General features: G+C 44.2%; 1 protein-coding gene across 1 annotated transcript; it reads left to right on the plus strand.

The window, feature by feature from the left end:
• Positions 1 to 23374: 23374 nt before the first annotated feature.
• On the plus strand, positions 23375 to 28902 carry LOC123137204 (NADPH-dependent pterin aldehyde reductase). The gene is made up of 5 exons (XM_044556826.1): positions 23375 to 23674; positions 27369 to 27438; positions 27611 to 27804; positions 27896 to 28068; positions 28658 to 28902. The coding sequence occupies exons 1-5, from the start codon at positions 23438 to 23440 to the stop codon at positions 28725 to 28727; spliced, it is 744 nt and encodes a 247-aa protein (XP_044412761.1). The 5' UTR covers positions 23375 to 23437; the 3' UTR covers positions 28728 to 28902.
• Positions 28903 to 72089: the final 43187 nt, after the last annotated feature.

Here is a 72089-nt window from a genome sequence, read left to right on the forward strand (position 1 = left end):
GGCATAACATGATCTCGGTGAGACCGATTACACAAACTCGGTGGGACCAATTTTGGTAATAAGCTAACCAGAGAGTTGGTCAGGCAAACTCGGTGAGACCAATTACACAAACTCGGTGGGACCGATTTTGGTAATAAGCTAACCAGAGAGTTTGCATTGTAATCTCGGTAGTACCGATTACTCAAACTCGGTGAGAACAATTTTGGTAATGGACACACACAGAGAGATTACAATCCCATCTCGGTGAGACCGAGATCCCTATCGGTGAAACCGATTTGCCTAGGGTTTGTGGCAGTGGCTAAGACATTTGAACTCAGTGGCGCCGGGTAGAAAGAATCGGTAGGGCCGAGTTAGACTTTTGGTTTAGGACATATGTGGATGTGAGAAAGTAGTTGAGGGCTTTGGAGCATATCACTAAGCACTTGAGCAAGTAAGCCATTAAGCAACACCTCATCCCCTCTTGATAGTATTGGCTTTTCCTATAGACTCAATGTGATCTTAGATCACTAAAATAGAAAATGTAGAGTCTTGTGCTTGAAGCTTGAGCCAATCCTTTGTCCTTAGCATCTTGAAGGGATTCCACATCCTCTAGTCCATGCCACTCCATTGTTGAACTTGTCTGAAACATACTAGGTAAAAGTGTTAGTCCAACAAGAGATATGTTGACATTAATTACCAAAACCACCCAGGGAGCACTTGTGCTTTCAATATTCTACAAAGATCTTTATTGGTCAAACCGCATAACAACATACGTTGTTCCCTTTGTCATCGGTATGTTACTTGCCCGAGATTCGATCGTCGGTATCTCAATACCTAGTTCAATCTCGTTAGCTGCAAGTCTCTTTACTCATTCCGTAATACTTCATCCCGTAACTAACTCATTAGTCAGAATGCTTGCAAGGCTTTATAGTGATGAGTATTACCAAGAGGGCCCAGAGATACCTCTCCAAAATACGGAGTGGAAAATCCTAATCTCGATCTATGCCAACCAAAAAAACACCTTTGGAGACACCCGTAGAGCACCTTTATAATCACCCATTTACATTGTGATGTTTGGTAGCACACAAAGTGTTCCTCCGGTATTCGTGAGTTGCATAATTTCGTAGTCTGAGGAACTTGTATAAGTCATGAAGAAAGTAGTAGTAATGAAACTGACACGATCATAATGCTAAGCTAACGGATGGGTCATGTCCATCACATCATTCTCCTAATGATGTGATCTCGTTCATCAAATGAGAACACATGTCTATGGTTAGGAAACATAACTAGCTTTGATTAACGAGCGAGTCAAGTAGAGGCATACTAGGGACTATATGTTTTGTCTATGTATTCACACATGTAGTAAGTTTCTGGTTAATACAATTCTAGCATGAATAATAAACATTTATCATGAATTAAGGAAATAAATAATAACTTTATTATTGCCTCTAGGGCATATTTCCTTTAGTTATAGGCCCGTGTAGTACGTTGGTGCATTTATGGCCCAAGCTTGCATTCGGAGTATTAAAAACCCAACATGTAAAGGGGTTGTCTCTGGCCTAAGGTCTGGCCTAAGGTAGGTTCAGCGTGCTAATGGCCCATGGGCTCTCTGGCACATTTCAAGCCCAAGCTTCCTCTTTGCCTACTAAAAGCACTGGGTATCTTATGGCCCATTAAGGCCCGAGTGGCCTGTTAATGACCTGTGGCCTCTATGGGCCAAATAAGTCCTACAATTTACTTCGGTTTGTTAACGACACATTGTTACTATGGGCCCACATTATGACCCACGATGGTTATGGCCAGTTATTTTGGGGCCTTCATTGATTTTCATCCAGCTATTTTCAGTGTGCTATAGGCCCATTAGGGCCCATATTTGTTTGAGCTGCATTCGAAATATCAACAGCCAGTTATGGGCCAGCCCAATTTGGCCCATCACGCCTCTCAGCCATTTTGCATGATTTGGCCCGTTGGCCTCCTACGATGCTTTCCGCCTACAAGCAAACCGATGAAACCAAACACTACTGCAGGATGCTACTAACGCAACACTATGATCAGAGACCCTTTGACGAAACTATGTGCGATGCATTAATTGCAAACGGTGGTGTAAAAAACCGTCAAAAAAAGGTGCAGAACGTTTGCGATGACAGACGCATCAAACACGACTCAGATTTTAGTTCTGTGTGTGATGCAGGGCATATGGTTCAGTTCAATTAACCGTTTGCGATGAGGAGCAACAAAAGAAATGGGCAGCCAGATGAAGGCGTGTGCGATAAACAACATACGGTTCACTAGGATGAAATGTTTGTGATTAGGCAACACAAAAGAAACAGTCAGCCAGATCAAGGTGTGTGCGATATACAACATGCGGTTCACGTGGATGAACTGTTTGTGTTGAGACAAGAGAACATAAACGGTTCAATATAACAAGATGTGTGTGATACGTGGCAAACAGGCTGTAATCAGAAATGTGTGAGAAGACCGATAATAACACAGACGATTGCTGTTAATAAGACGTGTGTGTTGTGCGATGGGATTGCATACAGAACAACAACACACACACATATATATATATACATACACACACTTATAAGGACATGGTTGCATAACCAAATTAAACATCCACTTACATAGGTGGCTACTACAACCATGGCATTTGCACACACCAAAGTAAAGTATTACATGCATAATTTCATAGGTGGCTACGACACACATGGCACTTCCACACACCAATAAAGTAAACTATATATTACATGCATGATTAACTAGCATAAACGATCATCTGATCATCATCTACTGCTTGTGACGCTTGCTCTGCTTGTGGCTCGATCCGGGCTCGTCGATTTGGGTAACAAGGCACTTTCTCATGTCAACGATCCGCCTGTGCATCTCGTAGCATGTGTACACTCTCTTGGCCGCGAACCTGAGGTGAGGTTCATCCAGTCGCTGCATCCAGGCCCTGTGCCAGGATACAGGACTTGTTCTCAGGGCATCCTGCTTCAAATTTTCATAGTAGGGGTCGATGATGGCCGAGGCGAGTTCGACGAGGGAGTCCTTCTTCATGCTGCCCCAGACCCTGTAGTGGTCATGGATTTCGACAAGGTTCTTGCAGGCCAAGCCCGTAACACTGAGCGCTTTTACAACGTCGGCGGTTTCCATTGTGGCGAACTTATAGTCGGTGTTGTTGACAAACCTGTTGAAACGGTCTCAAGGCTCTATGGCCATGCAGTAGTGGTAGATGAGGACATGATGGCGCATGCACAACTGGGCAACGACAACCTTCTGATCTATGCTGGGACGACCGACGGTGTACTGGAGGTCGATGCCAACCACCTTGTACTTGTCTCCAGCAAGCAACTGCTCAACGGTGTTGATGTAGTCGTCCACCACGGTCGGGATGATGGTGTACACCACCAAGAGATCTGTTTCCCTCGCGTGGGTCTCCAGTTTATGCTCGCCGAACTCCATTGGAGCGCCGCTAGACATCCCCTCTCTATGTGTCGTCATGGTTGTGCTTGTTGTGTTGTGGGGCGCGATCGAAAGGTTGAAGAGACTAAGGTTATAATGGCCGCAGGAATTAAAGGGGAGGCCGGATGGCCTGAAATATCGATCGACACGCCCCGATGGCAGTTCTAATTTGCAGCGCGTAACTCCATCATGCTGCACATAACTGCATTGCGTGGCAACGCGCGCAGCGCAACTACATGCATATGGGCCCCCCGACGTGATCGTGCGCAGGCCCTACCGTTGGCAGAGCGCGCGCGGAGGGACGCGAGCACAGTGCTCCGCGGTCGCCTCAACGACGAGCAACCATATATATGCATATAGCAGTTGAACACGCAAGGAAAAGTTGTCCACAACCCGAGCACACCGACGGACGCGAGCAGAGCGCGCCACGGCGCCTAACGGCGACCAACCATATATATGCATATAGCAGTTGAACTGTTTGTATAAATTAAGCACAACTGCTTAATCTATGAATGAAATCTATGCTTAATTACTGAATTTTAGTTGCAAAAATTAGATACTGCTAGTGATTTTTAGCTGCATATTTTGACAAATCGCCATTGGAATCGCTGGATGTCCTCTCTGTATTTGTCGTCGTGGGTGTGCTTATTGTGTCATGCGCCGGCCCCAAACACTGGCAACACAACTTATAAATTGACATATGGAGTACTAGTTACAGTGATGCATATAATTAAGCAAAGGTATCACACATGTTTGTATTGACTGAACGAGAATGCAATAGCACAATAAGAATTAAGGCCACGATGATGCGATCGCAGTGGTGGTTACAAGAGGCAAGAAGAAAGATGCATCCATCAACGTACGACCTCCTCCTCCTCAACTCAGTGTGTCGGGCCACCGACCGACGGCTAAGGAGCGACGGCTTTTGTGGCGAGGTCGAGGTGCTTCTCAGCAAAGGCATCCAAGCCTTCCAGCCGGTTGAAGAAGGCTAATGTCGTAGCGTCCTCACTGGCCTTGTAGATACCTATGTACACGATTTGCTCTACACGTGGATGTGTAGGTCGACGAATTCTTGCAGGGTGAGGCGCCTCGGGGAGAGCGCGACCTCCAGGTGCACATTCTTCATGGCATCGACGGGCAGTCGCAGGGCCACCGGTGCTTGAAAGAGGTACCAACCATGGAGGTCTATTAGGGTGGAAGGTAATGAGGAGCCCGGGCGCGCGGGCTGGAGGAGTACGCCGATGTTGTCCGCGAGCTTCTTGACGACGGTGAACTTGTTGGTGGTGGCAAAGATCATTTGGTCCAACTGAGAGTCGTAGCTGGCGTCGACGGCGGCCATCCACCAATCGGTCGCCGAAACTGTCTGGAGACGATCCTTGGTGCCATGCTGCAGGCTGGCATTGTGGACCGTCTGGCACAGCCGCTGGCCGCTCGCGCGCATCGCTACCATGGGTCTGGAGTGAGCACTTTTGCGCTTAGTGTAGGTGCTTAGGCAAATGCTTAGGTGCATACGATGTGGTAGATGGATTGGAATGGAGGGGCGCCTTTATATGAGTGCAAACTGTGTTGCATTCACATCGTGCTGCCTCTTTTCCTAGTCCTCCTCCCATTACTTCCCTCATGCATTCATGATGCTAATTGAAGGAGGATGCATCATTGGCCGTTCAACATTTTGGGAACCGCTACACTCTCCCTTGTCTGCATTAAAGCCGTATCGGTAACTGCGCTGCCCGCTGTCAAATCGAATAGTACTGCGCCGCCCGCTGCACGCTGATAACCCACAAGTATAGGGGATCGCAACAGTTTTCGAGGGTAGAGTATTCAACCCAAATTTATTGATTCGACACAAGGGGAGCCAAAGAATATTCTCAAGTATTAGCAGTTGAGTTGTCAATTCAACCACACCTGGATAACTTAGTATCTGTAGCAAAGTATTTAGTAGCAAAGTAGTATGGAAGTAACGGTAAGAGTAGCAAAAGTAACAATAGCAGTTTTATAGTAATTGTAACAGCAACAACGATGAAGTAACTAAGCAAAGAGCAATATGTGAAAAGCTCATAGGCATTGGATCAGTGATGGATAATTATGTCGAATGCGATTCCTCATGCAATAGTTATAACATAGGGTGACACAGAACTAGCTCCGGTTCATCAATGTAATGTAGGCATGTATTCCGAATATAGTCATACGTGCTTATGGAAAAGAACTTGCATGACATCTTTTGTCCTATCCTCCCGTGGCAGCGGGGTCCTATTGGAAACTAAGGGATATTAAGGCCTCCATTTAATAGAGTACCGGACCAAAGCATTAACACTTAGTGAATACATGAACTCCTCAAACTACGGTTATCACTGGTAAGTATCCCGATTATTGTCACTTCGGGGTTAACGGATCATAACACATAATAGGTGACTATAGACTTGCAAGATAGGATCAAGAACTCACGTATATTCATGAAAACATAATAGGTTCAGATCTGAGATCATGGCACTCGGGCCCTAGTGACAAGCATTAAGCATAGCAAAGTCATAGCAGAATCAATCTCAGAACATAATGGATACTAGGGATCAAACCCTAACAAAACTAACTCGATTACATGGTAAATCTCATCCAACCCATCACCGTCCAGCAAACCTACAATGGAATTACTCATGCACGGCGGTGAGCATCATGAAATTGGTGATGGAGGATGGTTGATGATGACAACAACGACGGATTCCCCTCTTCGGTGCCCCGAACGGACTCCAGATCAGCCCTCCCGAGAGAGTTTAGGGCTTGGCGGCGGCTCCATATCGTAAAATGCGACGAATCCTTCTCTCTGATTTTTTTTCTCCCCAAACGTGAATATATGGAGTTGGAGTTGAGATCGGTGGAGCTTCAGGGGGGCCATGAGGTAGGGGGCGCGCCCAAGGGGGGGGGGCGCCCCCACCCTCGTGGACAGGGTGTGGGCCCCCTGGTGCTGATTCTTTTGCCAGTATTTTTTATTAATTCCAAAAGTTGCTCCATGGATTTTCAGGTCATTCTGAGAACTTTTATTTCTGCACAAAAATAAACCATGGCAGTTCTGCGGAAAACAGCGTCAGTCCGGGTTAGTTCCATTTAAATCATGCAAGTTAGAGTCCAAAACAAGGGCAAAAGTGTTTGGGAAATAGATACGACAGCGACATATCAACTCCCCCAAGCTTAAACCTTTGCTTGTCCTCAAGCAATTCAGTTGACAAACTGAAAGTGATAAAGAAAAACTTATACAACCTCTATTTGTTGTTGTTGTTGCAAATATGTAAAGCCAGCATTCAAGTTTTCAGCAAAGATTATGAACTAACCATATTCACAATAATGCTTAGGTCTCATGTTTACTCATATCAATGGCATAATCAACTAGCGAGCAATAATAATAAATCTCGGATGACAACAGTTTCTCAAAACAATCATAATATGATATAACAAGATGGTATCTCGCTAGCCCTTTCTAAGACCGCAAAACATAAATGCAGAGCACCCCTGAAGATCAAGGACTGACTAAACATTGTAATTCATGGTAAAAGAGATCCAGTCATAGTCATACCCAATATAAATTAATAGTAATGCATACAAATGAGAGCGGTGCTCTCTAGCGGGTGCTTTTTAATAAGAGGGTGATGACTCAACATAAAAGTAAATAGATAGGCCCTTCGCAAAGGGAAGCAGGGATTTGTAGAGGTGCTAGAGCTCGATTTTGAAATAGAGATAAATAATATTTTGAGCGGTATACTTTCACTGTCAACATAACAACTGAGAGATCTCGATATCTTCCATGCTACACACATTATAGGCGGTTACCAAACAGAATGGTAAAGTTTATACTCCCCTACCACCAACAAGCATCAATCCATGGCTTGCCCGAAACAACGGGTGCCTCCAACTAACAACAATCCTGGGGGAGTTTTGTTTGCAATTATTTTGATTTGATTTGAGCATGGGACTGGGCATCCCGGTTACCAGCCATTTTCTCGTGAGTGAGGAGCGGAGTCCACTCCTCTTGAGAATAACCCGCCTAGCATGGAAGATACAGACAAACCTAGTTGATACATGAGCTGTTCGAGCATACAAAATAGAATTTCATTTGAAGGTTTGGAGTTTGGCACATACAAATTTACTTGGAACGGCAGGTAGATACCGCATATAGGAAGGTATGGTGGACTCATATGGAATAACTTTGGGGTTTATGGATTTTGGATGCACAAGCAATATTCCCGCTTAGTACAAGTGAAGGCTTGAAAGAGACTGGGAAGCGACCAACTAGAGAGCAACAACAGTCATGAACATGCATTAAAATTGGTCAACACTGAGTGCAAGTATGAGTAGGATATAATCCACCATGAACAAAAATATCGTGAAGGCTATGTTGATTTTGTTTCAACTACATGCGTGAACATGTGCCAAGTCAAGTCACTCGAATCATTCAAAGGAGGATACCACCCTATCATACCACATCACAACCATTTTAATAGCATGTTGGGACGCAAGGTAAACCATTATAAACTCTTAGCTAATTAAGCATGGCATAAGCAACTATAATATCTAATTGTCATTGCAAACATGTTTATTCATAATAGGCTGAATCAGGAACGATGAACTAATCATATTTACAAAAACAAGATAGGTCGAGTTCATACCAGCTTCTCTCATCTCAATCAGTCCATCATATATCGTCATTATTGCCTTTCACTTGCATGACCGAACGGTGTGGATAATAATAATAGTGCACGTGCATTGGACTAAGCTGGAATCTGCAAGCATTCAATTCAAGGGAGAAGACAAGGTAATATGGGCTCTTGGTTAAATCAACAATGATGCATATGAGAGCCACTCAACATTTTCATCATGGTCTTCTCCTCCCGACCCCCAAAGAAAAGAAAAGAAATAAAACTATTTACATGGGAAAGCTCCCAACAAGCAACAGAAGAACGAGAAATCTTTTTGGGTTTTCTTTTAATTACTACTACAGGCATGGAAAGTAAACTAGCTAAATGCTACAACTAATTTTTTTGTTTTTCTTAAGGTTATTCAAACACACAGGAAGAAAGCTATAAAAAGAAAATAAACTAGCATGGATAGTACAATGAAAAAGTATGAACCCCGACAACTAGAATGAGTGTGTGAACATGAATGTAATGTTGGTGAGAAATACGTACTCCCCCAACCTTAGGATTTTGGCCTAAGTTGGTCTATGCCCATGGATCAAAGTGGTAGCTGGGGTTGTACTAAGATGCAGCAGCTACTGCCTCACGAGCTGCAGCTTGGAGGCGAGCTGCCTCCATCCTCCTCTCGTACTTGTTCGCCTCCTCCCTGGTTATAATATATCTCCTCTTTGCTTGAAAGTCAGATAAACTAGGAGCAGGGAGAGCAACACGGACAGTGTGAAGTCTGTCAAAGACTAGTCGGTATTGGAGGAATTGTTCATTCCTCTCAAGAAACTGATGGTTAACCATGGCATTATAATCTAGATAAGCAGGAGGCAACTCCCTGTCACCTCCATGTACGGGTATACCAAGAAAATTAGCCACACGAGTTGCATAAATCCCTCCAAACAAGTCTCCATCTAAACCACTATTATGCAACCTACGTGCAACAATTGCCCCCAAGTTATATTGTTTATCACCTAATACAGCACTCTTGAGAACACTAAGATCTGGAACACACATGTGACAAGCTTCATCTTTACCATTAATGCATCTACCTATGAAGAGAGCAAAATAATGTATAGCAGGAAAGTGAATGCTCCCTATGGTAGCTTGTGCTATTTCTCTAGATTCCCCCACAGTGATACTAGCAAGGAAATCTTTATATTCAGATTTACGGGGTTCGTTAACATTGCCCCACTGCGGGAGTTTACAAGCAGTAGTAACATATTCTAGGTCCATGGTATATGATTTATCATAAAGATCGAATAAGACCGTGTGAGAATTGCGCGAAGATGTGAATTTAAAACTTCTCACAAAGGAATCAGTACGGTAGTAGTGTTGGGAGCACTTATCTGCCATGAAGTCCTCAAGATCGGCATTACGCACATACGCGTCAAATTCATCCTTAATGCCTGCTTTGACCATAAATTCCTTTGACGGCCATTCACAAGGCCGTACTTGAGCTTCCCTCGGTGGTTCATTGTCCAGCTCACGTATTGCGAGCCTGGGTCCTTGCTCTTCCTCTGAAAAATTTCTGAAATTTTTAGTAACTCAAAATAAAAGTGAACCAAACTCAACAAAATTGATAGCAACTACTCCCACAAGTGCCTAGAGACTATATCATGCATTAGAACTACTTGGAACCATATAAATTTGACATGCAAGCTCAAGAATAGGGTCACCTAGGCAGCAAAAAATTGCAATGAATAAAGCACTAGGACAAAAACTAATTGGACCATTGGAGGAGTCACATACCAAAGAACAATCCCCCAAGTAGTTTTGTGAATGGAGCTTTGAGCAAGGAGATCGAAAATGGCAGCAAAATGAGCTAGAACTCGTGCTTGAGCTGGATGGTGATTTTTTTGGGAGGAAGAAGAAGAGTGTGGGTGCAGGAATAAGTGGAGGGGGGCCACCATGGGCCCACGAGGCAGGGGAGCGCGTCCTATGGTGGTGGGCGTGCTGTCACGCCCAATATGCGATACTATCCTAAAGAGACTCGAAGGTCCCACCAAGGATAGAACCGCATATTGATACGCTTTTACAAGGTGGATATCATTACATCAACATTACATAATAGATGGGGATACATTCAAAAGGCATACAATGCCACACGAATACAACACCATCATACATAAGGGCAACACCCGACTATGGATGAAACACAAACAGAAACTAAAGCGACATCCACCATGCTAGCCCAGGCTGCCGACCTGGAATCTATCCCCTGATCGAAGCAGAAGAAGAACTCCAAAACAAGCAAACATCGCTCTCGCGTCATGATCATCGCATAACCTGTACCTGCAACTATTGTTGTAGTAATCTGTGAGCCACGAGGACTCAGCAATCCCATTACCATGGGTATCAAGACTAGCAAAGCTTAATGGGTAAGGAAGGGGTAAAGTGGTGAGGTTGCAGCAGCGACGAAGCAATGTATGGTGGCTAACATACGCAAATAAGAGCGAGAAGAGAAGCAACGGAACGGCCGTGAAGCTAGCAATGATCAAGAAGTGATCCTGAACTCCTACTTACGTCAAACATAACCCAAAACCGTGTTCACTTCCCGGACTCCGCCGAAAAGAGACCATCACATCTACACACGCGGTTGATGCGTTTTAATTCGAATCTGGTGACAAGTTATCTACAATCGGACATTAACAAATTCCCATCTGCCACATAACCACGGGCACGACTCTCGGAAGTTTATACCCTGCAGGGGTGTCCCAACTTAGCCCATCACAAGCTCTGACGGTCAACGAAGGATATTCCTTCTCCCAGGAAGACCCGATCAGTCTCGGAATCTCGGTTTAGAAGACATTTCAACAATGGTAAAACAAGACTAGCAAAGCCGCTCGATGCACCGACAATCCCGATAGGAGCTGCACATATCTCGTTCTCAGGGCAACACCAGATGAGACAGGCTATGAGTAAAACCAAACCTCGAGTTTCCCCGAGGGGGCCCTGCAGGCGGCTCGGTTCGGACCAGCACTTAGAGAAGCACCGGCCCGGGGGGGCTAAAGTAAAGATGACCCTCGGGTTGGCCGACCCAAGGGAAGGGTATAGGTGGTGGTGAGGCAAATGGTAAAACCAAGGTTGGGCCTTGCTGGAGGAGTTTTATTCAAAGCGAACTGTCAAGGGGGTCCCATAAATCACCCAACCGTGTAAGGAACACAAAATCAAGGAACATAACACCGGTATGACGGAAACTAGGGCGGCAATAGTGGAACAAAACACCAGGCATAAGGCCGAGTCTTCCACCCTTTACCAAGTGTATAGATGCATTAATTAAATAAGAGATATTGTGATATCCCAACCATAATCCTGTCCACCATGGAGCAATCTTCAACTTCACCTGCAACTAACAACGCTATAAGAGGGGCTGAGCAAAAGCGGTAACATAGCCAAGCAATGGTTTGCTAGGAAAGGTGAAAAGGTTAGAGGCTGACATGGCAATTTGGAGAGGCTTGAAGAATAAGTGATAGGAAGCGCAACATAGCGATAGAACGAAGCAACTAGCATATCAATGATAGTAGTGAGATCCAAGGTGACAGTCATCTTTCCTGAAATCCCGCAAGGAAGAAGAACGAGTCCATGAGGAAGATGAAGCCACGAAGACGAACCAAGCGTAGAGGAACGAATCCTCACGATCGCAACGAAACGGGAACTATCGAGAAGAAGCACACAACATGGTAAACACACCACACATAGACATGACATGATGCACAAAAATCATGATGCATGACAAGGCTACATGAAGCTACTCATGGCAAGAGATGATGCATACAAGAGCAACACATCAAAGCAAGTTTAAATGAGGCCGGAAACAACATATAACAATTCTGGTAAGTCCTCATATGCAAGTTTCGAAGTTGGTCAGATCTGAACAAACATTAAGTTGAAGTTGTTAAACATCAAGTTAAAGAGCACCAAGAGGATCTACACAAAATCCTAGTCAAGTTACATATAAAGTTCATTTGGTTCAGAGCTACGGCCTAGAAGATATGAGCAAAACAAGTTAAACATGGCATTGATGCAAAATGCATACAAACATCAAGCAAACACTCTCAAAACAAGGATGCAACATGATAATATGAAACTTCATGCAAAATCAAGCAAGTTTCATATAGAGCACACTCAAAGCGGAGCAACGGTTCAACACATACACATGAAACAAGTTTAAAGGACAAGCTGTCCAAAACAAGAACTAGGCATCTTGCAAGCATCAAACTAATAAACTACATCACCTTAACATAAGAAAAACAGGCATGGGCATGAAGTACAAGTAAAGCATGACAAAACATGAACACTGAGCTATCTCCAGAAAACACTATAACATGCTCAAAAGGACATGGCAAGGTTGCAAATTATAACAGTTTCAGACTTAATAGAAATAACATCAGGTTGCAATGTTTAGAGCTATCAAACAACATGTTACAGGAACTTAACATGGCAAACAAATGCATGGAATGCTAGTACTAAAGACAAAGAACAAAACTCCCTTACTGAACTTATCCCAAATATCAACAGAAAATATGGTAGCATCCATGCAAACATGGCAAATGATATGACACAGTCAAGACATGGCAGGAACACAATAAGTAGGAATGTTGGTGAGCTTGTACCACTCACCACAGAGCAATACATGGCATGACAAACTAACAAACAGTAATAATACATGTTTGTGAAGCTAAGAATGGCAAGAGCAAGTTCTTAGGGTGCATGGATCACTAGCAAAGCTCATGGCAAAACTGAACTTAATGTTAACAGGCTGACAACAACATTATTTAGCAATTTGAGAGCAAGATTACAACAAGCTACGGCAGGCTATAAATGCAACCAGGGGAATGGATGGGTAGAGCATGACATGTGTAACAAAACATCCTTCGTGAACATCTCCAGATTATGCATAGAATGACTTGTAGCAGCAGGTTTACATAGCATCATGATATAGCAGATTCAGCCTAGCAAAACAGCAACAACAAGCACTCACTACAAGACTCAGAAAAAATACATGGATTGCACCACTGTAAAGACGGCATGATGTAGCTCAAAACTCATGCGGACATCAAGCTCATAGGATGCACACATAAAATCCAATGAAAAAGACAAAACACCAAGTTCTGTTAACAGACAACAGTTAACATCATATAGCACTCTTGCAATGATGATTTGGGATTCAAGATGAACTCAAACAAGCATTGCACAATGGAACAAAATGAAGAGCATCTCACAATGAACATATGGACTGGTGCAAGCCTTTGTAGTGGACTGGTGCAAGCCTCTCGGAGTTGGAATATACGCTTTGATGAGTTGATCAAAGCATATGGTTTTATACAGACTTTTTGAGAAGCCTGTATTTACCAGAAAGTGAGTGGGAGCTCTGTAGCATTTCTAATATTATATGTGGATGACATATTGTTGATTGGAAATGATATAGAAATTCTGGATAGCATGAAAGGATACTTGAATAAGAATTTTTCAAAGCAAGACCTCGGTGAAGCTGCTTACACATTGAGCATCAAGATCTATATAGATAGATCAAGACGCTTGATAAGATTTTTCAATGAATACCTTGATAAATTTTTGAAATAGTTCAAAATGGAACAGTCAAAGAAGGAGTTCTTGCCTGTGTTGCAAGGTGTGAAGTTGAGTAAGACTCAAGACCCGACCATGGCAGAAAATAGAAAGAGAATGAAAAGTCATTCCCTATGCCTCAGTCATAGGTTCTATAAAGTATGCTATGCTGTGAACCAGACATATTGTATACCTTGCTCTGAGTTTGGCAAAGAAATACAATTTTGATCTAATAGTAGATCACTGGACAGCGGTCAAAAATATCCTTAGTAAGGACTAAGGAGATGTTTCTCGATTATGGAGGTGATAAAAGGTTCGTCGTAAAGGGTTACGTCGATACAAGTTTTGGCACTGATCCAGATGACTCTAAAGTCTCAATCTGGATACATATTGAAAGTGGGAGCAATTAGCTAGAATAGCTCCGTGCAGAGCATTGTAGACATAGAATATTTGCAAAATACATACGGCTCTGAATGTGACAGACCCGTTGACTAAGCTTCTCTCACGAGCAAAACATGATCACACCTTAGTACTCTTTGGGTGTTAATCACATAAGCGATGTGAACTAGATTATTGACTCTAGTAAACCCTTTGGGTGTTGGTCACATGACGATGAGAACTATGGGTGTTAATCATATACAGATATGGATATTGGTGTTAAATCACATGGTGATGTGAACTAGATTATTGACTCTAGTGCAAGTGGGAGACTGAAGGAAATATGCCCTAGAGGCAATAATAAAGTTATTATTTATTTCCTCATATCATGATAAATGTTTATTATTCATGCTAGAATTGTATTAACCGGAAACATGATACATGTGTGAATACATAGACAAACATAACGTCACTAGTATGCCTCTACTTGACTAGCTCATTAATCAAAGATGGTTATGTTTACTAACCATAGACATGTGTTGTTATTTGATTAATGGGATCACGTCATTAGGAGAATGATGTGATTGACATGACCCATTCCGTTAGCCTAGCACTTGATCGTTTATTATATTGCTATTGCTTTCTTCATGACTTATACATGTTCCTGTAACTATGAGATTATGCAACTCCCGTTTACCGGAGGAACACTTTGGGTGCTACCAAACGTCACAACGTAACTGGGTGATTATAAAGGAGTACTACAGGTGTCTCCGAAGGTACATGTTGGGTTGGCGTATTTCGAGATTAGGTTTTGTCACTCCGATTGTCGGAGAGGTATCTTTGGGCCCTCTCGGTAATGCACATCACTACAAGCCTTGCAAGCAATGTAGCTAATGAGTTAGTTACAGAAAGATGCATTACGTAATGAGTAAAGAGACTTGCCGGTAATGAGATTGAACTAGGTATTGGATACGATGATCGAATCTCGGACAAGTAACATACCGATGACAAAGGGAACAACGTATGTTGTTATGCGGTTTGACCGATAAAGATCTTCGTAGAATATCTAGGAGCCAATATGGGCATCCAGGTTCCGCTATTGGTTATTGACCGAGAATAGTTCTAGGTCATGTCTACATAGTTCTCGAACCCGTAGGGTCCGCACGCTTAACGTTATGATGACAGTTTCATTATGAGTTTATAAGTTTTGATGTACCAAAGTTTGTTCGGAGTCCTGGATGTGATCACGGACATGACGAGGAGTCTCGAAATGGTCGAGACATAAAGATTGATATATTGGAAGCCTATGTTTGGACATCAGAAGTGTTCCGGGTGAAATCGGCATTTTACAGGAGTACCGGGAGGTTACCGGAACCCCCTGGTGACCTAATGGGCCTTATTGGGCCTAGTGGAGGAAGAGGAGAAGGGGCCAAGGGGCAGCCGCGTGCCCATCCCCCCCAGTCCGAATAGGACAAGGGGGGGCGGCGCCCCCCCCCCCTTCCTTTCCCCCCTCTCCTCCTTCCCCCCAAGTCCTAGTCCAACTAGGGAAAGGGGGGACTATGTTTCTTTTAAGCTTAGTTGCAAAAGAAAAGCAAAGGGGAATGCGGGTCCATTTCGTAACGCTTACGGTGATAAAGAAAAGTAACTCCCATCCGCGTGAGAGGCATCGCTACCGGGCCGGGCCTCGATTCCTTTCCTTGTCTCCATTCTGATTGATTCGCTTCTTCGCGCAAGCACTTGGTTCGCCCCTTACTATAACCATCCCACTCAATCTTTTACACCGATGTTTCGTACTCTCTCGACCAGGTCATCATAAGAAAATACTGCCAAATCTTTCCGAAATGAGAGAAGGAGGGAAGGCGCGCTACAACTAACTGCTGAAAAACGCAAGATTAGCGCTAAGAAGCAACCCTAGTTTAAGTACTAGCGTCCCACCCCAACGTTCTTGTACTTCAAAATACTCTCCCCCGCTTGCTGCTCGCCTCAGCCAGACGTGGCTCCGGCGCGCCTCCTCCTAGGGCCGGCCGCACCCCCCCTTGCTCCTTTATATACGGGGGCAGGGGGGAACCCTAGAACACACAAGTTGATCTACGGATCGTTCCTTAGCCGTGTGCGGTGTCCCCCTCCACCATATTCCACCTCGGTCATATCGTCGCGGAGTTTAGGCGAAGCCCTGCGCCGGTAGAGCATCATCATTATTGTCACCACGCCGTCGTGCTGACGGAACTCATCCCCGACACTTTGCTGGATCGGAGTCCGGGGATTGTCATCGAGCTGAACGTGTGCTGAACTCGGAGGTGCCGTACGTTCGGTGCTTGGATCGGTCGGATCGTGAAGACGTACGACTACATCAACCGCGTTGTCATAACACTTCCACTTATGGTCTACGAGGGTACGTGGACAACACTCTCCCCTCTCGTTGCTATGCCATCACCATGATCTTGCGTGTACGTAGGAATTTTTTTGAAATTACTACGTTCCCCAACAGAACCACCGTGAAGAACTCCGGTGACAAAAATATGATGAGATAGAATGAAGGAAGAAAGAATAAGATTAAAGCTTGTGGTGACTTAGATGGAGGTTCCGACAAAATGGCCAAGGAAATTTGAACTCCGGAAAAGAAAAGATGAAAACACTTGGAACTAGAATTTATTCCTCACGAACAAACTCCGAAGGAAGGGATTAATCACTTGGATGAAATAAGAATAAGATTTATGTTATGCATATCCTCCATCAATTAAATTGATGAGAAGCAGTGGATTGCATACAACTTATCCGCGTTGAAAAGGATTAAGGGGGGGGGGGGATATAGCTCTAAATTTGGGAAGGTCTTCATGAGCCACCGGTAGGATTGAAAAGAACGAAAGAATTGATATGATGAGAACGGAAAAGGAATCTTCAACGAACCATCGTGAAAATGTAAACGAACGAAGAGAAGAGAATGAATCGCCGGAAAGAATTAGAAAATGAACGAAGATACTTGAGGGAATTAGAGACAAAAGAACGAAGAGATCGAGAACCAATTGAAGAATACTATAACGAAGCACCAGAAGAATATTGAGACGAATGAAGGGGCACGGATATAGAATAATTGGAGAACGAATTAAAAACTTAGAACGAAGAAATATTCCGAAAAGATGGCCTCTGGGCGATCGAGACGGAAAACAACTCCTGAAAAACTCCGGACGATTGAAAAGAATTGCACGACTGGAAACAATTAGATAGGATAACATCGAGCTAGCACCGTGAATCTCTGGGAGAACGGACAAGATTTAAGAGAAATTCTTCTTAGGTCTTCAAATGACGATGAGAAACACCACCAAAATTACCGAGATACTCTAGGAGAATGAGAAGAGAAGAGATTGAGCCAACAATGAAAAAGAATTTGAAAGAGATCTTGGGGAAGGCATGTGACTGATGGGATCCATTCTTACGTCACACTTGAAAATAATTTAAGAATAGCTCCGGAATAGTTAGAAGAGTCAAGTAAGATCATGGGAAAAGACCTGTGGGTTAGGGCCCACTAAAGAGAAAAACACCGTTGGAAAAAAGGGATGTTGAACAGACAGATGATGCACCGAAACAATTGAAATATTTGAATGAGGTGACAACCTCGAATTAATTGGAACACATACGAATCTCCTTAGACGTCTTGAGCACTCCGGAAGGATAAACTGGCGAGAGACGAACGAGCAGGGAGAACACTTGATAGAAGGAAAAGAATATGATCAACCCAAAAAACTTGAATTGAGTCCACCGGAAAAGAGATGAAGAATGTCAAACAAAAGAGAATTCACCGGTTGAAACAATTGACAAAAGGCGGAAGAGGCTCCACACGAATGAAATTGATGGTCGAAAGAGACTCAGACTCCGGGAAGAAAAAGGGTTGGGAGGGCGGGAAAACAAAGGCAACTTGGAAGGGGGAAAACCCGATGAATAACTTGAAGAGAAAGCACCGGTTGAAATAATTGAGGAAAGAAAGCAAAGACTTCGCACGAGTAGGATGGATACTCGATTACGGACTCTGACTCCGAGGAGAAAAAGGGGAGGGCAGGTGGGAAAAGAAAACAACTGAGGATTGAACTTGGCAAAGATGAAGAGGCTCGAGTCAACTTTATGAGAAATGCACCGGATGAAAAGAGCTGAGAACCAACGACCGGAAAACCAACTACGTGATCCTAAAGAAAGTTTGAAAGGGAAGAGGAGTAATACAAAACACCTACATCAAGATTCCTCACCAGAGCGACGAAGGGGCTGAGGAGTAAAAAGAATTTCTACTCTCCCATATAACTAGACTCCGAGAACAGTTTTCTTCTAGACTCGACAACGGCCAAACTACACGATCAATCAAGGGGGCTCCTATGGTCGGTCGAGGCTCTGATACCAACTTGTCACGCCCAATATGCGATACTATCCTAAAGAGACTCGAAGGTCCCACCAAGGATAGAACCGCATATTGATACGCTTTTACAAGGTGGATATCATTACATCAACATTACATAATAGATGGGGATACATTCAAAAGGCATACAATGCCACACGAATACAACATCCTCATACATAAGGGTAACATCCGACTACGGATGAAACACAAAGAGAAACCCAAACGACATCCACCCTGCTAGCCCAGGCTGCCGACCTGGAATCTATCCCCTGATCGAAGCAGAAGAAGAACTCCAAAACAAGCAAACATCGCTCTCGCGTCATGATCATCGCATAACCTATACCTGCAACTGTTGTTGTAGTAATCTGTGAGCCACGAGGACTCAGCAATCCCATTACCATGGGTATCAAGACTAGCAAAGCTTAATGGGTAAGGAAGGGGTAAAGTGGTGATGTTGCAGCAGCAACTAAGCAATGTATGGTGGCTAACATACGCAAATAAGAGCGAGAAGAGAAGCAACGGAACGGTCGTGAAGCTAGCAATGATCAAGAAGTGATCCTGAACTCCTACTTACGCCAAACATAATCCAAAACCGTGTACACTTCCTAGACTCCGCCGAAAAGAGACCATCACGGCTACACACGCGGTTGATGCGTTTTAATTCAAATCTAGTGACAAGTTATCTACAACCGGACATTAACAAATTCCCATCTGCCACATAACAGTAGGCACGGCTCTCGATAGTTTATACCCTGCAGGGGTGTCCCAACTTAGCCCATCACAAGCTCTCACGGTCAAAGAAGGATATTCCTTCTCCCAGGAAGACCCGACCAGTGTTGAAATCCCAGTTTACAAGACATTTCGACAATGGTAAAACAAGACCAACAAAGCCGCCCGATGCGCCGACAGTCCCGTGCACATATCTCTTTCTCAGGGCAACACCGGATGAGACAGGCTACGAGTAAAACCAAACCTCGAGTTTCCCCGAGGGGGCCCTGCGGGCGGCTCGATTCGGACAAGCACTTAGAGAAGCACTGGCCCGGGGGGGCTAAAATAAAGATGACCCTCGGGTTGGCCGACCCAAGGGAAGGGTATAGGTGGTGGTGAGGCAAATGGTAAAACCAAGGTTGGGCCTTGTTGGAGGAGTTCTATTCAAAGCGAACTGTCAAGGGGGTCCCATAAATCACCCAACCGTGTAAGGAACGCAAAATCAAGGAACATAACACCGGTATGACAGAAACTAGGGCGGCAAGACTGGAACAAAACACCAGGCATAAGGTCGAGTCTTCCACCCTTTACCAAGTGTATAGATGCATTAATTAAATAAGAGATATTGTGATATCCCAACCATAATCCTGTCCACAATGGAGCAATCTTCAACTTCACCTGAACTAACAACGCTATAAGAGGGGCTGAGCAAAATCCATAACATAGCCAAGCAATGGTTTTCTAGGAAGGGTGAAAAGGTTAGAGGCTGACATGGCAATTTGGAGAGGCTTGAAGAACAAGTGATAGGAAGCGCAGCATAGCGATAGAACGAAGCAACTAGCATAGCAGTGATAGTAGTGAGATCCAAGGTGACGGACATCTTGCCTGAAATCTCACAAGGAAGAAGAACGAGTCCATGAGGAAGATGAAGCCACGAAGGCAAACCAAGCATAGAGGAACGAATCCTCACGATCGCAACGAAACGGGAACTATCGAGAAGAAGCACACAACATGGTAAACACACCACACATAGACATGACATGATGCATAACAAGCATGATGCATGACAAGGCTACATGAAGCTACTCATGGCAAGAGATGATGCATACAAGAGCAACACATCAAAGCAAGTTTAAATGAGGCCGGAAACAACATATAACAATTCTGGTAAGTGCTCATATGCAAGTTTCGAAGTTGGTCCAGATCTGAACAAACATTAAGTTGAAGTTGTTAAACAGCAAGTTAAAGAGCACCAAGAGGATCGACATGAAATTCTAGTCAAGTTACATATAAAGTTCATTTAGTTCGGAGCTACGGCCTAAAAGATATGAGCAAAACAAGTTAAACATGGCATTGATGCAAAATGCATACAAACATCAAGCAAACACTCTCAAAACAAGGATGCAACATGATAATATGGAAATTCATGCAAAATCAAGCAAGTTTCATATAGAGCACACTCTCAAAATCAAGCAAGTAAGAAAATGTTTGTATTTGTGTTGTTGGTGCTAGGGATAAAAAATGGTTGCGTATTTGTCCTTTGAACCCAAGGTGAAGGCGATATATTATCTACTTCATGTCATCGTTTTATTACAATACTCTGTTTTACTTAATACTTTAAAATGCATGTTGAATAGCGGTCTTGGATGGAGTACTAGCTATAGATGCAGTTAGATAATAATCCATAGATTCACGGATGTGATACTAATATGTTAACTTTGCCATGACTAGGTATTACTTATAAATATTACAATTTATCACTATTCAACTGTGATTTATTACCACACAATTACTTATCTTTTTTAGAGAGGCAGCTAGTGAACCTATGGACCCGGTTCATTTTTTCCATAATAAAACTTCCAATATCTATAATCCTTTGTTTGGATGTAGATATTCAAGGGCTTGACATTGAATTCACTCCAATACCAAAGTCTCATGACATTGACATTGAGTTCCAATGTCAATTTTAGTGTTTGGATCTTCTAATATTTGGCACATGAAATTTAAGAGAAGTAACAATTCCAAATCTTGTTTGGATGGTCACGTGTTGAATTACAGATGGCACATGTGCACAACTGCTTCTTGTTGTGCCTTGCCTTCTAGCTTGCACACACACACAAGCCATCTCCAGCCAGACTCGCGTCCGCCGTCTCCAAAAAGGCCTTCTGTTCCATCCCTTGCGGTGCTCACCCCGATCTTGTTGCCGGCCCCGTCCAAGGCAACCGCATCTGAGGCAGCTACCGGGATGCGCCGCTTGCTGTCGTCGCCCTAGGGAGGAGGCTGCCATGTCTTGTAGGATTGTCAACATGCAGCCGCCGACGCTGGGATTGAGCGCATCAGAGATGGGGGTGGGCGCACGCGTGCTGAGTAGCGCATCTGAGGAGGTGGAAATAAGAGAGGAGGAGAACAGAGAGGCTAACATGCGGCCGGAGAGAAGAGAGGAGGAGGAGGGGGCGGAGAGGCCCGACCAGCGCCGCCAGCGAGCTCCGCTTCACCCGTTGACTTCTCCGGTACCGGTACGATGCGTTTTTTCTGTCTGCGTCCTGGGCGAAGGGATATGCGGTGGTTGGGAAAGAGCGATCCCCCGAATTCGGCACAAAGTCGAGGTGGGAGGCTCTGTATTCGGGATAGTGGAGTCGGGTGGGAGCGCGGGCCGTGCGATATCTCGGTTCGATTGCGAGCGTCATTGCCAGAATTCCCTATTTGCCGCTCATTGCGTCGAACTGTCGACGCAACGCACAGAGCTGGCGATTGAAGCGCTCACCTGGGCCGGCCCGTTAATCAATTGGGGCACTTTCCGGTTTTGGGAACCTTTCCAGCCGGTTTTTTCTGGTTTTGGGAAACTTCTAGAAGGTTCCTTGAACCGTTTCTTTTCTTTTGTTGATTTTTCTGTTTCTTTTTTCTCTTTTTTTCTTTCTTTTCTTTTTGTTTTCTATTTCTTTTTTTCGTTTCCTTTACATTTCAAGTCCATTTTTTAAAAAACAAATCTGCTTTCAAATTTGTTCAGAAAACTGAAAAAAATGTTCGTACTTTTAAATATTTTCAATTTTGTAAAAATTGTCGTGCCTTCAAAAATTGTTCATAAATTCAAATAATATTCGCATTTTCAAAAAAATGTTCGGGCATTTCAAAAATTGTTCTCATTTTCCAAAAATTGTTTGGAATGTTTTTGTTCATTTTTTGGAACTATTCAAATAATGACCGGGATTTTAAAAATGTTCATTTTTTCAAAAATTGTTCTTGTTTCCGAATTTTGTTCATGTATTCAAAAAATGTTCATGTTTCAAATTTGTTCGGGAATTTTAAAAATTGTTCTACGTTTCAAAAAATGTTCTAAAGATTCAAAAAATGTTCGGGCTTTAAAAAATTGTTCGCGCATCCAAGTTTGTTCAGTATTTTTCAAAATTGTTCTCCGTCTCAAAATTTGTTCTCAAGATTCACAAAATGTTTGGGAATTGAAAAAATGTGCCAGCTTTCCAAATTTGTTCACAAATTCAATAATAGTTCTTGTTTTTCAATCTTGTTCACAAATTCAAAGAATGTTCTATAAGTTTTAAAAATTTAAACGTTTTTATTTTTTGTTCACAAATTCAAGAAATGTTCCCCCTTTTCAAATTTGTTCACATCATTAAAATGTTCCTGTTTTACAATATTTGTATGAAAATTCGAAAAATGTTTTTATTTTGAAGAAAATATTTTTAATTTGGAAAAATTCAGTTGTAGGAGGTCGTCGGTACGTCCCAATAAATGGACTGTAGTTTTTGGGATTTTTTGTGAATTAATGTTTAAGTCTTGTTTTTGTCGTATACATCTTTAACTTTCGCACTGCTAATTGAACATGAGAATGTCTAGGTTGTAGTGGTTTGCACGGCAGACCAATTAGTCTGAAGTCGCGTGTTCGAGTTACAGTGATAGCGCTATTTTCTTTTCTGCGATTTTCCATCTCGGAAACCTGCCACCGCGTGCCACTATAAATGGGCCGGCCCACGCTAGCCGCGCCTGTGCGAAGCGCCGGCACTTTGCCGCAGCTAGAGGCCTATAGGAGCTCCCGTCATTGCCTTGGCCATCCAAACAAAGATATTCGGGATTCTCAAATGCCAATGCCAATTTTTGGGCCTCAATATCAACATCCAAACGAAGTGTCAAACTTTCAACCAAATGGAGTGGGCCGGGCCCCACATGCGTCCATTGGCCCATGAACGTGTACGAACTAGGGATAACCAGGTCACGGGCCTCTCTCCACGCCTGCACTCCAACACGGACGAGCCAACGAGAGGAGGGAGGCGAGATGCCGGCGGGGCCTAAGAACGGCGGGGGCGGCGCGGCAGCCGCGCGAGCGGCGGCTGCGGGGCCGAGGACGGTGCTCATCACGGGGGTCAGCCGGGGGCTGGGCCGAGCTTTAGCTCTGGAGCTCGCGCGCCGGGGGCACGCCGTCGTCGGCTGCGGCCGCTCCGCCGATCCCATCCGCTCCCTCGAGGCCGAGATGGGTTCCTCGTGTCGCCACTTTCTCACCGTCGCCGACGTCGTAATGCACTCTATTCCTCTTCCTATTAACCTCATGCTTACTGATTGTACTGTACCAGGGCGTGCCTGAATGATGTGATATGAGATGCCTTTTTCATTTAATATACTAGGAAAATTTAAATAACAATTTTAGCTCGATCCGTCCATTCGTACAATAAACGAATTTGGATCATAAATGAATATGATATGAGTAGTTTTTTACTACCAGTGATCTATTGAGGCGAGTATCGGTGCAACTGCTAATCGGATCTTATCTAATATACATGAACACAATTTGATATGATGCAGAAATTAGAGGGTAGTAGAATAATTATACCTCCGTTTGGAGAGGCCATCTCGGTAGACAAAGTAGTCTCCGAGGTTGATGACGAATTGGAGCGGCATAGTCGATCACAACACCTCAACGTCCAGTGCACTCCTGATTGGATTTGGAGTAAGTTTGGGAGGATACTGTTACCCTAAACGATACCACGATCAAATAGGTGCAGGAATGCCCTCCTTTATATATATAGCGCTGTATATGACATGGGAACCATATTTTTAATTAGCCCCTCATTCACAGGCGTAAATTGCTACTGTTAATTTGTTTTAATCCCAAAATTAACTAATGGGCCCACTTTAACTTATGGTAATTAACATTTTCACCATTCAATCACTTAATATTTCTAACATCTTGCTGCTATGTTACTTCAGCCAACCAATAAGGATTTTCGTGCGTTTTGTATCTTTAGCTTGATGTTTGCATTATGTGATTTTGGGGGGTTGTCTTGAGTCTGGTAGCTACATGCTTGCTTTCATGAATCATGCTGGTTGAACAATAATACTTTATGTGCTCTAGGATTTATTTTAGCTCCAAGTGTTTGCAATCTGTGCCGTGGAACATGGCTTTAAACTTATGACCTGTTTGGACATGCTGATTAGGCTATTTTATCTTGTGGGTTAGGAGTTTGATAAGTTCTGCTGGTTTGGTGGTTGAAAAGAAATATACATGGAGAAATTGCTTTTTAGTTGCCAATTTTAGCTCAATCCCGTGATGCCTACAGTGCTAGAGTGGGTGCAGAGTCTTGTTGCTATCCGGTACCTTGGCCAATCAATTGGGACTTAAGTGCTTTTGGCTTAATGATACTTACTTTAGCTGCAAGTGAATGCAACATGATGTGTACCCTAGGACATGGCTTGAAACTAATGACCTGTTTGGACATGCTGATTTTTTCGAGAAAATGCAAAGAGACTTCTGCGTTTCTTTTCATTGAAAAGGCAGAGTTCAAGTTACAGTCCTCCTGAGAGGTACAGGGAGTGAGAAATGCAGGAAATTAATGTACATCCCAGGTCTGGGGCAGAGTGTTGCGAAGCCCTGAAGCGCCTGCTTTGGCCTTGAGCGCCGGCTCATCCTTAATCTTCTCAACAAGGCTGCTGACTGAAGGTTGGGCGCCCTCGGAGACACATTCTTTACAGTGTGTCCAGATTGGGCGCCCTCGAAGACACATTCGTTACGGTGTTTCCAGATCATCCATGGTGTGAGCAAGGCAATGGAGGCGAGGTCCTTGCGCATGGGATGGGGGGGGGGGGGGGGGGGGCGCTGTTTTGCAGCGTGCTACCAGACCAGAAGGGAAGTATCATGGTCTGGCGGCGTGCAAGACATGTGGAGCCAGGCAAGCATCTGCTGCCAAACCTGTTTGGGAAACGGACAGCAGAGCAGCAGCTGGTGCATCGTCTCGGTGCTCTGGCAGCAGAGGAGGCATGAAATCTGGTGCTGAAGGCCGTAGCGTGCGAGGCAGTCAGCAGTCCAACACTGGTGCTGATCAGCGAGCCAGTGGAAGAAGCGCACCCGAGGGGGCGCCCCGTTCTTCCAAATGAACTTCCAGGAGCTGCATGGAATGTGTGGTCTGATAGCAGGATTTTGCAGAGAACCCTCGAATGTGGCCTGATGGCAGGATTTCGCAGAGTAAGATCTGCTCGCAGTCCACTTCCATAGGAGGCGATCGGGTTCCGTGGTCAGGATGGTGTGCCCAATGGCGTGCCAGAGCTGGATGTACTGGTCGATATCGTGAACACCCGGCGTGCCATGGATGTTGTGAGCCCAAGCGTTAGCCTGAAGCCCATCAGAAATGGTCCTCAGTTTCCGGCGGCGTTTCGAGATGCAGGCGTAAAGCTGCGGTGCGATCTTGCTGACTTGAGCGCCTGTCAATCCATCGGTCCTCTCAAAATAAGGTGGTACGTCCATCGCCCACGGCCATAGAGGTGGAGGCGAAGAACAGAGTACGCTCTTCAGCATAGAACCGCAGGTCTAAGTTGCTCCATGCCTGGTTGCAGTCATTGCGGCTGAACCAGAGCCATCACCGACGGAGGGTCAGCCCGGTGCGCTCCAGGTAAGGGATGCCAAGGCCTCCCAGTCAATTGGACGGCAAGTCCGGCGCCAATTAACATGGCAGTTGCCGCCATTGGCAGCCTCGAGCCCAGCCCACAGGAACCCCCTTCTCAGTCTTCTCGAGCTGCTTGATGGTTTTCTTTGGTGGTGCAAAGACCAGCAGCTGGTGCATGGGGATCACACAGAGGACGGATTTGACCGCCGCAAGGCGTCCAGCCTTGTTCATGAGCCCTGCTTTCCATGACGGGAGCTGTCTTCGCACCGTGTCCACAAGCAGCTGCAGCTGCGCGGCAGTAGGGCGTCTTACCGTGAGGAGAATTCCCAGATAAGTGAGGGGGATGTCAACGATTGGGCACTCCAGGAGCTGTACAACAGGTGCGGCCTTGTCGGGGCCGCAGTGGAGGAGGGTGGCTGAGCTCTTGGTGAAGTTTACGTGGAGCCCGGAGGCATGGCCAAACAGCTGTAGGATCTCCCTCACCGTGATGTTCTCAGCCGGTGAGGGGTGACAGAACAGCCCGACATCGTCCGCATAGAGCGAGATTGCCAGGATCGAGCGTCGCGGGTGCAGCTGCTGCAGGATGCCAAGGGAGACGACACACTTGATCAATCGCCCGAGCACGTCAACGGCAAGGATGAAAAGTTGTGGGGACAGCGGATCGCCTTGCCGGAAGCCTCGGCGGTGCCAGATTGGGGGCCCAGGGTCACCATTGAGGAGGATCCGCGTGCTCGCAGAAGACAGCAGGATGGCTAGGAGGATGGCATGACAGCAGGTCATGCTGATTAGGCTATTTTATCTTGTGAGTTAGGAGTTTGATAGGTTCGATTGATTTGGTGGCCGAGAAGAAAGATGCATGGAGGAAGTCAAACTGTGGTAGTCATGAGTTGACAATGGGGCTGTTTGGCTCTTGGACTAACAATACAAGGCAATCCCAGTATTCTTATTCTGGTCATGGTTGCTAACTTTCTACTTCCATTTTTATACCATATGATAGTTGCTGGACATTTATTGATATTACAGAGGCTAATGAGCTCCTTTGTCTCGAAAGCATCAAGAATTCACATGTCATGTGAGCAGTCTTCTTGCTTTCGTTGAAGATTCCAGTGAAGGGAAAATTTAGCAGGGATATTGAACTTGTGAAATATTAACTTAAGTTTGAATAATGCGACATGGCATTAATGTCAGTAGCACTACAATTTATGAAATATGAATGGTGCATTTAGGTTTGCTATATAAGCAAAGTGTAATGTGTGTGGTCTATTTTTCTCACTTGCTTCCTTTGTTGAAATAATTTCTATTCTTAAGTATTCTTCATGTGCTTCTTTGTAGAGGTCTGACAGCAGCATGGGTGAACTGGCAAAGGCTGTTGTGGAAAGGAAGCAAATTCCTGATATCATAGGTTTGCTATACTTTCTGCTCTACAAATGTGCACTTTAAGCCATCTGGAACTATATGAAAATAATCACTTTTCTTGCTTAAAGTTGATTGTGAAATCACATATTTGTAATTCCATTCTAATATACATAAAATGTGATTTCTCCAGAAGTCTAACTATTGAGAGATTGCTGCAGTAAACAATGCTGGTACAATAAACAAGAATAACAAAACGTGGAATGTTCCAGCAGAAGAATTTGATACGGTGGTTGATACAAATATTAAAGGAACAGCAAATGTACTTCGCCATTTTGTACCACTTATGATACAGAAGAAACATGGGATGATAATCAATTTATCCTCTGGTTGGGGAAGGTCTGCTGCTGCAGAGGTAGGGCAAAATGAAAGGCTGTGCTGATGCTGGTTATATTTGGTAACTGTCAGATCTTCATTACATTCCAAATTGCGTAACGTTGTTTCAGGTTGCTCCATATTGTGCTTCAAAGTGGGCTATCGAAGGTTTAACACGCTCATTAGCAAAGGAGTTGCCTCCTGGATTGGCAGCAATTGCTCTTAGCCCTGGTGTTGTGAATACCGATATGCTTACTTCATGCTTTGGAAGTTCAGCTGCGTTATACCAATCTACTGAGCAATGGTAAATCTATGTAGAATTCTGTTTGCCCCCTTCCTCAACTGTACAAATGAGCATATGTATTTCATTATTTTTTATATAAATAGTAAAATCCGAACAAACTAGAGAAGGAAGGTTACACTAGGGAAAGGAGTCATGGAAGAAGGTTGCTTGGAGTTCATACCCTATAGGAGGCATGGAAAATAACATAATTAGCAACACATTAGCGTCCGCTGAGTAGTCTATTGGATCGATCTCCCATGCTATTTCTTGACTCATGCTGCTGTGTCCACATTCCAGCAGTACATCACCCATAGTCATACTAATGTTTCAGAGGGTAAATGTATTTTGTTTAAGTAAAGTACACATTCAACTCCTGAATATGCCATTGAGGCAAAGGACATACTGTTGAACAGATTGTTAAAAACAAACTGTTAAAGTATTGAATCTTTAGGAGTCAGCTCTTATTTGCTTGATTTAGAGCTATGATACATCTACATCTGGTCTCTTGTCTACAGCTTGTGTTTTTCATATTGAAAGTATCGTGCTTCAGTTACAGCTTATAACCAGGAGTGCTAATCATGTTAACCAGACGATTTCTGCTGTTTGTCAGGGCACCCAAGGCAGCCACAATGATTCTAAGCCTTTCACTGGAAGATAATGGTGCCTCACTAACTGTATGATGCTGTAGCAATGTTGTATTAATCACAGATCGGTTCTCAAGTAATTATGACATTTAACTTGCTGCTGTTGCATCAATTATGTTGTAGTAATAAGATAAAAAGGTTCATGTACTTGTGCTCGTTAGTTTGGCTAACCGTTGTTTGAAAATGAGCTGTGTATTCGCTGTTTGGAACATCTTATCTGCTGGCTTTGCTTTCCGAACTGCTTCCCAATAATTCAAAGCCTAAGCCAAACTAAGAAAATTATATCTAATTTCAACTGGCACTAGAAGAAGGGAGAGCTCACGCCTGTGGGCGTCAAACAGAGGAGCCTTCGCTGATGACCTGCGTAAATTGGCCGGCCACTCCACCCGTGACTGGTATTCTATTTTTTTTCTTTGGTTTTTAGTTGGGTTTTCACCCAAAGACCCGGCAGTTGTTTTACAAGAAGCTAATATTTTAAAAACATACTAAACATAAAAAATATATTTTAGAATATTGTTTTTTTGGGAAAGAAAATTGTTCACCGTATATATTAGAAAAATGTTAACTGTACATTGCAAAACTATAAGAATTAAGAAATGAAGAGGAAAAACCAAAAATCTTCTATACTTTTTTATTTGAAAACATAGTAAGGTTTCATGTTTCACTTTGCTTCCGCACACCCCTTCGTGCAACCATTCTTGTACGAAAATTAATGACCTTAAAATTTACTTACCTTCTAAACCAATTGAAAGGATCCATATAGTTGATTAGAGGGGGGTGGGGGGTGTTAGTGAATAGGCAACTACCAATTTTTAGCTATTTTTAACAAATTATGCTTAGCAATAAATAGCTTGTCCAGATAGGTGGACAACTTATATGATGAGTTCTGTTAAAACTAATCTGTAATTAGGGGAAAATCTCCCCTTGAGTAAACCGTCGTTGCGGTTTGTCCCGCAACCGACGCCTCCCTTCGATCTCCTGGAACCGACGCCCTCTCAAGGGATCGTCGTGTCTCTTCCGGACATATAAAAGGGGACATGTAACCATCGATCAATTGATTCGATCATTCTGATTCAAATATGTTATCACGCACAGCGAGAGCCAAAGGCAACAAAGAGAGGAGAAGAGGGAGCACTCGCAGCCGGTGAGATGCCTGGCCTTGTTTCCTTCTTTCTCCGCCTGATCCGTGAGGACGATCGTCGCTACCGTCGCCGCTACCATGGCGTTGGTGGCCTCCGACGTTTCTGTCGCAGGATGCAGGCCGTCCGTCGTTTCGGCCGTTGCGCCGCTGGCCGTTATGGTCACCGCGCCACTGGACATGGCGGCCATGGTGGTCACCGCGCCGCTGGACGCGGCCACAGCGTTGACGGACGCGCCGCTCCTGGTGCTCACCATGCCCCGGGACAGGGTCGCCGCGCCACGGGACGCGCCCACTGCGGTGCTCTTCGCGCCCATGGCCATGCGCCCATGGGGCTCGACCCTCGGATGGTGGCCGGCCCTAGTGCCCTGATGATGAACGAGGCTGCCGTTGTGCCTGGATTGCCCCCCGGATCTCCGCCTCCACCTCCACCTCCACCGACCGCGTGGCTCCCGCCCTCGACGCCGACGCCCGCCGGCGAGGCAGTTGGCCCGAGCCATGGCCCTCCTGGCTACGCGCCCGTCCCGATGCGCGCCATTGTGGATGAAGAGGCCGCACTTGGCTTCGTGTCAGCGCCCACTGGCGCCTCCGACGTCATCCGCCTCGGAGTAGGGATGGAAGGTGCCGGCGTCAACTCCCCACCACCACTGGAGGCTTCTGCGGGCCTGAGCATCTGTGCGGAGCGGCGCTTTGGCCGCCTCTTCGGGCGCGCCGTCGCCGCCCTCAACCGCCGTCCCGGCTCGTGGGCTCCGGCGAGCCTCGGACTCACCAGCGCGGCACCAGAAACTGCTCGCCCGGATCACGTCGTCGTCGACTCTTCTTCGGACGAGGAGGGGTCGTCGGTGCTACGCCGGTGACCACCGGAATCGCGAGGGCCTGCGGCGGCCACTCCTCCCGCCGGCGCCGCCGTGTGATAGTGGGGATCGAGCAGAGGTGGTGGTGCGGGGTTCGGATACTCCGACCCTTATCCGATCTGCCCGCTCCCCCTGTCTCTTATGCGGTGTGGCGATGCGTGGGCCAGCCAAAGGCCGGGCAGGCCCATGCCCAGGCGCCCGCGGTGGCTATTTCCTCTCCTGTGCGGTGCTGCGGCGGGTGGGACGGCCAGAAGTGTGGATTTTTTTATTTTATTTTTTTCTTTGTTTTCTTTACATTAGTACTAATTATTGTACTTGTGCAATTTTAGACTATGTTTAGTACTGTTTAGTACTTACATTGACTACTACTTACATTTTAGTCCTGTTCTAGATTTATTCTATGTTAGGACTTGTGTAATTATTAGTATGTGTGTTTATATTATGTAATGGATTGCATATAAATAAAGTACCGGAGTTCATCTGGGAAGAATGACATGTTCTACGTGTTTACCACATACCCAGTTCTCTTGAACATGTACTTGCGATTGAGATCATCTTCTCTCGCATATCAAACTTGCAAATTTTTGAATATTTCTCCCTCCTTATATATGAATTGTAGCATACACAAGGTAATGGCAATGTAGCCTATTACTGTGAGATCTAAGTGATCTTCAATGTGTTATGTTTACACAATTGTGGTGGAGAATTTTTCAAGTTTTACACTTGAGCGTCAAATTTTTGCGTTCTTGTTACAGAACCATGATGCTTTTAATTTACCACCCGTAAATTAATTATCTCTGGTTCCTCATGTAGGCAAAGATGACTGCCAAAGAGTTTGAGGAGCTTGCCCTCAATGGCCACAATTACCCTACATGGGCTATGGACATCAAGATCAGTCTTGCATCCCGTGGGATAGCGCGTGCAATACAACCCCCGGAGACTCCTCTCCCGGATGGGGCCATGCCGCTGACAGAACAACAGAACTATGCTGCCTTATTCATCATAAGGCACCATATTCATCCAGATCTCAAGTCTGAGTATTTACAAAAGGAATCTCCTAGTACTCTGTTTCTGGCCCTCAAAACAAGGTATGAACAGCAGAATGCAGTAGTCCTGCCAGAAGCACTCCATGATTGGACTCATCTCCATCTTCAGGATTTCAAGTCCATTGGTGAGTACAATCATGCTGTTCATAAGATATGTTCCAAACTGCGTTTTTGTGAGAAGGAACCTACCGAGGGGGAGAAGATAGAGAAAACTTTGTCTACTATGCTCCCTTCAGATAGGATCCTCCAACAGTAATACCGTGCTCGTAACTACACTGTCTATTCCGAGTTCATTCACATGTTACGTCAGGCTAAAAAGCATGATGAGCTACTCGCTAAGAATGGCTCTCAGCGCCCAGTTGGGGCACAACCTTTACCTGAAGTCCATCTGAATGTTGCAAATAGACAAAAGTTTAATGGTACCTTTCGAGGTAAACATTCCAATTTCGAGCATAAGCGAAAGCACAATGGGAACATGAGATCTAGATACCCAGGAAAGGGAAAAGGCACTTCAAAGCACAGGGTTGATAAATCTAAGCTTTGCAACAAGTGTGGATGCTACACACATTCTACTGAAAAGTGCACAATGCTCAAGCATCTGGTTATGCTGTACTAGCAATCTCAGGGACGCAAAGCACCTCAAGGGAAAAGGTCTGAAGCCAACTTCAACCTTCATCCGCATAGCGCAAAAGGAGCCGGTGATTAGCACGATGTTCCTCCTGGACCGAGCAATGCCATGTTTCCTTATCTGCCTGAGGATACTGCTGAAACGGAGAACACGTTGACACCGCAAACCACGTGTTTGGCGACTTCGACTAGTCCCTCAATCTCCTAGTGATCTACTTAATTATGTCCATTTGTGATGATTGTAATAAGAACATAAGTTTGTTGTTGTCTTTATATTGTATTGTATCAGCACATTTGATATAATAAAGATTGTATTCTATATATGACTATGAGGTTTTCTTATTGAAAATACTTTGTTTTATATAGTTTTCTACGGGGACAATCCGATGGAAGAGGAATTATGCCTTGTGGACAGTGGTACCACAAACTCCATACTAAGGGAGATGAAATATTTCAAAACTCTGAAAAAGATGAATGGAGATATTCTAACTATCGCTGGATGTGCCATATTCACCCTCCCAAGCGGTACACAAGTGACGATTGAGGATACTTTATTGTATCCCGAATCATCACGTACCCTGATCAGTTATCGAGATATCTGTAAGAATGGTTTTCACATTAAAACCCATGAAGACAACAAAGAGGAGTATCTACTCTTTACTAAAGATGACGGATATGGCAAAAAGGTATATGAGAAAATTCCTTCTCTATCGTCTGGTTTGTACTATACGTACATCAACCCCGTGGAACATGTTGCATACAAAGTAATTTTCAGAATGTTAACGCATTCCCAACCTGGCATGATCGCCTAGGCCATCCTAGAATAGGCATGATGAGAAAAATTACTAGCAATTCCATTGGTCATAATTTGCTTGAGTCAAAATTTCCTCAATCTTCTGATTTTGTGTGCACATCTTGTGCCACGGGAAAGGTAATTTTGAGGCCCTCACACCTCAAAATACAAGCTGAACCACTTCCGTTCCTTGAACGTATTCAAGGAGACATTTGTGGTCCCATTCAGCCATTATCTGGACCTTTCCGGTATTTCATGGTTCTGGTTGACGCATCTACACGATGGTCACATGTGTGTCTTCTATCCACACGAAACCATGCATTTTCCAAGATAATGAGGCAATTCATTAAGTTGCAAGCCCATTATCCAGAAAGTCGAATCAAGTCAATTCGAATGGACAATGCTGCAGAATTCTCCTCACGTGCTTTCAATGATTATTGCATGGCTTTGGGGATTGAAGTTCAACACTTTGTTCCATATGTCCATACACAAAATGGTTTGGCTAAAGCATTGATTAAGAGGATCAAACTCATTGCAAGACCTTTCTTGACGAATTGCAACTTGCCAACCTCTTGTTGGGGTCACGCTGTTTTACACACTGCTGACTTGATACAATTGAGGCCAACTGCATATCACAGTTCTTCCCCTCTGGAATTGGTACATGGAAATCCTCCTAGCATTTCCCATCTGCGTAAGTTCGGATGTGCTGCATACATCCCGATCTCACCACCACAGCGGACATCTATGGGCCCACACAGGAAGTTGGGGATCTATGTGGGGTACAAATCACCGTCGATTGTCAAGTACCTGGAACCCCTGACTGGGGATCTGTTCACAGCCCGTCACGCTGATTGCATATTTAATGAGGAACATTTTCCGGCATTAGAGGGAGATTTCAAGTACCAGAAAGAATGCCCGGAAATTGATTGGAATGCTGATGCCATTTCATCCTATGATCCACGTACCCATGAGACCGAACTTCAAGTTCGGAAGATCATTAATTTGCAACATCTTTGCAAATAATCTGCCAGATTCATTTACCGATCTGAAAGGTGTTACAAAATCCTTAAATCCGGCCAGAAACGCGCCAGAAAGAGTGGAGGTACCAATAAAAACCACTCAACTCCCTATTCCCAAAAAGAGGGGGAGTAGTACGACCTCTGACCTGGAGCATGCTTCTAGAAAGTAGCAAAGGAAATTGAGGAGAAAAACCTTGGAGTCAGTAAATGCAGGTCAACTCAACGTTGACAAACACCTAATGGGTAGTATACACCTAGTGGAAAGGCAACCTCCACAACCCAGTTCCAGTGTGCACAAACTGACTGGGATATCGGAACACCCAGACTCGATCGTATTGGGAAATCACGAAGAGTCACTAGGGGTGCAGGAAATTTCCATCAACTATGTTGATTCTGGAGAATCATTTGACCGTAAGACTATGACTGTCGACATATATTTTGCTGAAAAGATTGCAGATACCCTTCTCACTGATCATGATCCAAGGTCTATCGTTGAGTGCCAAAAGCGCTCTGACTGGCCTAAATGGAAGGATGCAATCCAAGCAGAAATTGCCTCGCTTAACAAAAGAAAGGTATTCACTGAAGCAATACCTACACCTCCCAGTGTTTTCCTATGGGATTCAAATGGGTTTTTCCTCGGAAACGGAATGAGAACAATGATGTGGTGAGATATAAAGCAAGGCTCATAGCACAAGGTTTCACGCAGAAACCCGGCATTGATTTCACTGAAACATATTCTCCAATGATGAGTGCAACCACTTTTCGATATCTTATATCTCTGGCAGTGCAAAAGCGTCTATCTATGTAGTTGATGGACGTAGTGACCGCATATCTTTACGGTCACTAGATTCTGACATATATATGAAGGTTCCTGACGGAATCTCGGTCGCAAAAAAAATGCAAAACGCAACATGTATTATGTAAAGCTGAATAAGTCATTATATGGCTTAAGGCAGTCGGGACAGATGTGGTACAACCAACTCAGTGAGTTCCTTCTTCAGAAAGGTTACTCCAATAGTGCTGATTGCCCATATGTTTTCATCAAGAAGTCCTCTACAGGATTTTGCATTATTTCTGTGTATGTTGATGATCTCAACATCATCGGCAGCACACCAGACATTGATGAAGCATGCAATCACCTAAAGATGGAATTTGAGATGAAGGATTTGGGTAAAACCAAATTTTGCTTAGGGTATTCAACTTGAGCACCTTCCCTCGGGAATCATGGTACACCAATCTGCCTATATCCAGAAAATATTGGAGAAATTCAATATGGACAAATCCTATCCATCTAAAACTCCCATGGTGGTTCGATCTCTAGACGTGGAGAAAGATCCGTTCAGACCAAGGGATGATGGAGAAGAGGTGTTGGGACCTGAAGTTCCATACCTCAGTGCCATTGGAGCGCTTATGTATCTTGCAAATTGCACAAGACCTGATGTTGCATTTGCAGTGAATCTACTTGCTAGACATAGCGCAGCTCCCACCAAACGTCATTGGTCTGGAGTGAAGAATGTCTTTCGATATCTCCAAGGCACAAAGGATCTTGGTTTATTTTTTCAGTCCTAGAAAAATCAGGACTCTGATATGATTGGATATGCAGATGCCGGCTATTTGTCTGATCCCCATAATGCCAGATCTCAGACCGGCTTCTTGTTCCTACATGGTGGCACTGCTATATCATGGAAGTCTTCGAAACAGACTCTGGTGGCAACATCTACCAATCATTCTAAAGTAATTTCATTATTTGAAGCAACATGTGAATGTGTATGGCTTCGCAGAATGATAAACCACATACAACAGTCATGTGGAATTGGTTCGATAGAATCACCTACCATTATCTATGAAGGTAATGCATCCTGTGTTGCGCAGATGCAAACAGGATGCATCAAGAGTAATATCACCAAGCATATTTCTCCTAAATGGTTTCCCCCCCATAATCTTCAGAAAAGCGGGGAAATAAGCATTCTGCAAGTCAAATCATGTGACAACCTTGCTGATTTATTTACCAAGTCTCTACCAAATTCTACATTCCAGAAATGTGTTCATGGAATTGGTATGCGAAGACTTAGGGACTTGCAGGTGTCAGGTGGAGTCTCTTCTTGAGATATCCTCATTTTAATGACATCACATTATGCTATCTTTCTTTGCGAGTATATGTTTCAGGATCTCATAAAAGATTTTATGAAGAACTTTTGAAGGAGAATATTTTGGGATGATAGAGCTTCCCGGACAATCGTGAAGATGATCTACATGGTCAAGCATAGATTAGGGGGAGTGTTAAAACTAATTCTGTATTTAGGGGAAAACCTCCCCTTGAATAAACCATCGTTGCGGTTTGTCCCGCAACCGACACCTCCCTTCAATCTCCTAGAACCGACGCCCCCTCGAGGGATCGTCGTGTCTCTTCCGGACATATAAAAGGGGACCTGTAACCATCGATCAATTGATTCGATCATTCTGATTCAAACAAGTTCAACAACAACACAAACAAGCAAATGATACAACACAATATTAGTTTGCACAAAGTAAATGTAAGATATAATTACAAGTGAAGTCGATGGGGACGAGGATGTGTTACCGAAGTTCCTTCCCTTTAGGGGAGGGGGGGTACGTCTCTGTTGGAGCAGTGTGGAGGCACAATGCTCCCCAAGAAGCCACTAGGGCCACTGTATTCTCCTCATGCCCTTGCACAATGCAAGATGTCGTGATTCCACTAGTGATGCCCTTGAAGGCAGCGATCAAACCTTTACAAACTAGGTTGGGGCTTTCTCCACAACATAATTGGAGGCTCCCAACACCACTACAAAGCTTCACCACAATGGATTCTAGCTTCGAGGTGACCTCTTCCGTCTAGGGTGCCCAAACACTCAAGAGTAATAAGATCTGCAAGGGGTTAGTGAGGGGAATCAAATATCTCTTGGTGGAACTGTAGATCGAGGCCCTCTCAAGCAAACCCTAGAGAATAGATTTTATGGCTTGGGAGAAAGATCAGGCGAAAATAAGCTTTAGGGCGCAACAATGAAGAAGACCCCCTATATATAGTGGGAAAGAATCCAACTATTATCTGCCCACATTTCGCACACAAGCAGTACTACACTTCGGGGAGCGGTACTAATACTTAGTGCGGTAGTTCCAGTAGTGGTGTGCAAGTAGCTGATCACAGGAGTGGTAGTACTGCCAGAGGTGTACCACCATTCTTACTAGTGGTACTACAGCTAAGTATTGCAGATTACGGTGGAACAACGGTAGTGGAGGGGGTAGAGCGGCAATATTGTCTGCTACTACCGCCCAACTACCACAAATGCGACAGAGGGTTACAAAAGCGAACAATAGGTGGTAGTACGAGCGGTGATAGACACTAGAAGTATCGCATGAGCGGTACTACCGCCCTACAACCGTGGTACTACTGCTTAAATCTCCAGGGTTACAACGAGGAGTGCGGTAGTGGGGTAGTAGTACGAGCCGTAGTACCGCATGAGCGATACTACCGCCCAACTACCACTGAGGCGGAAAGCATCACAGAACCCCAAAACAAGCGATAGAGGCCGCAATACTGGAATGCGGCATTACCGCTGAAGCGGTACTACCGCTCTCGAGTGTGGTACTACCGCTTGGGTGCTTCTGCTAAGCCCAAGCAGAGAAGGAAAGGTCTCCAAGTTACCGGAAGGAAAATTGGGTGCAAAGGGAATGTGTATGTGTTGATTCCACTCTAACCTTTCCAAAACGGACCCCCTCTTAATAGTATGGTTTTCCTACGACTCAATTCCACTGAAAATGAACCGTTGGAAGTAAACCGTCTTCACTTTAAATCACTGAGGGGAATAAATTGTCTCGTGCAATATGATAGAATATCTAAAATGCTCAATGCACACGAGTAGTCCGCAAATTGCATTGTCATCAAACACCAAAACAACTAAGGGAGGAATATGCCCTAACAATCTCTCCCTTTTTGGTGGATTGATGACAATACTGGATGTGCACAAATATAACAAAGAATAATATGCAAACCCAAAGACTACAAAATATAGACGAGCTACCCCTAGATGTGTGCACTATTTGAGTATGATTTTGGAATGCAAAGCACGCACACTAGGATCAAGACCCCCCTATATTTTTTAGACTAGGCAATACTTGCAACAAAAATAATATGAATCTAAGCATAGATGCAAGTATGAGCATGTTAGCATAAAGATAAGAGGCATTTAGGTGCACTGTCATGTGTGCATGTAGCTCAAATTTGATTTTTGCACATTATACCCCTAGAAAATCAATCAATGTACTAAAACATCTTAATGATATCTTTTTTTCAAAATTAAAACGTCCCTCCTTTGGTAACATATGTTCACCGCGGGATAATTTAACATGCATCGTAGTTGCGGTGGATTCGCGGTGTGTGTGTGTGTGTGTGTGTGTGTGTGTGTGCGTCTGGGGGTGGGGGGTGGCTAGCAGTACACTATGAGTTGTGAGCCACCTTGTGGGTTGGCCGTTTTGTGGGGCAGGTGCGACATCGAAGTCGTGAATTCGTTATTTAAAACATTACACAACCCTTTCATACATATATGTTTTGGCCACATGCAGTCGATGGTTGTCCTACACAACACTTGATACTTGCATGTGACACTTTCTGTGGGCCCACGAGGTTGTCCTCCATCACTTTGTCCAATAGCCGACAGAGAGGTTAATTTGACCAGCAAGGTAGAATCTTTTTTGTTTGTGTTATGGTGGGAGTATATAGTACGCGTCGAAGAGGTGGGATGGGACTAGCATATATACTATACGTACGCGTCCATGAACAAGTACACCTCACTCAGTGTCGGGAATTTTCGGTTTTCGAGGCACATGCCACATCATAGTTGTGAAATTGTCTATTCAAACATCACACAACACCTCTTTGGGCCACATGCATGCAGGCGGTGGTTATCCTAGGACACTCACATGTGACGCTTCCATCTGTGGGCCCGTGTGGCCATCGTCAATGCATGTATCACTTTGACCTACATAGGGAGAGGTTAATTAATTTCATCATCAAGGAGGATTCTTTTTGGGTTGTATTACGGTAGGAGCATATAATATGCATCAAAGAGGGAGAAGGGGACCATCATATGTAGTACGCTTCATGAACCTCGCTCTGTGTGGGGACTTTACGGTTTTCGAGGCATGTGCCACATTGAAGTTGTGCATTTTGGGTATTCAACATATGTTTGGCGTACATGCAAAGCAATGGTGGTTGTCCTCTCGCACCCACTTAAGCGGATATCAATGATATCGATGCTTTCCATCTGTGGCCCGCTTGGTCCATCACTATTTTGCCTGACAATGATAGAGGTTAATTTGACTTAGGAGGGGATTATTTTTTGTTTGTAATCGGTACATATATAGGTCATGATCTAGGATGACATGATATAGTTTTAGCACACACATGCATGTGTACACATGAATCGCTCCCATCGAGTCAAAGTGGCTAGTACCACGACACATCATGAACCGATCTTGCTCTGTGTGGGGACTGTACGATTTTCGACGCACGCGCCACATCAATGTTGTGAAATGATATTCAAACATGCATGCACGCATCACCTCCATACATATGCATGTAGTGGTTGTATTTCAATGGTACACTCCCTCGCGTGGTTATCGGCGACAAGCCTATATATTCGTAGGCCCGTGTGGACATCCATGATCACCTTGATCGATAACAAGATAGGTTACCATGGAGGATTCTTCCTTTGGTTCATGTTATCGTAGTATAAGTCATGGTGAGATTCAGACCTATATAAGTTTGGGCGCATACTATGCACGCATGCATGAATCCCCGTCATCGGCTTGAAGTGTGGTGTGACATACATATGCATCATCAACTAACCCTCGCTCAGTGTGGGGATTTCTAGTTCAAAAGCACGGTGCCACATCAAAGTTGTTCCATTGTGTATTCAAACACACCTCCCCATACATATGTTTGGGCCACACGCAGGCAGTGGTTGTCTTTGGGGACTAGCTACTTGCATGATTATTGGCAAGCTATCCCGTCTCCGGGGTCGCATGGAAGGCCATCACTTTGACCAACAACAGGAGAGAGGTTGTACGACCAAGATGGATTATTCTTGGTCCATTTTATGATCCATCTTGGTGAGATGCCCTCTCTGGCCCGCCGACTGAAAGTCTGTGTGTGTGGGAGGGGGGGGGGACTGCTACTTTGCACTTTGCTAGGTGAACCTCCGTGGGGGGTAGGGGCATGCATTCATAGCTTAGGATTCCCTTCCTACCGACACGAGGGGGGGGCAAGCAATACCGTGCGCTTTGCAAGATAGGTGCCACATCGAAGTTGCATTTGGTATTTGAACATCAAACGACCCTTTTCATACATATATTCGGTCCACATGCAAGTGTGTTCGTGTTCTGACCCTCTCCCGCATCATTTTTCACCAAATTTATGAACATTAGACAAGTCGGATGACGCAACGACATGGTTCACTCACACTAACCGTGTAGCATGCCGGTGCTCCTGTCACGCACATCCGCATAGTACATTGGGCTCCACGAGGCTTCCCCTCTCAAAAATATCTACCCTCCTGCAGGTTTTTCTGTTTGTTAACACACGGTTATTATGTTTCGACCGTGTGTGATGTTTCTTGTTTCCGCTCCCGCCTGCATCCCTCGAAAATATCTGCCCGCCTCGAAGGTTTTTCTATTTCATAACACACGGTTGTTATTTCCGGACCATGTGCGATGCACCATCATCCAAATTTTCAATAGCCTCGACATTTCACTCCCGCGTTTGATTCCCGCGTCGTAAAATTTTTAGTAGCCACATCATTTGCTCAAACACACCCGCCGCCCCCCTCCACACACACACACACACCAAAACCTTCTTGGGAGCGCATGCGTGATACGTCTCCAACGTATCTATAATTTTTGATTGGTCCATGCTATTATATTATTATTCTTGGATGTTTTACAATCGTTTTATAGTAATTTTATATCATTTTTTGGTACTAAACTATTGACAGTGCCCAGTGCCAGTTGTTGTTTTCTACATGTTTTTTACATCGCAGGAAATCAATACCAAACAGAGTCCAAATGCAGCGAAACTTTTTGAGAATTTTTTTGGGCCAGAAGACATCCAGTGGGCCAAGGCTGCACCTGGGGGTTGCCTCGAGGAGGGCAGCACATACCAGGGTGCGCCAGGAGGCCCAGGTGCGCCCTAGTGGGTTGTGCCCACCTTGGGTGCCCCGTGAGCCGCCTCTTTGCTCTATAAATACCCCAATATTCCAGAAACCCTAGGGCAGTCGATGAAAATCAATTCCAGCCGCCACGGAGTCCAGAACCACCAAATCCAATCTAGACACCATCACGAAGGGGTTCACCACTTCCATCGGTGCCTCTCCGATGATGCGTGAGTAGTTCTTTGTAGACCTACGGGTCCGTAGTTAGTAGCTAGATGGCTTTCTCTCTCTCTCTCTCTCTTGATTATCAATACAATGGTCTTTTGGAGATCCATATGATGTAAGCCTTTTTGCGGTGTGTTTGTTGGGATACGATGAACTTTGAGTTTATGATCAGATCTATGTTTTTATCCATGAAAGTTATTTGAGTCTTCTTTGATCTCTTATATGCATGATTGCTTATAGCGTCATATTTCTTCTCTGATATTTGGGTTTTGTTTGGCCAACTTGATCTATTTATCTTGCAATGGGAAGAGGTGCTTTGTAGTGGGTTCGATCTTACGGTGCTTAATCCCAGTGACAGAAGGGGAACCAACACATATGTATCGTTGCTACTAAGGATAGCAAGATGGGGTCTATATCTACATAAATAGATAAATATATCTTTTCTAGATCATGTCATCGTTATTATTGCATTACTCGGTTTCCTCATGAACTTAATACACTAGATGTGTAACACCCCGAGAATCTTGCTACAGTAATCTCCCCCTAATGCTGGCCATGTCATCATGGTTACTATGCAGCTTGCCACCTGTCCAAAATCCAAAGCCATTTTCAAATTTGAAGTAGAGTCAAATAAATTGTTTCTTCGAACAGTAAAACTAAAATGTTCACACTATTCTATAAATCCCCATGATCATTGCCGTGATGAAACCAACTTCATTTGACTCTCAGTTAAATCCCTTGGAAATTAATAAGTGGCCCAACAACACTTAACAGAACCATTTAAATGCAAACATAAGTTGATTAATTTCAAACAAACTCCAAACTTTTTGCGGCAGTACTAGATAATGCCTAGTATTTGTTTAGACCAGTTGCATATTTTACAAAAGTCATTTGGTAGTCAAACAAATGCAAATCAGTAGCTAAATTAATAAATACATAACAAAAAAAGGAATAGTCGGGCCAATGTGCACTTAGGCCTGTTGGAGCAGTACAGGCCCAGCCCGCTCCCAGGTTGCCCAGCTATCGATGGCGCCCGAGCCTGGACGCCGTTCCTGCCGGGAACTCCTATTGGACGCTCGCTGCGGCAAGCAGCCGGCGCTTCGCATAGGGCAGGTGCGCGGGAGCGACCGAGTGGGCCGGCTCGTTTAGCGTTACAGCAGACCCCGGTTTTGGAACCTTCTATGATGTTTCCAGCCGGTTTTTTCCGGTTTTGGGAACCTTCTAGAAGGTTCCTGAACCGGCTTTTTCTTTTTCAGTTTCTTTTTTGTTTTTCATTTTTCTATTTCTCTTCTTTTACTTTTTTCTTTTTTTCTGTTTCCTTTTTTCTGTTTCTTTTTTCTTTTCCTTTTTTTCTTTTCAACTTTATTTAAAAAAAAAATCTGAATTTCAATTTTTTTCCTGTTTTCCAGATTTTGTTCAAAAATTCAAAAAATATTCCCATTTCACAAAATTTGTTCATAAATTCAAAAAATGTTCCTGCTTTCAAATTTTTGTCCTGAATTTTCAGAAAATGTTCCTGTTTTTTGAAAATTGTTCAAATTATTTTTATTCATTGTTTGAGAAAATTGAAAATTAATGGCATGGATTTAAAAAAATGCTTGTTTTCAAAAATTGTTCACAAATTTCAAAAAATGTTCTTCTTTTTCAAAATTTTGTTCATGTATTAAAAAAATTTCTTCTTTTTCAATTTTTTCAAAAGATGTTCTTATTTTTTAAATCATGCTCAGTTTATGCAGCTGAAAAATGTTCACCTATATAAAAAATGTTCGCACTTTCAGAAAATTTTTGAAGCACTAGAAAAAAGTTTCCGTTTCAACTGTTTGGTCATGTATATAAAAAATGTTCTCCTTTTCAAAATTGTTCTCAGTTAAAAGAAATTTGTTCTGAATTTAAAAAGTTGTCCCCATTTTCAAATTTTGTTCACCAATTCCAAAAAATTGTTCACAAATTTCAAAAAATGTTTTATTTTCAAATTTTTGTTCACGTATGAAAAAATGTTCTTGTTTTTCAAAAAATATTCTTAGTTTTTTAAATCATGCTCAGTTTACGCAGCTGAAAAACGTTCACCTATATAAAAAATGTTCGCACTTTCAAAAAATGTTCGAAGCACTAGAAAAAAGTTTCCGTTTCAACTGTTTGGTCATGTATATAAAAAATCTTCTCCTTTTCAAAATTGTTCTCAGTTAAAAGAAATTTATTCTAAATTTAAAAATCGGACGCTCGCTGTGGCAAGCAGTCGGCATTTCGCACACAAGCAGCTTGGCTGGGCCGGCCCATATTGCGGGTGCGCCACATTCGTAGGTTAAAAATCACAAAAAAGGAAAAAAGGTACTGGAATCGAACCTGAGACTTCCTATTGCTAAGCGCGATGAGCTAGCCGCCCCAACTAGCTACTTCTTATGGTAAATTGGCAGCGCGAACCTAAAGAAATTAACAGTAGCGAGAAAACATAAAATCTGAATACGCAAAATTACGATGAACCAAGGTGTGAGCGAGGCACCTGTTAACACAAGTAGGTAGCCACTATAGTTTCTAAGATTTCGTGTCAAAAAAGGTAGCCCAACAAATATGAACTATAAACCGCAACAAAGGCTATACTTAAAAAAAATTCAAACGTGAATTCTTTTGGCAAAAAGTAAATATTTTCTGAAACGCAACCATTTTATAATTTGTGAACAAAATTTTAAAAATTAGAACATTGTGTGAAAGCGTAAACATTTTTTTGGAATAAAAAAAGGAAGAAAACTGAAATTGCGAACATTTTGTTTAAATGCGACCACTTCAAAATTTGTGAACAATAATTTTAAAATTAGAACATTTTTGTAATTTCATTTTTTAATGGACAAATTAAGTGAATACGAGAACATTTTTCAAATTTGAGAACACTTTTTTGAAAAACAGAATAGAATTGAAAACCCAAACATTTCGAATTTTCCAAAACATTTTTCGAAGACATGAACATTTTTGGAATTTGTGAACAAATTTTTTAAAGCACGAACAATTTTGAATCTTGAAAACAAATTTGGAAGCGCCAACTATTTTTTCAACCACGGACATTTTTTGAATCTTGAGAACAAATTTTAAGGTAAGTAATGTTTCAAAGTTTGAACATTTGTTAAACAACGCGAACAAATTTTGAAACTCCAAACAAATTTTTTGAATACATGAACAATTTTAAGAACAGGAACATTTTTTGAAATTTCTGAACAAAAAGTTGAAAAGCTGACCATTTATTGAATCTGCGAACAATTTTTGGAAAACACAAACAAATTATAAATCACGAACAAAATTTGAAACTCCGAACAAATTTTGCAAACACAAACAAAATTTTGTACATTTTTTGAAAAGAATGAAATGTTTTTTGAAACCTGAACAAAAAAATTTGAACATCTTTTTTGGGACCGAACAAAGTATTGAATATACCGAACTTTTTTTAAAATTGGGAACAATTTTTGAAACCAAAACATTTTTTGAAATCCCGAACATTTTTTTAAAAGTTGTCAAAAGGTTGAACAAAAATATTCTTAACAATTTTGTTAACACATATTTTTTTTGAAAATTCCGAACAATTTTTGAAAAATGCATACAGTTTTTGAATTTGTGAACAAAATTTGAAAACACGAATTGTCTTCAAGTTCTGAACATTTTTGTAAAAGTGCAAACATTTTCCAAAAAAGGCGAACATTTTTTTGAAAAAAAAACATAAACTTGAAAAACAAAAAAGAAAAAAAGAAAATAAAAACGAAACAGAAATAGAAAAAGAAAGGAAAATAAAAAACCGATTCAGAAACCTTCTAGAAGGTTCCCAAAACCGGAAAAAACCAGTTGGAAACCTCTAGAAGGTTCCCAAAACCGGAAACCGGGAGCGCTGGAACGGGCCGGCCCATTGCGTCGCTGCTCGGTCGCTCGCCTGTGCGAAGCGCCGACAGTTTGACGCAACAAGCGGCAAATAGAAAGTTTCGTTCCTGCTGCACCATCTCGCCATCGCGTCGCTACAGGCCACCTGGAGGGATAAGATCGCCAGCGTCGACGCCCTGGACAAGGCCATGATCTTTTCCCCTCCCCTCGCTCCGCTGCTTCTTCAACCGCCATGGCCGCATCTGTCGTCTCCGTCGCCTTGCTGCCCGCGTTGCCACCGAGCCCCACTTGCCTCGCCGACGTCTCCAGGAGCTTCGCCGGTCTCGTCCACGTCATCTGCAAGCGCCAGATTGAGCTCATCGCCCCTACGTCGAGCGGATCGAGCTCTCCTTCGTCCTCTGCCCCACCGTATGTCGCTGTCGATCTGCACCACCAGCGCCTCCCAGCCTCCTCGAGCTCGTCCACGGCCTCCCCGGGGTGAGCCACCGCCCGTTCCCTTCTCCCCGCCTCGGACTGCTGCTGTAGGCACCGCCCCCTTCCTCCTAGGAGCACGACGGAGCTCGCCCGAGCTTGGCCGTGCTTGCGAGTCACCGCTGCTGCTACCGATGCGGCCTGCTGCTACTGCAGCCCACACACGCCCTCTTGCTGCGTCCCCTGGCCGCGTTCGACTGTGACCGGCCGTCCCCTTCAGCCACGCCGGCCCTCGCCCGGCCGCGGCGCCCCGCCCACGCGGCTCCGCTCCCAGCGCACCGCCGTCCTTGGCCGTGAACCACACCGCGCCGGCCGCGCGCTCCCCGCGACGGCTCTGCCCATCGCTCCTCTACATGTATTGCTATTAGCTACTGTACATGTTGCTAGCTTTCCTATCTATAATACCTAAATAGTTCATCCCCACTATCCTATTTCTCTTGACATGAAGCCTATCCACCTCATCATACATGTCCCACACATGCCACAGCAACACATGCAACCACCACCTCAACAGGCAGCCAACTCAGTCAAAGAAAACCTATTTACGTGCCATGGCATTTTTTTTCTGCTGCTGTGTTTTCCTTACCATCGCCTGTGTAAGACAATAAGTTTTGGGAACCAGCACAACCCTCTAGGGGTGGCTTATCTCATTATATATAATGGTTCTGTTACAATACGTACATAGGTACAGAAGCTATACATAGTCTAACACCCTCCCTCAATCTTAGCCACTTTCTAAAGAACTGAGAAGGGTAAGATTGCGCCTACCAGCCTCAAACTGTGGCAGTGGTAAAGGCTTAGTGAAGATGTCTGCAAGTTGATCCTTAGATGAGATAAACTTGATCTGGAGTTGCTTCTGTGATACACGTTCCCGTACAAAGTGATAGTCAACTTCAATGTGTTTCGTTCGGGCATGAAATACTGGATTTGCAGAAAGGTATGTAGCACCGATGTTATCACACCAAAGAATAGGAGGCTGTGGTTGAGACAAACCCAACTCCTGAAGCAAAGACTGCACCCAAATAATCTCTGCAGTAGCATTAGCCACAGCCTTGTACTCAGCTTCAGTACTGCTACGTGACACAGTAGCCTGTTTCCGAGCACTCCAGGCGATCAAATTAGGGCCAAAGAATACTGCATAACCCCCCGTGGAACGCCTGTCATCTGGGCTACCAGCCCAATCTGCATCAGAGAAGGCCGAAAGGACCCGAGAGGAAGTCGGCCGAATATGCATACCAAATGTCAGGGTGAACTGAACATAACGAAGAATGCGTTTAACAGCAGCCCAATGAGTATCTCTGGGAGCCTGAAGATACTGACAAACCCTGTTAACAGCATAAGAGATATCTGGTCTCGTGATCGTCAAGTACTGAAGTCCACCAACAATGCTCCTGTACTCTGTGGCATCCGCAGGAGACAAAAGCTCACCATCAACAGCTGTTATCTTGTCAGTAGACGACATGGGTGTGGTGGTCGGTTTGCACTTCAGCATGCCCGCTCTTTGTAACAACTCCAAGGAGTACTTCTTCTGCGTAAGGACAAGACCAGTAGCACGAGAAGTGACCTCAACTCCAAGAAAGTAGTGAAGCTTCCCAAGATCTTTGACCGCAAAATCAGCACCAAGAGAGCAGACAAGAGCATCAGCAGCATACTCAGAAGAGCTGACAAGGATAATATCATCGACATATACCAAAAGATACATAGTGACTTCTGGCTTCTGTAGAAGAAATAATGAAGTGTCAGCAGTGGACGGCACAAACCCATGAGCACGAAGGGCAGAGGCAAGGCGGGCATGCCAGGCACGAGGAGCTTGCTTCAAACCATATAGTGCTTTGGAGAGACGACAGATATAGTCAGGACGATCAGGATCAGAGAAACCAGGCGGCTGTTTCATATAAACCTCTTCCTCCAAAAAACCATGTAGAAAAGCATTCTGCACATCAAGTTGACGAAGTGACCAACCACGAGAAACAGCAATGGAGAGAAGAAGCCGAATAGTGGTAGGCTTGACGACAGGACTGAAGGTGTCCTCATAGTCAAGACCATGGCGCTGCCGAAAACCGCGAGCAACAAGTCGCGCTTTGTAACGCTCAATAGATCCATCCGAATGCTTCTTCACTTTGAATACCCATTTTGAGTCAATAATATTTACCCGTGGTGGTGGAGGAACGAGAGTCCATGTCTTGTTACGAAGGAGAGCATGAAACTCCTGCTCCATAGCCTCTCGCCAATGTGGAATGCGCAGGGCAGCCTGATATGAGCGAGGCTCAGAAGATGGATCCGCAACAGCAGCAGCCAAACAAGCAGCCAACCAAGCAACCGTACCATCCTTACGTTCCTTAGGTTTGAAAATGCCACTGCGACTGCGTGTATGTGGTCGGGATACAGGAACCACCGAGGTCGACGGAGCAGCCTGCAACGGGCTGGAGGACGGCGACGTTGACGAGTCAGCCGGTGACGAGGAGCCAGACACAGTAGCCTCGGGCTCGGTCGGCGAAGAAGGTCGGCCCACCGGCGAAACCGGCAGAGCGGACGAAGCAGCTGGCGACGCCGGCGTCACAGACCGGGCCGATGGCGAGCCCGACATAGTGGGCCGTGGCGCGGCCGATGTCGCGGGCCGATCCGCGGATGAAGGCGACGTGAGGACAGCGTCGCGGACCCGAGCTGCAAGCGAAGATGGCGTGACGGGCCGAGCCGCGGGCGAAGACGGCGTGACAGGCCGAGCCGCTGAAGACTCGACGGCCGCTGGCGAAGAGGGCCGAGCCGCTGGAGACTCGGCGGTCGCTGGCGTAACGGACCGAGCAGTGGAGATGCTCGGCGCGACGGGCTCTTCGGGTGACCATGCACGGGCACGCAAATCGATGCCATGCAACATAGGGCGATCAACGTGCCCATCAGAAGGCGGTGATGATGATGGTGAATCCTCCAAAAGCTCCAAACGAGCCCCACGTCCGGTTCCTGCACCATGGTTAGGTAACAGCAAAGGAGAGTATGCAACATCATCAAATTGGTCAGAAGCAACAGAGGATGAATGCAGAGATGGTGGTTCGATAGTGGACACAGGAAGTTTGGCAAAGGGAAAAACATGCTCATCAAACACGACGTCCCGAGATATATAGACACGATTAGTGGGAACATGAAGACATTTGTAACCTTTATGAAGAGCGCTATAGCCAAGAAAAACACACTTCTTAGAACGAAACTCAAGCTTGCGCTTATTATATGGACGAAGATGCGGCCAGCAAGCACACCCAAATACCTTGAAAAAGGTATAATCAGGTTGTTCATTAAGGAGAACCTCAATGGGAGTCTTCATGTTTAAAACACGAGTGGGAGTACGGTTGATGAGAAAGCATGCAGTGGTGAAAGCATCACTCCAAAACCGAAACGGAACAGATGCATGGGCCAAAAGAGTAAGACCAGCTTCAACAATATGACGATGCTTACGTTCGACTGAACCATTCTGCTGATGTGTATGTGGACATGCTAAACGATGAGCTATCCCAAGCGACTGAAAGAAGGAGTTGAGGTTGCGATACTCGCCCCCCAGTCCGACTGGACATGAACAATTTTGTGCTTGAGAAGACGTTCAACATGTTTTTGAAACTGAACAAAAATATCAAACACATCACATTTGCGTTTAATAAGGTAAAGCCAGGTAAAGCGACTATAAGCATCAACGAAACTGATATAGTAATTATGACCACTGACAGAAGTCTGAGCAGGACCCCATACATCTGAAAACACAAGTTCTAAAGGATGTTTCACCTCACGACTGGACTCCGAAAAAGGAAGTTGATGACTCTTCCCCTGCTGACAAGCATCACACACTGCTACATCTTTATTACTAGACAAACTAGGAAGCTCATGACGACGCAAAATATGATGGACAATAGGTGTGGCCGGGTGACCAAGACGAGCATGCCACTGTGACGGAGAGACCCGAACTCCACTGAAAACACGGGCGACGCCAGGATGCTCCAGACGGTAGAGGCCCTGGCACAACCGTCCAATAAGAAGAATGTCCCTCGTGCCCCGATCCTTAATAAAAAGATCAAAAGGGTGAAATTCACAAAGCACATTATTATCACGTGTGAGTTTAGGAACTGAAAGAAGATTACGGGTCACAGATGGAACTCGAAGAACATTGCGAAGCTGAAGACTCCTATTGGCATGTCTAGTGAGAAGAGATGCTTGACCAATATGAGAGATGTGCATACCTGCTCCATTGGCGGTGTGGATCTTGTCGGAGCCATGATAGGGTTCACGAGTGTGAAGCTTCCCCATCTCGCTGGTCAGATGCTCTGTCGCCCCAGAGATCCATGTACCAGTGTGGATCGATGGAGTAGGACTGAGTGTGTCCCTGTTGCTTCTGCGGCGCGGGACGATCAGCCATGGCGACCTGACGGGCATTGTTGCGTGTATCTTTGCCGTCATTGCCAAGACCAAGGAAGCTTCGCTGGAAGCGCTTATGACACTTGGAGGCCCAGTGCCCATCGCGGCCACAAAGCTGGCACACACGTGGACCACCAGCCCCCGGTAAGGTCGCAGTAGGTGGGGGGGCCGAGGCGGGCGACGGTGGCAGCCCCAAGGGAGACCGGGGTGATGAAGAAGAGCGGCCACCCTTGGTGGCGGCGTTGGCCGAGAGGGAGCCAGTGCCCCTGGTGCGGCGAGTCTCGACCCGTTGCTCAGTGAGAAGGAGCCGAGAGAAAACCTCGTGTGCCAGCATGGGTGTCGAGTTGCCCCGCTCGTTGATGATCTCGACTAAGGCATCATACTCCTCATCAAGACCATTGACAATAAACGAGTTGAACTCGGAGTCGGTTAGGGGCTGTCCAATGGAGGCCAATGTGTCGGCGAGGCCCTTGACCTTGTTGTAGAACTCAGTGGCAGTGGAGTCAAGCTTCTGACACTCTCCAAGCTGACGACGGAGTGCAGAGACACGAGCCTGGGACTGCGCTGCAAAGGTGCGCTCAAGGATGGTCCAGGCCTCATGAGACGTCTTCGCGAAGACAACAAGGCCGGCAACTGCCGGCGAGAGCGACCCCTGGATGGAGGAGAGGTTCGCCTGGTCCTGCCCCGTCCAGACGCGATGGGCCGGATTGTAGACCGGATTGTGCACGCTGTCTACCAGCGCGGGTGGGCAGGGAAGCGATCCGTCGACGTAGCCTAGCAGGTAGTGACTCCTCAAGAGCGGGAGAACCTGCGCACACCAGAAGATGTAGTTGTCGGCGGAGAGCTTGATGGTGATGAGATGACCGAAGTGAAACGGCGGCGACGAAGACGATCCCATCGAGGAGGCTGCCTGGGGTGCAAACACCATGGAGGCAGCCGGAGGCACCGAAGCCGATGCGGGAGGAGGCGGGACCGCAGCCAGGGCGGGCGCCGCAAAGCTCACGGCCGGTGCGGACGCCGCAAGGCCCGCAGCCGGGGCGGACGCCGCCAACCCCGCCAGCGGGGCGGTGTGATCCGCTTGCGGCAGGAGCGGCGGGACGACGCCTGCGGAGTCCGCAGCGGACGGCGGCGCCGCGATGTGGACCACGAGATCACGCCCGAGCGAGGGCGCCGGCGGCGTGGAGAAGACGGAGCCGATGCTCCTTGTCCCGATCGGAGCGGGAACGGAGACGGCATCGAGCGGGAGGTTGAGCAGAGCCGCAAGAGAGGCCGGGAGGAAGCCCGCAGCAGTGGAACCGGTGGTGGCGGCGCTCGACATGGCGGCCGCGCGATCGGTGGTGCAGCGGCGGCGGTGAAGGCGGCGGCGGCTGCGGCGGCGGTGCGGGTATTAGGGTTTAGAAGCGGAAGCGATCGTAACCTAGCGTGATACCATGTAAGACAATAAGTTTTGGGAACCAGCACAACCCTTTAGGGGTGGCTTATGTCATTATATATAATGGTTCTGTTACAATACGTACATAGGTACGGAAGCTATACATAGTCTAACAGCCTGCACGGTAGAGGAGGAGTCCATGCCTTCCCCGACTACGTGGGTTGTTTGAATCCTGGCCCATTAACTCCCCCACCCAATCCGTCATCCTCTTGGTCATCGTCGGTCCAGCTTCTTTTTCCCCCGAAAGGATTCCCCTGCGCAACGGAGCGTCTTCCCCAGAGCGTTTCTATTTTTTCTGCGGGCCCCAGAGCGTTTCTATTGATTATTTATCTCTCTCCACCTTCTGCAACCTCAGTGTCTTCTCCCTTTCCTCCACTCCCTCGGTCCCTCCTACACCCTCGTGCTGTTCCTCTTCCATAGTTCCACCAAGATGAACCACCACATGTGACATGTCTACGCACATCTCTCTCATGTGGACGCTGCCACGCTGGCTCCCTGTTGTGATTCACCACTCGCTCGCATCAGGCATCAGTTAACATGCTCATTTCCCCTCTCTGATTGCGCTTCCCTGAACCACTCCTAAATGGCATGGATATGCATATCCCTTTCCAGGTGTCGCCCTCCTCTCCTTTTGCATCCTTTATTATCCAAGTTTCTCTCAAATACATGTGTATATCATGTATGCATGAACGACTGATAATCAAACTTCTTGCTGGAGTGTGTTGCTATGCATCAATGGATAATGTACAGACAACTTCTTCCCCTCACGCACATCACAACTCTATTCTTTTTTTTGTTGCGAGGTACATCACAACTCTATTCAGGTGAGAGTACTTTCCAGCTGCAAATTTTATATTATTCTTCCCGGCTGCAGTTATATCACCTGATAGCTTAGTACTAATAATCTGTCTAATCGACCTGACATTTACCCATGCATGTTAGATACTCAAGACATTTTCTGCAAATAATCAAGCCATATTTCTTAAGATCTATACAATGTTGTGTGCTCAGATTACACAAGCCAGTTATGGAGTTCCTTCTGGAGTTCTGCCACATCAATATTTCCATTACATCAAGATTTTAAGTTGATCTAATCTTATTCCTGAATGCTTTGTTCCATACCTTACAGGACGGCTAACTCAATTCTATTTTTGTATGCAACTATAGTGCAATGGCCGAAACCATGTCTTATGCTTCATCTACAGGATCGGGTTTCTTACAATTTTGCTTTTTATTTTATACAATGGAAGTCATAGCAATTTTCTTATTCCAGCGAATGGATGCATTCCATAATACAGTTTCAGTCCTTTAGACACTTCCACGGATTATTGACGGGGTATTTTTTTATATCTGTTATTGACTTGCAGCTTGCAAATTGATAACTGTACATTGACCATTAATGTATGCTTGATTATCATACTGATTGATTTCTCTTCTACCATGCAACGTGTTTGCGGGCATTTCTAATTAAAGCCTCTTTAGTCATTTCTGCACTTCAAGGTGTGCAATCCCTGATTAAAAATGTTTGATATTGTCCTTAATAACTATAGTTTTCCATTTATGAATTAATTACCAAATAAACCAATAGCCACATTAGTTCCACTGATCACAAATGATCATATTATTCGCATCAGTTTCTCAGGTTACAGAACAATCTTGCATTACTACACATCTGAAGCATCACACGTTAGTGATAGTACCTACACCCTCATAGTTGGTGTGTTGAACAATATGGCTATGAAGGAACTGTAGCATTTCATCAGAACAATTTGATGCCCAGGCATGCTATTGGTACTGGTGCTAAGTAATTTCTACTTCAAATAAAAACCTACTCCCTCCGTCCGGAAATACTTGTCGGAGAAATGCATAAAAATGGATGTATCTAGAACTAAAATGTGTATAGATACATCCATTACCCCGACAAGTATTTCCGGACGGAGGGAGTATGTTTTGTTCGGTACACCGCTCGAGGTCCGTAGAATATAGGTCAACATGCATTTTGAGGAACTAATGTTAGTATTGAGATCTTGAACCTAAATATTTTCAATAATTATTTCTCTTCTATACATTGCTTTTGATTATAAAGTTTTGTACCCACTATAGTTACATTCTACAAAGTCCAGCCGCAACGCGCGGGATGTCTTCTAGTTTCCACAATGACTAACCCCCTTGACAGCCTTTAATCAGCGGTTAAACAACTACTAACAGGCCTAAAATAATTTGACTAGAAAGTATACATGACAAACTCCATTTTATCCCACTGAATCAAATCCTTTTGATGATTAGATTAAATCCTACAAAAATCACAAAATGACATCTTATGTTACTAACTCCTAGCCTACTAACTTGTGTGTGCTGTGTGTGTGCGTCGTGCACGTGGCCGGAGTAGTGGCTGGCCCTTGCTTAGATTAGTACTACTAGGTGTTAATTACTGGCTAGAATAGTCTATGTACAGATGACATGTGGCCCCTTTTATTTAAAAGCCTAATTAAAAGTTTGTGCCAATGACAAGTAGGGCCCAATGCACTGTTCATTGGTTGACTAGTAAAGGTGTTGATTGAGTCAACCCAGCTCCTTGACCCCACATGTCTTTGAGTGTGACTAACCCCCTGCTGAGTTTAAAAAGACATTTCACTGTTTATAATTCAAATTAAATAAATTAAAAAATTCTTTAAACTTTAGAAATTCACAAAAAATAAACCGTAGCTCGGACGGAAAAACTTTATACATGAAAGTTGCTCAGAACGACGAGACGAACCCGAATACGCTAACCACATACCTGTCAGATGCTTCTAACTATCTAAACATGGAACATTCCCCTTCGGTCATTTGTTTGACACAGGTTTGGAACCGGGAATACATTCCCGGTCGAATTCCCCCCTTCACCTTTATCGTAGCCATACGTTAGGTCACAACAGGTACAGCATATTGCCACGTTATGCTTTGTGGTGATATGTTTGCTTTATATTTACTGTTTGTTCCCCCTCTTCTCTTTGGTAGACCTCGAGGCCGCTGCTGTCCCTGTGATCGACTACGTCGGCGACAACCCCTCCTTGCCAGAGCAACCAGGCCAGCCCCCCCTTTGATCATCCCGATATCGCCCATTCCATTCTCTCATGCTTGCATTAGATTTTGCTAATGTTATTGTTTGCTTCTATTCTGATGCATAGCCTGCTTTTGTATCTGCTGGTGTACCTTACCTACTTATCCTAAACTGCTTAGTATAGGTTGGTTAGTGATCCATCAGTGACCCCCACCTTGTCCTTGTTGCCCCCGCTTCATCATCGAAGACCCGATCAACGGGATCGAAGACTAGGCCCCGGCACCGCACATCACTTCCCCTTAGTTGTTCGGCACTACTGGGTTACTATCGGGTGCCGAGGGTGAGACCTCATCAGCACTTCTGATGTTAACCCGGTAGTGTAGTTATTCGGTCGTGGTCATCGAGGGTGATTCCGCCTTAACCACTTCCGGTACGACTTTGTCGTGCAACCCCTCAAGTGTGAACCTCGACGGTGGATCCTCTTACGTTCACCTTGATGATTACATCGAGTGGAATCCGCTGGGGGTGATTCCTCGGGTTTTCCCCTTGATGTTTGGACACACAGATACTTGGACTTTACAACTGTTACTTGGAAAGGCGGGTCGACCCTGAGGGGTACCCGCGAGTGATGTGGAGACGGGTTGACCTGGAGGGTGCCCGCGAGATAATTACGAGGCGTGGCCGGGCATCCCTAGCCCTTGCCGCAAGTCCTCGAGACGGGGCAATGGGGGTCACATCTTTTGTGAGTCTCTGCTTGTTACCGCGCGTTCCTAATCCACTACGATTTGGATATTTGATCCGAGGGGCCTCTGGCCTGATAGCACTAACCATCACGTGGGCATAGTATGGGCGTTCTGCATCGTATGCATCAGTCGAAGCTTAATAGACGTCAGCGACTGAGCGGCATGCATCTGGTTGGACTGGTAAGCACTTGCCTTTTTGAACGAGGTAGCTAGGTCTACTCACCGGCCGCCCACACAACGTGCAGGAGTTCCCGGGGAGATGTCCCATGACCCCTGGGGGCATAGGTTTAGTCCGGCGTGTTGACCTCTCTATTAAGCCTAGGTCGAGTTGCGGCGTATTGTTTGGCCGAGGCCGGGCATGACCCAGGAAAGTGTGTCCGGCCGGAATTAATCGAGCGTGGTGGGTAAGTTGGTGCACCCCTGCAGGGAAGAAAACATCTATAGATAGCCTGTCCTATGGTAACGGACACTTGGAGTTGTATTTCGATCGATACAACTAGAACTGGATACTTGTGATAAGAATTGGATTGTGATGAGAAATGGATAGTACGACTCTGAGATTTCTTTCTCGCAGGGAGTTGAGAAAGGATCTCTGGCCGAGGTTGATTACACTACTACTACTTTACTTTATGCTACTCTACTCCCTCCTGTTTGCTGCAAGATGGTGGTTTTTAGAAGATGTTAGTCTTCGATAGGACTAGGCCTTCTCCTTATTCTGGCATTTCTGCAGCCCAGTCCATACATACAACCTACCTTTGATAATGTTGCATATGTAGTGTAGATCCTTGCTTGCGAGTACTTTGGATGAGTACTCGCGGTTGCTTTGCTCCCCTTTTTCCACCTCTTTCCATTCTTCTAGGATGCTGCAACCAGATGGTGGAGCCCAGGAGCCAGACGACACCACCAACTACTACTACTACCCCGAGGATGCCTACTACTACACGGAGGCCGCCGACGACCAGGAGTAGTTAGGAGGCTCCCAGGTAGGAGGCCTTGCCTTTTCGATCAATGTTGCTTTTGTGCTAGCCTTCTTAGGGCAAACTTGTCTAACCTATGTCTGTACTCAGATATTATTGCTTCCGTTGACTCTTGTATATTCGAGCTTATGTATTCGAGCCCTCGAGGCCCCTGGTTTGTAATATAAAGTTTGTATTATTTTAATTTGTGTCTAGAGTTGTGTTGTGATATCTTCCCGTGAGTCCCTGATCTTGATCGTATATATTTGCGTGTATGATTAGTGTATGATTGAATCGGGGGCATCACAAGATGCATGCTGGATAGCGGTCTATGTGTGGAGTAATAGTAGTAGATGCATGCAGGAGTCGGTCTACTAATCTTGGACATGATTCTTATATCATGATTATTGCCAGGATATAGTCATGATTATTTGAAGTTCTATCAATTGCCCAACAATAATTGTTTTCCCACCGTTTGCTATTTTTCTTGATAGAAGCCACTAGTGAAACCTATGGCCCCTGGGTCTCTTTTCATCATATTTGCCTTTGTGATCTATTTTCCTTTGCATTTATTTTCAGATCTATTAAACCAAAAATACAAAAATATCTTACTGCAATTTATTTGTTTTGCAATCTATTTATCCTATCTATCATTTTTACCTCACGTTATTGCCTGTCTTGAGGCGCCGTACCTGAAAGGGATTGACAATCCCTTTAACACGTCGGGTTGCGAGTATTTGTTATTTGTGTGCATGTGCTATTTACGTGGTGTGAGGAGGTTCTCCTACTGGTTCGATAACCTTGGTCCCATCATTGAGGGAAATACCTACCATCGCTATACTTACATCATCCCTTCCTCTTTGGGGAAATACCGACGTAGTTCTAGCAGACATCAAAAGGAATTTCTGGCGTCGTTGCCGGGGAGGATTTTCAACATGAACCAGGTTCCTAATCACAAATCTCATCTCCTTGCAATTTACATTATTTCCCATTTGCCTCTCGTTTTCCTCTCCCCCACTTCACAAAAATTTACCATTTTATTTGCCCTCTTTTTCGTTCGCCGTTTTCTCGTCAGATCTCATGTTTGCTTGTGTTGCCATGTGCCTTCTATTTGCTTGCATCTCTGCTTGCCAAAAATATATTGATATGGATCCTCATCAACTTTCTAATCTTTTCCAAAGATCCAATTATGATGAACCAATTGCTAGTCAATTGAGTTCAATAGATTATCTTTATGAAGTTTTGCTTGAGATTTATGAATCTGAAAATTGTGATGAAGTGTTGAAAGAAGAAATTGATGAAGTCATTCATGATAGCTCCTTGATTGAAAAGCATGATTGCAATGATCTTATTATAAATTCTATTAATGTTAGTTGTGTTAATGATATGCAAAACCCCAAGCTTGGGGATGCTAATTTTGCTATGTTCGCTACTTATTCTAATGATCATGATTGGGGTGATTCTTCTTATGATCTTGAAAATTTATTTAAGCCTCATGATGAATATGATATTGATAATAATGTTTGCAATAATATTGAAAGTGGGTTTGGAAGAGTGTCAACTTTAGATCCCACATATTTGGAGAGCATTCAATTTTATGAATTTTTTGATAAAAGTGGGTTTGGAGAGGTCATGACTTTAGTTAATGTTAGTGATAATTAATTTGGTGCCCTTAGTTGTGTCCCACTCGGCAGGTTTACCCCTAGTTTCCGAATACACCTGTTCTTGCCCAAACCACTTTGCTCCTCTTATGCTTTTGCCCTTTGACCGTTTGATCATCATTTTGAAAACTTCATAAAAAATTCATACTAACTCAGAAAAATTCAAATAAGATATCAAAATGTTCAGAAAAGTATCACCTATATGTGCATGTCATTTTCATTCATAAAAAAAGTGTTGGCCAGTCCTCATTTCAGTTTTAGCTCAAATGATCTTAGCATGAATAGTAAAATCTAATAAATTTCTAAAAATTCTAAAAAAAATTTGGTGGCAAACTTTGACTAATGTTTTGAGTGCTTGCCAAGTTTCATAAGGAAATGACATTCGTGAAAGTCGTGGCAAAAAAAGAAATTTTGGAGCATTGATTTTTATTTTTTTGCCACGACTTCCACGAATGTCATTCCCTTATGAAACTTGGCAAGCACTCAAAACATTGGTCAAAGTTTGCCACCAATTTTTTTTATAGAATTTTTAGATTTTTTAAGATTTTACTGTTCATGCTAAGATCATATGAGCTAAAACTTAGATGGGGACTGGCCAACACTTTTTTCGTGAATGCAAATGACATGCACATATAGGTGATGCTTTTCTGAACATTTTGATATCTTATTCGAATTTTTCTGAGTTAGTATGAATTTTTTATGAAGTTTTCAAAGTGATGGTCAAACGGTCAAAGGGCAAAAGCATAAGAGGAGCAAAGTGGTTTGGGCAGGAACAAGTGTTTTCGGAAACTAGGGGTAAACCTGCCGAGTGTGACCCAACTAGGGGTATAAAATCAATTATCCCTTAATGTTAATCCCACTATTTTGGAAGAGTGTCAACTTCGCATGCATGTGGATCGTGTTGAGAATATGTTATGTGATAGCTATAGTGTTGAATTTGCTTATGATCCTACATGTAATTATTATGAGAGAGGAAAATATGGTTGTAGAATTTTTCATGTTACTAAATTACCTCTCTTCATGTTGAGATTGTTATTGTCTCTTTCTTCTTTCTTGCTTATGCTAGTTTTTGCTTGCCTTGATAATTTCTTTACTTATAAGATGCCTATGCAGAAGAAGTATGTTAGACTTAAGTGTGTCTGTCACATGTTTTATGATGCTCTTTTTGTGTTTCAGTTCTCATCTTTCGTGTGAGCATCAAGAAAATCTTATGCCTAGCAAGGGTCGTAAAACGATAGCGCTTGTTGGGAGGCAACCTGATGAATACAATTTATTTTTGCTTTTTGTTTTCTGTTCTTGTGTGTTAGCACAATTATGGTACTGTCATGATTATGTTTTTTGTGTTTTAGTAAGTGTTTGTGCCAAGCAAGGCCTTTGGGAAGATTTGGGTGAAAGTTGATTTGATCTTGCAGAAAAACAGAAACTTTTGCACTCACGAGATTATTTTTCATTTTTAACAGAAGAGTGATTTTGAGTTTATTATTTCTTAAGAAGATTAATAGAAAAATTTCTCACATCCACCAGTTTATTTCAGAATTTTTGGAGTTACAGAAGTATTCGAAATATTTGGATTGCTACAGACTGTTCTGTTTTTGACAGATTCTGTTTTTTTTTGCGTTGTGTGCTTGTTTTGATGATTCTATGGTTTTCTTGGATGAGTTTTTGTCATAGAAAAGTTGGAATACAGTAGATATAGTTCAAATTCAAAATATGAATAGATTTCTACAGTACTTATAGTTGTGGTTTGCTTTCTTATACTAACGGATCTCATGAAGTTTTTGTTTGAGTTTTGTGTGATTGAAGTTTTAAAGTTTTGGGTGATCTTACGATGGATGAAGGAATAAGGATTAGCAAAAGGCTAAGCTTGGGGATGCCTGAGGCACCCCAAGATATTCAAAGAAGTAGCAATCAACTAAGATTGTGGATGCCCCCGAGTGGCATCCCCGCTTTCTTTTGACAACCATCAGTATTTTACTTGAAGCTATATTTTTATTCGTCACATATTATGAGTTTTGCTTGGAGCGTCTTGTATGATATGAGTCTTTGCTTGTTTGGCTTTGTGTTTTAAGTGTTGAATCCTTTCTGGACACACCCTTTTGAGAGAGCCAAAAATTATGCTATGCATGCTCCTATGCTTCACTTAAATTTTTAGAGCCATGGATTTGCTCTAGTGCTTCACTTATATCTTTTTGAGCACGGTGTGCTTTGTTATTTTTGAAGAAATGCTCTTGTGATTCACTTAGATTTATTTGGGAGTTAGTAATTTTTTCAGAAATTCTCTCTTGCTTCACTTAGATTATTTTGAGAGAAAGAAAAATTATGCTCATGATCTTCACTTATATTTGTTTGGGCTTATCAAAAGCAACATATGAAAATAGTCCCAAAGTGATAGATATCCAAGGAGGCTATAATAAAAACTTTCATGAAGATCATTGGGCAAAATAAACTTGGTTCTTAGTAATAGTTTTGAGATATGACAATATGATATGTGAGTCATGTTGATGAGTAATTGTGCTTTAGTAAGAATATTGATATTAAGATTTGTGATTCCCTATACAAGCAAGAAAGTCAATAGTTATGCAATGAAATTTGTATCCTACTTATGGTGCATTATTCGGTGTTACTTATGCTTAATGCTTGGGTACGAGATTTTCCGCTTTTTGGTTGGTCGCTTTTGCTAGCCTTCAATTTGCACTAAGTATGATCACTACTTGTGCATCCAAAACCCTTTAAACTATTTTGCCTTATGAGTCCACTATACCTACCTATATGTGGTATTTCCATGCTGTTCTAAGCAAATTTGCATGTGCCAACTCTAATTTTCAAAATAAATTTTTCTTTTGTGTGCTCTATCGCTCGCGAGGCGGTGAAGGGTGACCAATATTTCCCATGCTAGATGTGTTATTCTCATGTTGAGTGTTTATTCACTTGTCATTGCACAAGAGTACGACAGAGGTATTAGGGGTGCCTAGTCTCGAAATGAAAAATTAATTTACTTTATGTTGTCAAATAATAAATTTCTTGGAAAGTGTTGGTATGGAGGGCAACTGTGGATTCAGCTAGCTATGGAAAGTGAAAGTATGGTGGAAAAAGGAATAAACTTTATTTTCTATTTGGGAAGTGTCTATGATGTATCTAGCATGGCAAGTGTTGAGATATCTAAGTCGTTTTCGGTGGCGGGAAAAGTATGCCTCCCAAAATATTTTTTTATCTCTCAATTTAAGCTTTGAGCTCTGGCACCTCTACAAATCCCTACTTCCCTCCGCGAAGGGCCTTACTTTTACTTATGCAAATTTTTATTTTGAATTTGAGTCTCCACTTTCTCTTATAAAGCACCAACTAAGGGGCACTATGATCGTATTTGAACATTGGGTGTAGCTAATATTCGAGTATGTTTCATGAATGGATCAATGATTGAGCATAATGGGCTAGGGATAACTTGCTTTAGTGTTGATATTTGGAAAGACATGGTTGCTTGTTGGTATGCTTGAGTATTAAAGTCTTCATGTCAAAACTAGACTATTGCTTTAAGTCATATATAAGTCCATATGTTCATGCTATAAAGAAAAGAAATGCGATGAACATGTTAGGCAACATTCCACATAAAAAATTCTATTTTTATCATTTACCTACTCGAGGACGAGCAGGAATTAAGCTTGGGGATGCTGATATGTCTCCAACGTATCTATAATTTTTGATTGTTCCATGTTGTTATATTATTATTCTTAGATGTTTTACAATCATTTTATAGTCATTTTATATCATTTTTTGGTACTAACCTATTGACATAGTGCCCAGTGCCAGTTGCTGTTTTCTGCATGTTTTTTACATCGCATGAAATCAATACCAAACGGAGTGCAAAAGGAGCAAAACTTTTTGAGGATTTTTTTGGGGCCAGAAGACATCCAGTGGGCCAAGGCTGCACCTAGGGGGTGCCTCGAGGAGGGCCGTACCCACCAAGGCACGCCAGGAGGCCCAGGTGCGCCCTGGTGGGTTGTGCCCACCTCGGGTGCCCCCTGAACCGCCTCTTTGCTCTATAAATACCCCAATATTGCAGAAACCCTAGGGGAGTCAACGAAAATCAATTCCAGCCGTCGCAGAGTCCAGAACCACCAGATCCAATCTAGACACCATCACAGAGGGGTTCACCACTTCCATTGGTGCCTCTCCGATGATGCGTGAGTAGTTCTTTGTAGACCTACGGGTCCGTAGTTAGTAGCTAGATGGATTCCTCTCTCTCTCTTTCTCTCTCTCTCTCTCTCTTGATTATCAATACAATGGTCTCTTAGAGATCCATATGATGTAAGCCTTTTTGCGGTGTGTTTGTTGGGATCCGATGAACTATGAGTTTATGATCAGATCTATGTTTTTATCCATGAAAGTTATTTGAGTCTTCTTTGATCTCTTATATGCATGATTGCTTATAGCCTCATATTTCTTCTCTGATATTTGGTTTTATTGGCCAACTTGATCAATTTATCTTGCAACGGGAAGATGTGCCTTTGCGATCTATTGTACTTTGCATTTATTTTCAGATCTATTAAACCAAAAATACAAAAATACCTTACTACAATTTATTTGTTCCACGATCTATTTATCCTATCTATCACTTTTACCTCATGTTATTTGTCTATCTTGAGGCGCCGTACCCGAAAGGGATTGACAACCCCTTCAACACGTCGGGTTGCAAGTATTTGTTATTTGTGTGCAAGTGCTATTTACATGGTGTGAGGAGGTTCTTCTACTGGTTCGATAACCTTGGTCTCATCACTGAGGGAAATATCTACCGTCACTATACTGCATCATCCCTTCCTCTTTGGGGAAATACCGACGTAGTTCTAGCAGACATCAGCGCGCACACGCGCGCACATACCCCCTCCCTCGCTCGAAACCCTAGCAAAGTCGCCGCCGCTGCTGCTGCAAGGCCACACTACTAGGAAAAGGGCTATAGATGAAATTGACACTAATGGCGCACCAGAGAAGTAGTGCGCCACTACTATATACTAATGGCGCACCATTTGGTGATGCGCCATTAGTGTGGAAAACACTAATGGCGCACCGGACACAAGGTGCGCCACTAGTAATGGTGCACCAGCCACAGAGTGCGCTAGTATTGTATTCTTTTTTTATTCTTTTTTTTTGCAAAACTACTAATGGCGCACCGTGTCATAGTGCGCCATTACTAGTTTAAACTAGTAATGGCGCACTATGCCATGGTGCGCCATTAGTATATATATATATATTTTACTTTTTTGCAAAACTACTAATGGCGCACCACCTGCAGGTGCGCCATTAGTAACCAGGGTTACTAATGGCGCATTTGGAGGTGGTGCGCCATTAGTAACCTGGGACCAACAAGATATTTTGGACAGCCACACCTACCCACTCACTTTCCCCACTTCATTCCCTCCACCTCCTTCTCCAAGCTTGTCGGCTGCCTCCTCCTCCTCACCTCATTTGCACCATAGCACTAGTAGAAAAACACCTATTAGACCCGGTTCGTAAGGGCCTTTAGTCCCGGTTCATAAGGGCCTTTAGTCCCGGTTCATGAACCGGGACTAATGGGTCGTTGCTAATACCTTCACCCATTAGTCCCGGTTCAAACACGAACCGAGACAGATGTGCCTCCACGTGGCCGGTCTGCCGAGCCCAGTCAGGGGGGCCTTTGGTCCCGGTTGGTGGCACCAACCGGGACCAAAAGTCCATTTTTTTAGAAAAGTGGCTGCTTTAGGGGTTTTCAGTGTTATTTTTAGGTTGTTATTAGCTAGCTAATAGAGAGAAGTGTCCTCTCTTATATCTTCGTCCTTGGTTTACCAACGCTGCTGCTATGTTCATTTCACCCGCTGATATAACAACTCATGCATGCTCGCATCATACATCATCATATATAATAACAATTCCTACTAATCATGCATCATCATACAACTTCTACTCGTTATTAATAATAAGTCATACGATCATCATCCTCATAGTCATCGAACCCAACCCTACATAATTGTTTTTAGCACATGATCATGAGTATCAGGTAGGACCTAAACACCCTTAAGGTAAAATAGCATAAAACAATATAGACCCTGACTCTCCATTATGAAGAATGGCGATCATCCTGTCTCCAATTCTTGCCCTTCGCTGCCTTTTGCTTCCAAGAAGCTCCTTACGACTGTCCATACATTTTTTCCATTCTTTGATTGTCATGTCTCCACTTCTTTTAGAAACCCGGCATGGACAGTTGAGATTCGTAGGAAGACCTGGTTGTATGTTCAAAACATGAAGGGTACTGTGCATATACATCAGATGAGGCACACAATCATTCGGGATTATCTGTTGAAAAACATAGTAATAACTTTGTAGTTAGCAATGATGTACTAGTTTTAGAAGTGTGCAAAAAGATGCACGGATGTTGTAATAGTAAAAAATCTTACCAGGGTATCTCCATGGTAGTTACCGTAGTTCAACACGTGCACTAGTGGCACGTATTGACCATAATGTTGAGGAGTTTGATTGTAGATATTGTAATTCTCAAGATCAGTACAAAATGCAACCAGATGATTTTTCTCCTGATAAGTTAATTCGGAGCCTTCGGTGTAGTAGGTTCTGTCTACCATCTTCCGCACATTCTTTGAAGAATGAAAATAAGTTGTCAATGGAAATAAGTTATCAACTATTTTGAAATAAACAATATAAATTACTTAATAACTATGTTAAGCTCACATGGGGGAAGAATTGGAGGTGTATCCACAAGGACCCAAATCGAAGGTCTCTCTTGCTCGATTGTAGGATCACCAAGATCCATGGTGACAAGCATACCCTCATCAAGACCATACATCTTGCAAAGTGCTTCCCAATTTTTGCAACCAAAATGGGTTACACTCTGAGCACTGTCCAACTTTACTTGAAAATCCACACCATGATGGGTACTTAGGATAATTGTTTTGGTTTCGAAACTTTCATGGTCTTCAAAACCCATCCTCTCCAAGACATAGCGTCTTGCAAAGCATGGGATAAGCTAGTCGAATTGGAAAAGATGAAAAATACACGTTAAAATAGTTGAAGTCATGCTTAATTACGAAAAAAACTATTATCGTTGTTGCGTACCGTATGAACATCGAAGGTCTCCTCGAGCTTAATGCTGAAGCGCCGATCTTCGTCCAGCTCAATGAACCTGTCGCATATACCTCGGTCGTCGTGGCACCAGTCGCACTCCCCCGGGCGGTTTTCATCGTCCGAGTACGACATTTCCGGCCTATGTTCATAATTTAAATATTAAACTAGATTATTAATCACGGGTTGACTATCGGTGATGTACGTAGCTCCTCTCATTCCCGAGTGCATTATTACACCAAATTGTCTAGCACACGGGAATGAAGGAGAACTTATCCAATATGAGCATTCAATAAGCAAAACCAAATCATAAAATAAGCAAAACCAAATCATAAAATAAAGTAGTATTCAAATTAGCATGCATTCAATAATTATAAGCAAAAGTACATCATCTCTTGGTGTCCGTACATCGTCGAATATTATCACTAATATAGCATCACTAATACAACTAGAACCGTAGCGCCCGAAGGGTATCGACGCGGGCGGTGGACACCCAAAGATAAGGGACCATCACAGGATCATAGCTCTAGTGAGATCCCTGAAGAACCTGCCAGGTATTGTCGAACCTGCCCTCCAATGCAACCATGTAGCGACGGACGTGCTCGTCCTCCTCGCTGACACGGTGACGTGTCCGGAAGCCTCAGCACCGTCACTGGCCCACGCGACCTCCACCAAACAAGGATCAGGTCAACAACGGGCTGCCTCCTCACCAACCTACGTCCCCCGGAAGGTAGCACCTCCCAATACCAGCCCGACGAAGCCCAGTCCCGAACATGGCCCTGATCAAGCAGGACTCCACCGCCGAGTCGACGACGACGAGGATGCGGGATAGGCATCGCCGACGTCGATGCGGGAACTACTTCTATATATAGTTAAATAAAGTAGTTTTATTAATTAAATCAACTATCTAGTTCAACTACTAAGCACATACTATAAATAAATAAAGTAGTACTTACTAAAAACAAAATACTTCTACATATAGTAAAATAAATTAGTTTATTAAATCAACTAGCTAGTTCAACTATATATGAAGCACTTACTATAAATAAAATAAAATAGTACTTACTAAAATGAACAAATTAATTACACAATCTAAATTACACAATATGAACTACATATCTAAATTACTACACATCTAATCTAACAAAAAGATCTATTAACAATAATATCACCAAACATGCATATTCAACAATAATATCACCAAAAAAATCTATTAATAGAAAAAAATCTAACATAATATGAACAAATTAATTACATAATCTAAATTACACAATATGAACTACATATCTAAATTACTACACATCTAATCTAACAAAAAGATCTATTAACAATAATATCACTAAACATGCATATTCAACAATAATATCACCAAAAAAAAATCTATTAACAGAAAAAAATCTAACATAATATGAACTAATTAATTACATAATCTAAATTACACAATATGAACTACATATCTAAATTACTACAATCTAATCTAACAAAAAAAATCTATGAAGCACAAAAAAATCTAAAAAAATCTAACAAAAATAAAAAAAGTTGCTCACGGCCGGCGACGGCGAGGTGCGTCGCGGGGCGGCGACGACGTCGAGGCGGCCGCGGGCCGGGGCGGCGACGTCGGGGCGGCAGGGCGGGCGGCGACGGTGCGCGGGCGGGGCGGGGCGGCGACGGCGTCAGGGTGGGGCAGCAACGGCGAGCGGCGTCGGGAGAGGAGGAGGAGAGATCAAAGTCGGGAGAGGAGGACGGCGCGCTAAGTGCTACTTATATAGCAAATGCTTTGGTCCCAGTTCATGCCACAAACCGGGACCACTGCAGCCTTTAGTCCTGGTTGGTGCCACAAACCGGGACCAAAGGCCTCTTTTTAGCAGCCCAAAGGGCGGGAAACAAAGACCTTTAGTCCCGATTGGTGGCTCCAACCGGGACAAAAGAGGGGCATTTGTACCGGTTGGTGCTACCAACCGGGACCAAAGAGGGGGATTGGTACCGGTTGGTGCCACCAACCGGTTCCAATGCACCCGTCTAATTACTTATTTATTTTCTGCAGCTGTTTTTTAGTTGATTCTTTCTGCAACTGGTTTTAATTAGTCCCACCTCGCCAAGCGAGAGGCACTCGCAGCGGTTTATAAGCCCTGAGTGTAGAGACGATGAAGAAGAGGCTCAATGCTCACCTGCATGTTGCTTAGCTTCAAGCCTTAAGGATTAGGGTAGACTGCACGGAGCTGTGTGCAGTGCAGTTTACACTATTCCGAAAGACTTGAAGCTAATTAACGAGCATTGCACCTCTTTTTTATTTTTAATGACTTATTACAACTCAGAAATAAAAAGAAAAAAATAAATATAGCAGAAAAGAAAAAAAACTATATAAAAAACTACTCAGAAATAAATAGAAAAAATAATAATTGTGATTAACTTTACTAAAAAATGAGCATAGATGCTTATTTTTAATGACTTATTACAACTCAGAAAAAAATAGAAAAAAACAGTTGTGATTAACTTTACTGAAAAACATGAGCATAGATGCTTATTTTTAATGACTTATTACAACTCAAAAATAAATAGAAGAAAAAATATTTGTGATTAATTTTACTAAAAAATGAGCATAGATGCTTATTTTTAATGACTTATTACAACTCAGAAATAAAAAGAAAAAAAATAAATATAGCAGGAAAGAAAAAAACTATATAAAAAACTACTCAGAAATAAATAGAAGAAAAAATAGTTGTGATTAACTTTACTAAAAAAATGAGCATATATGCTTATTTTTAATGACTTATTACAACTCAGAAATAAAAAGAAAAAAAATAAATATAGCAGAAAAGAAAAAAAAACTATATAAAAAACTACTCAGAAATGAGCATAGATGCGCTTATAGAGAAAATTCAACCTAAATTCATAATAAATTTCTACTAACTTAAAGAAATTCAGTATGAATTTAGGTTAAATTTCCTGTATAAGGGCATCTATTTTCATTTTGAGAGGAGCTCAACATGGCAGAGAGGGAGGGGCTTATAAACCGGTCTGAGCCCCCTTCGGTTGGCAAGGTGGGACTAAACTCTGGCCGCAACAAGGACCAACCCTTTAGTCCCGGTTGGCGGCATGAACCGGGACTAAAGGGCAGCCTTTGGTCCCGGTTCATGCCTCCAGCCGGGACCAATGGTGGTGGGCCAGGAGCGAGGCCCATTGGTCCCGGTTCGTCCCACCAACCGGGACCAAAAGGTCCAGACGAACTGGGACCAATGGCCCACGTGGCCCGGCCGGCCCCCGGGGTTCACGAACCGGGTCCAATGCACCCATTGGTCCCGGTTCTGGACAGAACCGGGACTAATGGGCTGGCCCGGCCTGGACCGTTGCCCCCTTTTCTACTACTGTAGATTCATCAAAATTAAGTGGTGAAATTACCTTTTTTTGAGTGGTAAGTAAGGGGAAAGCTATCTTCATGTTGTAGATCTACTTTTTTTCTCCCTAGCTCGCTCCAACAACATGCACATGCACTTTTTGTGGACTAGCTAGATCTATGTATGTTTGTATTGTTGCATATGTTTGTGGTGTTGCATATATGTTTGTGTTTGCAGGTACCGGTATTTGAAATTCGATAGTTGCCAATATTTTGCCGGAATGTTGATTCATTTCCGTTTCGGCGAGAATTTTGGCACTATGCATTCTTTTTGGTCCTATTTTTAGGGAAGGTCATGCCAAATTTTTTCTTGGTTCTAAAATATCGTTTTGCTCTACCCCGCAGGTGACCATGGTCCACACGATGACCGAAGGCATCGTGAATAGGTTTTTGAGCTCCGCGAAGGCCGAGATGCTTCAAAAGAATGAGATGAAGATAAGATGTCCATGTCGAAGATGCAAGCTGAAGAGCCTTATTGCGGACCCGGATTCTGAGCAGGTGCGGGACCACCTGCTCTTGCGTGGTTTCATGGATGGCTATCGGTGGCAAGGTGATGAAGATGACTATGAAGTCGTCCATGGGGGCCGGGCAAGAAATGAGGAAGGGCAACAAGACAACCACCGCGGCGAGGGCGGGCGAGAAGACGAAGAATCTCCAGGACATGATCACGACGGTGATGCTGTACACAGTCATCATGTAGAAGATGACGTACATGATGATGAGGAAGATCAAGACAAAGGGCATGATCATGAAGATGAAGATGCCGGAGCAGACGGTGATGGAGGTTGGGTGCAGGACCCTCATATCCAAGAGCTGCTTCTCAAGCAGACGGATAATGCAAGAGCTGCCGCCTGAGAGAAAGCCAAGCTGGATCAACTAGAGATAGACGCGGTTACTCCATTGTATGAAGGATGCATGCCCGAGGATACCCGCCTGAAAGTAACGCTCATGGCTCTAGAGATGAAGGTAAAACACAAAATGACCGACGCATGCTTCAATGAGAACATGTCATTCTGGCACGAACGTCTTCCCAAGGGGAACAACTGCCCGACCAGTTTCGAGGAGGCGAAGAAAATCGTGTGTCCTCTGGATTTACCGCACGTGAAATACCATGTGTGCATGAACAATTGCATCATTTATCGGGACGAGCATGCGGAGTCTACCATATGTCCGGTGTGCAGCGTCACTCGATACAAGAAGAGGAAGAAAGCTCCTCGAAAATCGGTGTGGTACTTCCCGATCACTCCTCATCTGCAGCGGTATTTCGCGAACCCTAAGGTAGCAAAGGTCCTACGTTGGCACGCGGATAAGGAGGAGAAGAAGCGGGAAGATGACGTAAATGATCCGGAGATAAATAAAAAAGACAAGATGTCGAGTCACCCTAAGGATGCGAGCCAGTGGCAAGCGTTGAACTTCGAATACCCAGAATTTGGGAAGGATCCAAGGAACATCGTGCTGGGCGCGAGCACCGATGGAGTCAATCCGTTTGGCAGCCAGAGAAGCACACATAGCACCTGGCCTGTGTTTGTGTGGATGTACAACCTTCCCCCTGGTTGTGCATGAAGAGGAAGTACATTCACATGAGTATGCTAATTGAAGGGCCAAAACAACCAGGGAACGACATCAATCTGTATCTAGGGCTGCTGAAAGAGCTAGACACGCTGTGGAAAACACCAGCCAATATGTGGGATGCCGCAGAGAAAGAATATTTCTCTATGAGAGCCGCACTACTCACGACGGTGCACGACTATCTCGGTTACGAATATCTCGCGGGGCAGGTAGTCCACGGATTTTCTGGATGCGTAAGGTGCATGGATGACACAACATATCGCCAGCTAGATAGAGATCCCGGGTCTTCGAAAACCGTGTTCATGGGACATCGAAGGTGGCTTCAAGCCGATGACCCGTGGAGGAAACGCAAGGATCTGTTCGATGGTGAAACTGAACCCCGAAGACGCCCGCGTACGAGGAGCGGCGAGGAAATAGACGAGCTGTTGAAAAATTGGAAAGATTGCCCACTGCTGGGAAAGAAGCAAAAGGCGCTAGAGTCGGGAAAGAAGCGAAAGGCGCCAGAGCCGCTGCTGAAGGTATGGAAAACGAGGTCTGTTTTCTGGGACTTGCTGTACTGGAAGATCCACCGTGTGCCTCACAGCCTTGATGCCATGCATATCACGAAGAACGTGTGCGAGTGTCTGCTTGGTACCCTGCTCAACATGCCAGAGAGGACCAAAGATGGGCCGAAAGCAAGGGCAGACTGGAAATCAATGGGCATCAGGCAGGAGCTTCACGCTAATGATGATGATGATGAGGCGAAGCAGGACACATAAAGTCGTCGCAAAGGCAAAAAGGCCAAGAAGACTGGAAATGACTACCCTCCCGCGTGCTTCACTCTAAGTCAGGAGGAGATCGAGCAGTTTTTCACCTGCCTTGTAGGAGTAAAACTTCCTTACGGTTACGCGGGGAAGATAAGCAGATACCTAGACCCAGCGAAGCAGAAGTTCAGCGGGATGAAGTCTCACGACTGTCACGTGCTGATGACGCAGATACTTCCAGTTGCAATCCGTGGGATCACGGACGCGCACGTCCGTGAAACGCTATTTGGCCTATGCAACTTTTTCAACGTCATCTCTCGGAAGTCGATTGTCGTGAGGCAACTCAGAAGGCTACAGGAAGAGATCGTGGTGATACTATGCGAGCTTGAGATGTACTTCCCGCCCGCATTCTTCGATGTTATGGTGCATCTGCTGGTCCATATCGTGGAGGATATCATCCAACTCGGGCCGACGTTCCTGCACAACATGATGCCGTTCGAAAGGATGAATGGTGTCATCAAAGGATACGTTTGCAGCATGTCACGTCCAGAGGGAAGTATAGCCAGGGGCTTTCTGACTGAAGAGTGCATCTCCTACTGCATGAATTATCTAGGCATCTGTCAGGACCCCGACTCAATGCCACATCGATCTAGCATGTAACACCTCATATCACTTTGCGGCCTCACGCACGGTATCCCCACGGGTGTCGCCTTACCATTGCCCGGGACCGTTTGCGCCTTTTGGCACACGTATATGATGGTGTCGCTAGCATCCATATGATAAAGAGCCCGGGCTGACATGGCTAGTCGTAAACCCAAAGTGGCACTAACTTACAGGGACAGGCATCCATGACCCAGCATCGAACGTGTCGGTCATCAGCGAGTGAATCCAGGCTGTAGCACTGGGCTAACAGGACTCCGGTGAACCGGGCTGTAGCGGGCTAGAAGGACTCCGGTATTCCTCGCGTGACATTTCCCCGAAGGGACAGACACAGGATCGAGGAAGGACACATGCCGGCCAACCTAAGTGTTCCGGAGCAGTAGCAAGCTACCAGGGCTCAGTGGAAGCACTAGGAGACATTTCCCGGTAAGAGAGTCTACTAAGGATAAACAACTAGATAGTCAGATCCCACACATAGCAATACACATTACACGTACGCATAAC

The sequence above is a fragment of the Triticum aestivum genome, chromosome 6B (assembly GCF_018294505.1).
Source record: "Triticum aestivum cultivar Chinese Spring chromosome 6B, IWGSC CS RefSeq v2.1, whole genome shotgun sequence".
NCBI classification, from domain to species: Eukaryota; Viridiplantae; Streptophyta; class Magnoliopsida; order Poales; family Poaceae; genus Triticum; species Triticum aestivum.

Excerpts from the sequence above, each read along its gene's own strand:
- LOC123137204 (XM_044556826.1), top strand. The coding sequence starts at position 23,438 with ATGCCGGCGGGGCCTAAGAACGGCGGGGGCGGCGCGGCAGCCGCGCGA. Across the intron at positions 23,675-27,368 it reads TTCTCACCGTCGCCGACGTC|AGGTCTGACAGCAGCATGGG; the intron begins GTAATGCACTCT and ends GCTTCTTTGTAG. Across the intron at positions 28,069-28,657 it reads TACCAATCTACTGAGCAATG|GGCACCCAAGGCAGCCACAA; the intron begins GTAAATCTATGT and ends GCTGTTTGTCAG.